This window comes from Oreochromis niloticus, linkage group LG3 (genome assembly GCF_001858045.2).
Source record: "Oreochromis niloticus isolate F11D_XX linkage group LG3, O_niloticus_UMD_NMBU, whole genome shotgun sequence".
NCBI classification, from domain to species: domain Eukaryota; kingdom Metazoa; phylum Chordata; class Actinopteri; order Cichliformes; family Cichlidae; genus Oreochromis; species Oreochromis niloticus.
This window is the reverse complement of record NC_031967.2, coordinates 2,921,403-2,991,421: the sequence shown is the minus strand read 5'-3', so window position 1 is coordinate 2,991,421 and position 70,019 is coordinate 2,921,403. Positions and strand designations below refer to the sequence as shown.

At 40.7% G+C, this 70,019-nt stretch overlaps 6 protein-coding genes and 1 long non-coding RNA gene across 13 annotated transcripts in view; 4 read left to right on the top strand and 3 right to left on the bottom strand.

The window, feature by feature from the left end:
* Window positions 1-10,485, top strand: part of LOC100698181 (P2Y purinoceptor 3) — a 25,556-nt gene extending 15,071 nt beyond the window's left edge. Inside the window, exons 1-2 of one of the 3 annotated variants that reach the window (XM_005463406.3) lie at window positions 688-1,002; window positions 7,987-10,485. In XM_005463406.3, coding sequence (XP_005463463.1) covers window positions 8,100-9,509 — 1,410 coding nt within the window. In that variant the 5' untranslated portion in view covers window positions 688-1,002; window positions 7,987-8,099 and the 3' untranslated portion in view covers window positions 9,510-10,485. Of the gene's footprint in view, window positions 1-687; window positions 1,003-7,986 lie in introns of those variants that run through there. The other 2 variants (XM_025905908.1, XM_019348964.2) reach the window with 2 other exon arrangements.
* A 5,451-nt stretch (window positions 10,486-15,936) lies between these two features.
* Window positions 15,937-19,768, top strand: LOC109195369 (proline-, glutamic acid- and leucine-rich protein 1-like). Of its 2 annotated transcripts, XR_003214492.1 has the most exons (5): window positions 15,937-16,283; window positions 16,377-16,432; window positions 17,370-17,505; window positions 17,776-17,878; window positions 19,547-19,768. XR_003214492.1 is itself a non-coding variant. In XM_019347368.2 (4 exons), the coding sequence occupies exons 1-4, from the start codon at window positions 16,202-16,204 to the stop codon at window positions 17,826-17,828; spliced, it is 327 nt and encodes a 108-aa protein (XP_019202913.1). In that variant the 5' UTR covers window positions 15,937-16,201; the 3' UTR covers window positions 17,829-18,458. The 2 variants fall into 2 exon arrangements, 1 of the variants encoding a protein (XP_019202913.1); XM_019347368.2 differs by lacking the exon at window positions 19,547-19,768 and having other exon boundaries at window positions 17,776-18,458.
* Window positions 19,769-26,851: 7,083 nt separating this feature from the next.
* LOC112846567 (uncharacterized) lies at window positions 26,852-33,810 on the top strand. Its single transcript, XR_003219577.1, has 2 exons — window positions 26,852-27,050; window positions 31,661-33,810. It is a non-coding gene; the product is annotated as an uncharacterized LOC112846567 (long non-coding RNA).
* Window positions 33,811-34,783: 973 nt separating this feature from the next.
* Window positions 34,784-39,162, bottom strand: LOC100698445 (chromatin complexes subunit BAP18). 2 transcript variants are annotated; one of them, XM_003458397.5, is made up of 5 exons: window positions 38,805-39,162; window positions 37,895-37,989; window positions 36,521-36,747; window positions 36,258-36,365; window positions 34,784-35,637 (listed from the first exon to the last, which is right to left on the bottom strand). In XM_003458397.5, the coding sequence occupies exons 1-5, from the start codon at window positions 38,823-38,825 to the stop codon at window positions 35,573-35,575; spliced, it is 516 nt and encodes a 171-aa protein (XP_003458445.1). In that variant the 5' UTR covers window positions 38,826-39,162; the 3' UTR covers window positions 34,784-35,572. The 2 variants fall into 2 exon arrangements, with proteins under 2 accessions (XP_003458445.1, XP_005463466.1); XM_005463409.4 differs by having other exon boundaries at window positions 36,521-36,744.
* A 1,604-nt stretch (window positions 39,163-40,766) lies between these two features.
* LOC100698713 (ribonuclease kappa-A) lies at window positions 40,767-48,912 on the top strand. 2 transcript variants are annotated; one of them, XM_013266251.3, is made up of 5 exons: window positions 40,767-40,916; window positions 41,034-41,190; window positions 41,818-41,900; window positions 47,169-47,295; window positions 48,556-48,912. In XM_013266251.3, exons 2-5 carry the CDS (start codon window positions 41,116-41,118, stop codon window positions 48,571-48,573), a joined length of 303 nt encoding a protein of 100 aa, XP_013121705.1. In that variant the 5' UTR covers window positions 40,767-40,916; window positions 41,034-41,115; the 3' UTR covers window positions 48,574-48,912. The 2 variants fall into 2 exon arrangements, with proteins under 2 accessions (XP_013121705.1, XP_003458446.1); XM_003458398.5 differs by having other exon boundaries at window positions 40,768-41,190.
* A 229-nt stretch (window positions 48,913-49,141) lies between these two features.
* On the bottom strand, window positions 49,142-63,579 carry alox12 (arachidonate 12-lipoxygenase). Its single transcript, XM_003458399.5, has 15 exons — window positions 63,455-63,579; window positions 60,709-60,855; window positions 60,218-60,419; window positions 58,979-59,060; window positions 58,736-58,858; window positions 58,526-58,632; window positions 57,379-57,551; window positions 57,083-57,226; window positions 55,240-55,443; window positions 54,939-55,025; window positions 54,688-54,857; window positions 52,495-52,616; window positions 51,235-51,335; window positions 50,870-51,040; window positions 49,142-50,470 (listed from the first exon to the last, which is right to left on the bottom strand). Exons 2-15 carry the CDS (start codon window positions 60,853-60,855, stop codon window positions 50,291-50,293), a joined length of 2,013 nt encoding a protein of 670 aa, XP_003458447.1. The 5' UTR covers window positions 63,455-63,579; the 3' UTR covers window positions 49,142-50,290.
* A 5,054-nt stretch (window positions 63,580-68,633) lies between these two features.
* Window positions 68,634-70,019, bottom strand: part of pelp1 (proline, glutamate and leucine rich protein 1) — a 13,889-nt gene continuing 12,503 nt past the window's right edge. Inside the window, exons 18-19 of one of the 2 annotated variants that reach the window (XM_013266250.3) lie at window positions 69,327-69,641; window positions 68,634-69,190 (exon numbers count right to left, since the gene is read on the bottom strand). In XM_013266250.3, the coding sequence (XP_013121704.2) occupies window positions 69,098-69,190; window positions 69,327-69,641 (408 nt within the window). In that variant the 3' untranslated portion in view covers window positions 68,634-69,097. The remainder of the gene's footprint in view (window positions 69,191-69,326; window positions 69,642-70,019) is intronic. The other variant, XM_019348934.2, reaches the window with a different exon arrangement.

Genomic DNA, 70,019 nt, shown 5'->3' with positions numbered 1-70,019 from the left:
CAGTCCTGACCATAACCTTATCCCTAACCTTAACCAGCACTTTAATGACGTTAGATAGTGTTTTCCTAAGCGATTTAAGTAAAATGAACAAACATGTGTAGACTGATTCCAAACGGTTCTCATGTTTCCTCAGTTTTCCGATCTCGTCAGAGACATGTTGGGTGTCCGGAAGCGTAATATGTTGTTTATCACCTAGCGTAAAATATTACGCTGTGGGGGTGAGAACGTGTTGGTGCATTCACACAGTAAGTACTTCCATATATTGGATTTGGCAGATTTTTACACCAGATACTTTTCTGGGCCCAAAGGGATTTGCCTCTTCTCCAGGGAACAAATAGGGATTCCTGTCAGGAGAATGTGTAGAACTTTGTTATTTGAGTTACTGTTGCCTTTCTTTCAATGAGGCATTTTTGTTTTGGGGTTGCTGTAGTTCAGGAGGTAGAGCGTTCAACAGTTGTGTTTATAAAAACACAATCATTGGTGAGTTTTCTGTAAAACTAAAGGGAGTTTGGGAATCAAACCCAGGAATCTTTAAGTGTACAGAGGTTATTCATAAAATGCTTTAAACTTAAATGGACGTGTCGTAACTTGATTTGTTTTCAGGGTAGTTGTTTAAAAAGTAGTGAGGAACACACACACACACACACACACACACACACACACAAAGGTGAAGTGGGGAGAAGAATCGGATGACACACAATGAGGGACAGAGGGAGGGACTGGATTACCATAGAAACTGCTCTGACTGCTCAGAGAAGCAGGCAAAAAGGTGAAAGCTGTATTGGTCCAGTCGTCAGGGTCACAGATCAGCCAAGCAGCTCTGCTGATGACTGATTGGAGCTACTGTTCACTTATTGTTGAAATACAGGGAAAGGTTGCAGTTCTAGTGTCAGGCACAGCTACACTGCAGTCATAGCCTTTTGGATGTTTCTGCAGTTTCTCAGCTATTCTGATGGGCAACAGAATAGAAGCCATATGGAGTAAGAGTCATCGCTAGCAGGGGTAAGCTCTTTGTCTTACAGCAGATTGTAGTGATGCAAGTATTTATGAGTTCGATGCTGTTGCATTTACACAACAACTAATGAACCTCCAGACACGTGAAAATTGTTATTTTTGTTCCAGAACATTTTCCAAAGCAGTAATATCCTTTTAAACATCCATTCAAAGACATATTTTCTAACTTAGCCTTATGTAACTGCATGCCTCCCCCTGGAACTACACTCATGAGATCAGAAGCAAACGGTTTGAGGGTTTTAGGCTTTTCCAGAAGCTACTTTTTATATTTGTGATTTTTTTCCTGATACTTAATGTAATGTTTGGATTCAATCAATACCCATACAGCATGAAAATGTGTTAGCATATCATGTTCCATCACGCTTATTATGATTAGACAGGTGTCTGCAAACTGTTTTTCATAGTTCTGAAAAACTAAGGAAGCTCACAGAAAAGTAAATAAAGAAGCACCAAAAGTTTGAGGTGGACTGCAACATGCTTTGCAAAAGGAAGAGCTGCAATATACAATCTTTGTGATTTGCAGTAAATATGTATTTCTGGCACTCATCTTTGTATTGTATAATTGTGAAAGACTCATGAAAATCTTTTTCATTTGTCAGTGGATACACATTTCCTTTTGTTAGGCTGGCTTTGTGCACTTTTATATTTTTGTAAATGTCATATATTTGAGAAAGCTACAGATCTGAGACACATGAAACGAAGGTGTCACCAGAGACACCACAACAGATTTATGGCCTTGAAACTAATGCTTCAAATACTGAACCTATCGTCATACTTTCAAAATATATTTATTCCCCTTTTTGGTGTTTGATACAAAAACGTGTTTTTACTGAACATTAGTTTAGTTTTGATTTGGATTGATGGTCTGAAAAAATGTAGTGTAGATGGTCATTTTAAAACAGAGATGTGAGCAAAAACAGGAACCAGTGCATGCCTGAAAAGATCCATCCATCCATTCCTCTTCCTCTTATCCTTGTCAGGGTCCAGAGATCGAACAAACTAAACAAAAAAAACCCACTGAAATATCTAAAAAGCAGCAGCTTGCATTGAAGTAGTCATGAACCTGTGTGTGGGGGTTATACATTACAGATGTTTTACGTCTTTTTTGTCTTATTCTACTGCAGTGTCATGGAAATGGTTTCCATATTCCTTAATTTTACTGGAACTCTATAATAAACCAATATGCAGAGGTACACCTGATGTGACTCTTTCAGTGAAGAAACTACAATGTTGCCTGAGTGAACCCTGTTAAGTTGGAAACTGTTGACTTTGCTGATGCTGCCGCTGACTGTATGACATGAAATTACTCAGGGATTGTGATGACAGGAATGGGTAATATGTGATCAGTGGAGTGAGAGAGACCAATGTACAGAGGGATGCATAAAGACACGTAGGGAAAGTGTGGTTACTTATTGCTGAGTTAATGGAGTGAGAAGGCTCTGAATCAGCAACATACCCTTGTACACAGGAAGGCAAACAAGCACTGCGAATGAGCAGCATACAACAGGGGGGCAAACAGATTGTGCACAGGCCCCAGTGAACAGTTAATGGGAGGAGTGGGGTTGGAAAGTAGTAGCTCTTTATTATATTGCCCTCAATATAATAATAAGATAAGATAAGAGAACATTTTTTAAAGGACTTGTATGCTTTTAGCTATAGATAGGTGACAGATTTAGATTGCAGGCATGGTTTCATTGTAAGCTGATGCAAAGTTGTTCTGAGCAAACAGCATTTGAGAAAACGTTTCTGTTTCTGATGGGAGCAGATCCTTTTACAAGCTGGTGTGAAAGATTGGCCAGTGAAAGGTAATGGGGACTAAGCTACCTGCGGTTGCACCGGCTACAGGGGCCTGGCTAGCTTCAGGTTTTTCGAGGGTGTGAAATCGAGTCTCCATTTCAGTGATCCTGCCCTCCAGAGCTGTAAATAGGCTACATGTATTGGCTCTTTATGCTGAAAAACTACAAAAGTGCAGTGCCTCCAGAAAGTATTCACAGCGCTTCACTTGTTGCACATTTTGTCATCTTATAGGTTTATTCTAAAATAGAAATAAAATAATTTTTCACCTCAACATTCTACATCCCATAATGACAAAGTTTAAAAACAAAAACAAAAATATAAAAATATAACATGTATGTAACCAGTCAAATCCTAACACAGTGGTGTCCAAAGCCAGGCCTCGAGGGTCCTGCAGGTTTTAGATGTGTCCTTGATCCAACACAGCTGATTTAAATGGCTAAATTACCTCCTCAACATGTCTTGAAGTCCTCCAGAGGCCTGGTAATGAACTAATCATGTGATTCAGGTGTGGAGACCCAGGGTGAGATCTAAAACCTGCAGGACACCGGCCCACGAGGCTTGTGTTTGGCCAAGCCTGCTTTAACATGACACTCAAAACTGAGCTCAGGTCCATCCATCTCCAATGATTATCTGTCAAATGTTTTTACGTGTTGATTGGAGTCCACCTGTAGATGCACTGTATATGTGTGTGTGTGTGTGTGTGTTAACACAGCCTTTTCAAGGGCGGACTTTCCAGTCCAAGGTCATATTTTACAGTGCTCCGAGAAACTGAAATACAAGAAAAAAATTCTAGCCGCTATATTGCTGTGAAAAAAATATTTTGCCCCCTTGTTGATATTAAACAAAGATAATCAAAATCAGAATACTTTATTAAGTCCAGGGGAAAGTATGTGTTGCTGACACTTCCCACAGAGTGCAGTGGTGCTTTTGACCCAGTCCAGTTTATTGTCAATTTGCTGTCCGAGGCATTTGTAGTCCTGCTCTATGTCCACACTGACTCCCTGAATTGAAACAGTGGTCACAGGTTTCCTGGTCCTCTTAAAGTCCTCAATGATTTCCTTGGTCTTTGTCACATTCATCTATGAATGATTCTTCTTGCAGCACACGACAAAGGAGTCCACCACAACCTGGTACTGCATTGCATTACCCCCAGTAATACATCCAACCACCGCAGAGTCATCCAAAAGCCTCTGAAGGTGGCAGATCCCTGCAGTGGACGAAGCCTACGGTGTGTAGGGTGAACAGGAAAGGGGAGAGTGGTCTCTTGTGGTGCTCTGGTGTTGCTGATCACCTTATAAGACAGCGGTCCCCAACCTTTTTTGCGTCACGGACTAGTTCAATGTCAGACAGTATTTTCATGGACCGGCCTTTAAGGTGTCACAGATAAATACAACAAAATGAAATAATACGACCAAGACAAAACTGTCGTATTTTGTAAATATAATAATAAACGCGAATTCACTGTGTAACTGTATAACTTTATTAGCAGTGTCCTCCTGAAATGCACCAACAACATTGAGAGTAACATCCTCCTCTCTGCCCCTAAATGCTCTCTGGTCACTATGGTAATGTGTAAATTTTTCTTTCAAAATAAGACACACAACTACAACACGGGAAAAGAACCAGGGAAACTGAGTTAACGATAAAAACCCTGAAAACCATAAATTTCACACCTCAGCCTCAACTCTCGCAGCCCGGTACCAAACGGTCCGTGGCCCGGGGGTTGGGGACCACTGTTATAAGATACAGAGGGTTGAAGACGCACATATTCTGTCAGGTAATCAACAAACCAGGACACGAGATGCATCCACTGCATCGCTGTCAGCTTATCACCCAGGAGGGTCGGCCTAATGGTACTGAATGGTACTGGAAAAGTAAAAAAACATGGCCCTCAGTCCTCACCGCCCTCAGCGCCTCTGGCCTGAATCCAGTAATGGTTTTCATTCCATTTCAGTGCGCCCCAGGGTGGCTGTGGCTACAACGTAGCTTGCCATCACCAGTGTGTGAATGTGTGTGTGAATGGGTGAATGACTGGATGTGTAAAGCGCTTTGGGGTCCTTAGGGACTAGAAAGCGCTATATAAATACAGGCCATTTACCATTTACCATTTCAGATCTCATGCTTTTCTGTGGGAGTTTCTGCTCCGGCTTCCTCTTATAATTGCCCCTCAATAATCCCTAAAGCATTCTCACCTCCACTCTTTTGCCCGATCTTAAAACCCCAAGTAAATACAAAATGCCTTTTTTCTATGATGATGCCGCCCAAAGTTAATAAATGGTTATGACATTTGTGGCCACAAGACTGGTATCAAGAGTTTGCAATAACTGGCACTGAGTTTTTCGCTTTATTGTGGAGAAAGTTTAGCCCACGCTTTTTTGCAGGAAAATGCTACACTGCAAGGTTTTCAAGTGATGGAACAACCTGTTTAAGGTCATACAAAAGCCTCTCAATCTGATTTAACGCAATTGAAAGATGGACTTGCTTGTGTGTTTTGGATCATTGTCGTGCTGCCTAACCCAAGAGTGCTTGAGCTTCACGGTATGAACTGTTGGCCAGACATTCTGCTTTAGAAGTTTCTGGTGGAGAACAGAATCCACATTTCCATCAATAGCAGCATGTTTTCCAGGTCCTGAAGCAGCAAAGCAACCCCAGACCGTCATACGAACAACAACCATGTTGGACTGTTGGTATGATGGTATATGAAACACTGTGTTTTATTCTAGGTGCCAGGAGTTTATCATCATCTGTCCACAGCATATAAATGCTTTGGGGATCATCAAGATGATTTTTGGCAAATGAGTGAAAAGCTTTCGTGTTCTTTTTTGTCAGCAGGAGTTTTTGCCTTGGAACTCTCCAATCAATGCCATTTTGCCCAATCTCTTTCTTATTGTTGAATCATAGGCACTGACCTTAACTGAGGCAACTGAGGCCTGCAGTTCTTTCGGTATTGTTCTGGGTTTTTTGTGACCTCCTAGATTAGTTGTGGATGGACTCTTGGAGTAAATTTGGTAGGTCACTCCTAGGAAGGTTCACCTCTGCAAGTTTTATATATTTGTGGATAATGGCTCTCATCGTGGTTTGCTGGAGTTCTAAAGCCTTAGAAAGCCTTTGTGACCCTTTCCAGATTGATAGATGTCAAGGACTGTTTGTCAGCTGTTTCTTTGAATCATGGCATAAGGTATTGATTTTTGAGATCTTGCAGCATATTTCATTTCGTCAGACAGGTTGCATTTACCGTATTTTTCTGACCATAAGGCGCACAGGATTATAAGGTGGACTAAGCGAAACAAAACAGTCAGATAAGTCAAACTTTACTCAACTCATTCTTCTTGTTTTCTCCACTTCCGTACCATTGATTCATTAATGTTGAATTCTCCTGCAGCTGCTCTTTTCCCATGTTGTTGCAGTATATTAGTGACTGACCTCGTATTGTGGATGGATTATCTCAGTTGTTCTCCTGACTGAAGTTTGGTCCGTTTACAGCATCCTGCCAGGCGATTGCATTTGTCCCTAACCATCGGGAACCCTCACGCTAACTTTTATCGAGTGGTACTGTTCTAACTAACCCTACACACTCCAAAATATTAGCCTTTACATCACTTTTGGCCAGATGTTGAATCTTACTCCTTCAAAGCCACCTTCAGTTTCTTTTTGGTTTCGAGATGTAATGTCATTTCTTAAATTGCAAAAAGATAGGCCTAGCAGCAAAGGGCAAATATGGAGAGTTTTATCGTATCTGGGGCTCCTTTGTAAACTATTGCAAGTCATTAAACGTTTTACCAGCTGATTAATATTACCCCCCACCCCTTTTTTTGATTTTTTGTTTTTTTTTTGTTTTTTGTTTGTTTTGTCAGTTGTCTTTGTTTTTGTTTTAGGGTTTTTTGTTTCTTGTTTTTTCATTTTAATTAAGCGTGTGTGTGGGTTTGTGTGTGTACTATTGTATTTGTTCGTGTAAGAAAAAATAACAAATATGTGAGGGGAATAGATTGTATAGTAATTGTACACAACTAATGTATATTTCTCTCTCTCAATAAAAATATTACAAAAAAAAAACAACAAAAAACTTTTATCGAGTGGAAAAAAGTTAGCGTTCATCCTCCAGCTTCACTGTTTATGCTATGCTAACATAGCTGTGTCACTAGCGATCACGTAGCACATCATTATATAGCAGCTAGCAAACTTCAGTAACCCTACAAACGTCACTGCTGTTTAGTTTTCTGTCTTCATTTATGTTGGAAGTGATAGCAGAGCTGTACGTTTCAATGTTTTCAGAATCTCTCAGTCTGAACATGCTATATCATGTTTAGGTGGAAGCTAGCGAGCTAACTTCCTGCTAACTTCTAACTCCGTTAAATTTAATAAACTCTGTTTTCATGGATGCCTGGATGTTAAACTTAATTGTTACACCTGGTAAAGCAGCAACGCTGATCATTTTGTTAAAGATGAAAGAATTTAGACAGTTTGTAACTCTCAGTGTTGCCGCAGTGATCGTTTGACTTTGGGACCTGAAGCAGACAGAGTTTTGCTCCGCGAGGCTCCTGACTACAGTAGCCGTAACGCTCCAACAATCCATCAAGCGGTTCAGCTTCGTAGCTTACCAAAGTCGTACTAAAACATTTTTGACAGATTTTTGACCATACCAATATAAAATCGGTTCGAGGTCAGTAAGCACAACCAGAATTCATACATAAGGCGCACCGGATTATAAGGTGCACTGTTGATTTTTGAGAAAATTAAAGGATATTAAGTGCACCTTATATTGATAAAATTTGATGATCTGAAACATGTAAGTGTGACAAGAAGCTGTCCATGAATCTCAATGAACTGAAGCACAAATGTTAAGAAGACTGGGTGAAACCAACTGAAGAACTGACAAAGGTGGTTTGTCAGTTCTTCAGTTGGTTTCACCCAGTCTGGTTTATAACGGTAGAGGATGTTTTACAAGCTACTGAGTGTTTTACAAGCTACTGAATAATGCAATGTCCTTTGTTTTTTAACAGAAGTCCATAAAATACTGTGAAAAAGTGTTAATGTACCTTTGAAACCTTTGCAGATGCCCACAGAACATACACAGAACCAGGAACACTACTTGATGAAAACTTTTAATACTAAGATAAGAGAAAATCTGATGAAATAAAATTCTGATAAATGACTGCTGTCTTTGTTTATTTCTAGGTAAACACCCATACATGGACAGGACCAAGGATGATAGAGGAGAAACCTGCCAGAATTCCAAACATACATGCTGAATCCTTCTCTCTCATATCAAAATAATTTTTACTCTCACGATGTCATCAAGACATGAGTTTCCATCAGATATCAACGTGGATACATTCAACAATATCCTCAACTCTTCCTCCCCATCCTCACCAACTCAGTCTTGCAGCATAGACGAGTCCTACAAGTACATCTTCCTTCCCATTTGTTATTCCTTCACATTCATCTTTAGCATCTCTCTTAACTCTGTCATCCTCTACCGTTCTTTCCGTCGGACCAAACGCTGGAATGCTTCTTTAATATACATGGTTAACCTGGCCTCTACAGACTTCATGTACGGCCTGTCTCTGCCATTTCTTGTAGGAAGTTACATAATGCGCGACCGCTGGGTTTTTGGGGACTTCATGTGCCGTGTGGTTCGTTTTCTCTTCTACTTTAACCTCTACTGCTCCATCTTCTTCCTCACTTGTATCTCTGTGCACAGATACCTTGGTATTTGCCACCCAATGAAAGTGATAACGCTGGAGACCAAGAAGGCTGTCAAATGCACTTGTGTCCTTGTTTGGATAATAGTATTTGCTTTGACTTGCCCCATCTTCCGTTTTGCTCAGACTGGTCATGTGACAAGATTAACAGGGTTTGGAAGCAATGTAAGTATTGACAACCCGAGTAATGGCATATCATCAGAAAATGGTAACGCGAGCTATGATAAATCTGAAGGGGTAATTGAAGAGTACCAGAACTGCTGGGACGATGCCATCGATAAGGAGTTTCCTGATTATGTACCCTATGGCATCACACTCCATTTGCTGGGCTTTTTTGTGCCATTTTCCATAATCGCTTACTGTTACTCTCACGTAGTTCTGACCATATTTAGGACACTGCATTCTCAGCCGTCACTGTGCAGAAATCCAATGGATGAATGCATGGAGAGAAGAGATGGGAAAGGCTCAGCAGTCGTTAGAACGGGAAGAAGACGAAGCAATGGAATGCAGAAGATGGCAGGACGAGATGAAGGGATTTCCATTTCGCTCGGTGCTCACTCCCCATATGCCAGTCGAAGGCGTAAATCTATCAAAACTATTATCACTATCACCCTGCTATTTGCTCTGTGTTTCTTCCCCTTTCATGTTACCAGAACCATCTTTCTTTTGCTGAAAGTGACCAAGAGAGTTCCCTGTCACACCATGACGGCAGTCTCTATGTGCTATAAGATCACCAGGCCTTTAGCATCATTCAATGCATGGCTCAATGCCCTTCTTTACTTTCTGACTAAAGATAAAGGAGGAGCTCAATGCTGCAAAGCGGTAAACACCCCTACCCAGCAGCATGCTATGCTACGGTTGCCACTAAGAGTGATGGGAAAAGGAGAGGGTGAAGTGGACAGAGAAATAGAAGACCGTACTGAGAAAAAAGAAAATAAAGCATCTCAAAGTCCATCATATATGAACAGAGCAAAAGTTAAATATATAGTTGAATGAACTTCAGTTGCACTGCTGGATGTTATTTATAGACACCAATAAGCAACGCATTAGTAAGTAACAAGTGAATCAATCCAATGATCTGCTTCATGTTAATCATTCATGTAAATCTTATTTTGACATCCACTACCCACATCGTGGCATAGGGACTCATGACATTGGCTTTACATAGCTGGACAATATGCTTTGCAATACCACGAAATTTACTCAAGGAACATACCAAAGCAGTAAAGACACTGTCACCAGCTGCTAAACGCTGAAGATCCCAGTCAAATTCAACATCTGCAGCACATACCGGAAGAAGTCTTGATTCCCTGGAACCTTCAGTTCCAGAGGACCTACTGGCAACATCCTCCTACCAGACACCAGTAAACACCAGATGTCCGCCATATCCTGACAACTGAGATCAGAGAACACAGAAGACCGTATATACAAGGGTATCAAACAAATGCCGCCATTTGTAGACTCAATGAAATCAAAAGCCAATATCATAGACTGTACAGAAAACATTGAAGTACCAACGGCAAGATTTGTGAAAGCAAACAGAGGATGTGAGGTTTTGTAACTTCCAGCCCAAGGGAATACTTCATCAGCTACTGTTAGCTGACTCCTGTCAGAATGCTTATTTATTGCTACTGTCAATGTAACATTTACACAATAGTTATAAACTTTAATTCTGCAGGTTAAAAATGTAAATGTGTAACCACTGAATTTATAATATTTTAATCTCTTCATGTAAAATAAAATAATTATGTAGTCTCATGGTTTCTTCTTGCAGACACATGCTACAATCAAGCATTAAATGGTTTTTTTAAAAGTCAGAATGATTTAGCACCTTTTGGCCCGGTGTGCCACATCAGTATTACAGAAGGTTGCTGCTCTGTACAGGGAATGAAGCTACTTCCAGAATGTTTTGCAGCATCATGCAAAACAAGGTCTACTGACTGATGCGGACAATGATGGTCAGGTTAGGCCTGATCTTTTCATGTGAATATCAGCTACACCTTTAGTTACAAAGCCAGAAAACCACATGCATCCCTACACATAACGATTTTGCAACAGGATGTCACAGTTTAAGGCCTCAGTCCATGATTCCAACAAGCTGAAATAAGAAGTTGTGTGTCTTAAATTTATGGAGAATGAAATAAATGATCCAGTATGCGTAATATTCTTTTGAATGCATAAAATCTCATATCAAAAATCATTTGCATTTTTCTTTGATTTATTCGGTTGCAGGATGCAAAAAAAAAAATTTAAAATATAAAGTTAGTTGAGAAACTGAACAGAGGGAAAAAAAACATGTTGCTTTACACTTTAATATATATACAGGTGAGTTCTATAAAAATGTTTCCTCATGCACAATTGTCACTAAGGGGAAATTAGCTGTAGAGCTATTTTGTTCAAGTCTGTAAACGTGTTTATATATGTAAGTCTATAAAGGAAATGATCCCACTGAAATTTGAAAAAATAAATTTGACTTAAATTTGGTGGCCTGTGGATAGATTTAATGGGTGATGCCAGAGGAGCTACTCCTTTGGTATCTGTCTAAGGTCGCATTCTCAAGGCTTCCATAACCAGGGGTGCACATCAGTGGACCACAGGTGCGCATTCACTGTCAAAATAAAAGACGCGCACCAGATAAGAAGTTGCAACACGTGTTTGCGTACATAAAATTTTCTGGAGGAAGACAGACATTTGTTCAGAACTCTTAAAGATGTCGAACAAGCAAGCTCCTTTAAGCAATTACTTTGGTGTTCCTCCACCGCAAAAACAAACGCGTATTCTCGGAATTTCTCGGAATTTCAGGGAATACGCGACCCTGGATCCAGCAAACAGCCCCAGACCATCACACTTCCTCCTCCATGTTTGACAGTTGATGCCACACACTGTGGAACCATCCTTTCACCTACTCGATGGTGTACAAAGATCCTGTGTGATGAATCGAAGATTTCAAATGTTGATCCATCAGTCCATAAAACCTTCTTCCAGTCTTCAGTAGTCCAATGGTAGCATTTCATGGCACAGACAAGCCTCTCAGTCTTATTCTGACGTCTGGCTGCAGCTTGTCCTGTCAAACCTGCAGCTCGAAGTCTTCTCTTCACAGTAGAAACTGAGACTTGCTCACTACGACCACTATTAAGCTGTGCTTGAAGCTGTTGTCCTGTGAGCCGCCGATCACACAAGCAGGCATGTGTCTTTGGGTCTGCCAGACCTCCTCCTGTCACAGTTTGTTTCTGAGTGCCTCTTGATGGTGAAGTAAACCATACTCACTGACACCTTGACTTTCTTTGCAATTTCTCTATAGGAAAGACCTACATTCTTAAATGTTATGATGGAATCTAAAAAAGTTGGAACACCCGTAGGAATTAGTAGCACCAGGCTTGATCAACCTCCATTGCTGCAGAGCAGCTTTAAATTGTTAACCCATGTTGTGTTCCCTGAAAACGGCCTTTTTGTATAATTCTGAAATGTACATTATTTTTCAGTTTTTGCCTTTTTTTTAACCTCTGGCAGTTCACCCACTTACCTTTGTACTATTCATTGGACTTGAACGACTTGAATTGCAATAAATAACTGGAATAATTGAGATGTTCTAAAACCAGTAGTGTATAAGTTAAAGAATTTTATGCATCCTTAGATTGTCAACTTGCTGATATGGACTGTACCAATACAATTCTCTGGGGTGATTTCAACTGTGCATTATGCCCTATATTGGATAGGTACCCATCACAGGTAGCTCAGTCAAACATGCTAAGGCTCTTTTAAATGCAACAAAGGAGTTTGATTTCTTGGCTGTATGGAGGCAACATAATCCCCTTGAACAGCAGTACACATTACATTGTCCGCCACATCTGTCAGTATCCCAGACTGATTATATAATTGTATATATTTGGCAAATAAACCCAACTGCCTCTTAGCACAGCTGTCAAGGAATGCTCTGGTAAAATCCTTTATTCCAGCCATAGTGGATGAGGATAGTCATTCAATATGGTATCTATGGAAAAGTTAATTTATTTAAGAAATAAAACAACTTTTCCACGGATACCAGAGAATCGAGTTACTACTTTCTCCCATATAAGTGGACAAGGTTATTTCAGCACCTCAGTCAGGGAAATCTTTAGAAGCCGATTGCTTCCAAGTTGAGGAAGTGATGAAAGCAAAATGTAATGACTTGCACGTCATTTGTGCAAACATTACACTAATAGCCATGAAAATAAGAACCCAGAACACTGCTCTTCCTTTTAGTCCAGTGGCCTTCTGGGTGTGGACAACAAAATACTGTCTAAAATATTGGCTTATTAGGTTAGAGCACGTTTTGACATCCATTGTGGATGCAGATCGTACAGGTAAAGGCAGAAACTCATATTACAACACAAGAGGACTTTTTAATATTATTCACTATTCGAACATTAATTAGTCTCCCTGGGCCCAGATAGAATTTACTGCACTTAATCTAGCGACTCTACAACTGCCAAAGGTCAAGAGTGGGAGGGGCCTACCAAGTTTAGAAAACTATATGTTGGTTATTCAGGCCAGAACTCTCTCCTCCTTGGTGAGAGATGGAGTCAGTGCTGTGAAAACCCTTTTCCCCAATAAATTTCATAGGGAAACACCACCTACTGTTAAAGATAATTTCCTGATTAAAAATGCATTATGAGCATGGGGCAAACTAACGACAATATCTGAAAGTAGCTCAGTTAATATTCTTGAAACATTAGATGACCCAGAACTGTCATCGCTAAGTGTAGGATCAAACTTTACAAGTTGGCAAAGAGCAGGCATAAAAAGAATATATAATCTTTTTGATAATGGAAGCTTTAAAACACCCTGAAGTCTCAACGTCACCTTTCAAGTAAGGATTTCTATAAATACCTACAAATGTAGACATTATGGTCTTAAGAAAGCTGGCTCTCTGAATTTCACAGAAGATTCAGTGAGATTCAGTGCTGGAAAGGATTTTTTCTGAACCACAGAAAGTTTTATTCTGAGGTATGTAGTTTGAACTTGGATAAACTTGTAAAATCTGAATGATGTTTGGGACAAAATGTTGCTGCTGCTCTTCAGAATCTCAACATGTAATAGATAAAGAGTTACAATATAATACACTGCATAATATTTATATTTCACCATATATTTATAGTAAGTATAAAACCAGAGTTTCCCCAAACTGTCCTGAATGTCACATTACAATTTGAACAAGGCTCCATTGTTTGTGGGAATTTAGCATCATTCAGACTTTCTGAAGGACAGTTTGTGCAAACATCAGTGTAGCAATAAGTAAACAGATGCTGGTAGATCCACTATTTTGTTTGCTTGGAAATGTTCCTGACTCTTTGATACAACACAAAGAAGTTCAATTCAATTCAGTTTTATTTATATAGCGCCAAATCACAACAACAGTCGCCTCAAGGAGCTTTATATTGTACAGTAGATTGTACAATAATAGATACAGAGACAAACTCAACAATCATATGACCCCCTATGAGCAAGCACTTGGAAAGGAAAAACTCCCTTTTAACAGGAAGAAACCTCCAGCAGAACCAGGCTCAGGGAGGGGCGGGGCCATCTGCTGCGACCGGTTGGGGTGAAAGAAGGAAGACAGGATAAAGACATGCTGTGGAAGAGAGACAGAGATTAATAACAGATATGATTCAATGCAGAGAGGTCTATTAACACATAGTGAGTGAGAAAGGTGACTGGAAAATTGCAGAATAACTAAGGGAGGATTCAGGGTCACCTGGTCCAGCCCTAACTATATGCTTTAGCAAAAGGGAAAGTTTGAAGCCTAATCTTGAAAGTAGAGATAGTGGTATGGGCTCAAAATGTGGTCATAAATATTTTGTACTTGTAAATCAGTTTTGTACTTGTAAATCAGGATTTGTATGTGTAAAAAGAATTTGTGCGTGCGTAAAAAAGATTTGTATGTGTAAAAAAGAATTTGTGCGTGCGTAAAAAAGATTTGTATGTGTAAAAAGAATTTGTGCGTGCGTAAAAAAGATTTGTATGTGTAAAAAGAATTTGTGTGTGGACTTAGCCAAAAAAACCCTGCAAGTTACAAGTACGAATTTTGACCCTATTTTTCTTCCTGTCATCTGATTGGTCAATGTCATGTCAATCACAAATGTAACAATCCAATCAGAGAACAGATGGGTTTGGCTGTCGGAGGGGCACTTTTTTGAACTGCAGGTCCTTGAAGGGTAATACAGTTTGAAGCTGGAGGATCTCTATATAAATATCCGATAGCAGCTAGTTCCCCTTACTTTCAGCAGCTGTTGAAAGGATAAAGTTGTGGTATGTCAGTGGTTAGAAATACCATTATTACTTTAGGATTAGTTTAACACAAAGTCAGGGCTGACCCGGGACCATTGCTGTGAGTCACAGTGCGCAGCATAAAGGTCCTTTCACATCGGACGCAGGATGTGCTGCTAATGCTAACTGCTAACTAAAAGCAAAGGATCCAGAATTTGTTGCGCTGGCTGCTGAGCTCTGTGGGTTTTTGCAGCAGCTCTACCTGTACTAGATGCACCTGCTCCTTGTCGTTTCTATCCCTGACTTTATGTCCTCTACAACAGTTTCTGGTTTTTTTGCTAGTTCTTCAAATGTTCAATAAAAACATGTATGCTAATTCATAACGAAGAAAGCTTTGTAATGAAGACTGTCATTTCCAAAACACTGCCCCCCCCCGCGGTCCGCAGCGCTGTTGAAAAGGCTGTGGAAGTCCCTGTATAAAGCACGTAGACCTGTGACACAAAAATCACCAAACTCGGACGTCCACAGACTGTTTTCCTTCGTGGTGATGAAGGAAAACGCTGGGTTGGCATGTAAAAGGGCATTTATTCCCTTCAAGGACCTGCAATTCAAAAAAGTGCCCCTCCGACAGCCAAACCCATCTGTTCTCTGATTGGATTGTTACATTTGTGATTGACATGACATTGACCAATCAGATGACAGGAAGAAAAATAGGGTCAAAATTCGTACTTGTAACTTGCAGGGGTTTTTTTGGCTAAGTCCACACACAAATCTTTTTTACACATACAAATCTTTTTTACGCACGCACAAATTCTTTTTACACATACAAATCTTTTTTACGCACGCACAAATTCTTTTTACACATACAAATCCTGATTTACAAGTACAAAATATTTATGACCACATTTTGAGCCCATAGTAGTGTCTGTCTCCTGAATCCAAACTGGAAGCTGGTTCCACAGAAGAGGGGCCTGAAAACTGAAGGCTCTGCCTCCCATTCTACTTTTAAATACTCTAGGAACAACAAGTAGGCCTGCAGTGTGAGAGCGAAGTGCTCTAATAGGGTGATATGGTACTACAAGGTCATTAAGATAAGATGGGGCCTGATTATTTAAGACCTTGTATGTGAGGAGCAGGGTTTTGAATTCAATTCTGGATTATACTAAATCTAACTTGATATCTGAGACTCGTCAGTTAGTCTTTTTTTTCCACAGTTAGTCGACTAACAGATCAGTGATGAGCACTAAATGTTGAAAATGTAATTCAAGCTCTGACCTTTATGAAACTAAAGGGAACCAGTGGTTTGTTGGGAAGTATGTGCTGAGCTCTCTTCTGCTCCTGCTCCTGTGCGTGGGGTGTCCTGTTTCCAGCTCCGGGCAGGACTATCGGCCGATGTTGTTCCTGGAGGAAAGCCCGGTCCTCGTAGGACGAAGCATGTGGTGATGGCAGATACAGTCGGGCCATCGCTGCAGAGGAAAGGAGACCATCTAGCCAATCAAGATACCTGCCTTGCAGCTGTCAGGGGTGAGATGCAAGCCGAGTTTAATGTTATTGTGAGTGTACTGGTTTACTACATATGATATTCTGATACCAGACTGATCCTTGTCATCCTTGTAGCACTGAGACAGATCATACAGACCAGTGGGACGCTACTGAAGGACGACATTCACAAGGTAAATGTGATTTAAAATATTATTAACAAAAGAGTAGCCAGCAGAGGGAGACACTTTGTACAGGCGTCTCCAACCATCCACAGATCAGCCTCTGCTGCAGCGAGTGGCACCGAGCCGCCCGCTTTGGAACAAGATCCGTGTTTAAGCAGACGTGATGTTTGGCAGTTCTTTCAGCAACGATTTCCTCCTCCCACAGTGCATTTCTAATGATCCACATGAAATATTCCAACCTGTTCTAATATGGTCTTTTAGCCAGAAAAGGAAAAAGATGAATTTTTTAATAGAGGACATGAAATTGTTGCTTAAAGAGCTGCCAAACATCATCTTTGTTTAAACCTTGTTCTTCTTTCAAAACATCGAATTTGTCAGTATACAGGCTGCAACCCCTCGCAGCTCGCTGCTGCTCCCTGCAGGAGAGGCTCGATCAGTGATGAAGGTGCCCCTTGTTGTTGCCCCCCCCCCCGAATGACAGAGCGTGGATGACTTCTTATTTTTGTGGACCGGATGTTAAACTGTGCTGTGAAAGAGCGTCCTCTACACTCCTGTTATTGTTTTAAACTTAATTATTAACATTTGCATGAGTGTTTCCTGTTGCTCATTTTAATCAGTTATTTAATCATTATCATCCAATTACATAAATTTCAGTGTTGATTACTCAACCGTAACTGTAAGTGGCTGTGGTTGGCGTCGCCGTGTAGTTACATGTCTCAGCAGGTCCACGTCAGGTTAGTAGTTGTGGCGTAGGGTTAAAATACTGATTCTGATGTAATAAGACACGTTTCCCATATTGTGATGATCTGCAGCTGTATTGTAAAGTAAAAGGCTTTCGTTTGTTTTTTCCATCATATAGCATTTTTGGTGTTGCAGGAGGGTCGCTTCATTTGATTGTTTTTAATAGTGAGCGATTTCACTGTTGTGTCCTGTCGATTTCTTCCAGCGGCTGCATGAGGTGGTTCTACCACTGTGTGTGCGCCTGCGCAGCAGCAGCAGTCTTGCAGCAGCAATGCATGTGAATCTGCAGGGAGTGCGAGTGGGCAGTACAGCAGTGCTCTTACTCGACGAGAACTGTACAGGTACGATCTTCACGATGAGCTTTCACCACACATTAGTGTTTCAATAGTGTTGCTGTGCTCCTCCTGCTTTTTGTTCAGGTTGAGTTTAAATTTTCCGACCACTGAAGGAATATCCACACAGTGCTTTATTCAGACTGGTCCCAGTCTGACACCACCCTAGCACCAGCACCACTGTGGGCCCCTAACTGGTCTGTCTGTTCTGTAGCTGCTAAAGTTCACTTTAGCTTTATGTTGGACTGAAGGAGCTGTTTCACTTGTATGAATTTTAAGGTTATTGCTGGCCCTGGTCCTGGTCCCCTCACCCTGTTGGCCTCCCCCTCTGACCTGTGCCGTGTCAATCCTCAGTAACGGACGCACCGACAGGAATGTTAAGGTAAGTCCTAACGACCTGAAACACTGCAAAAAGCTTTTAAAAATGTAGCAACGTGTAGTGGGTGGATGGATCAACATTTCTCCTGCTGTGAAGTTGAAATAAAATAATTATGGAGACGATGATGCACACAAGTCTGCCTCACGTCTTCTGTTAGAAAGGCTGCAGCAATCCAGGAGTTCAGTCAGTAATCTGAAATAATATTCAAGACACGTGAAAGCTGTACTGTATTTATGTGCAGTACTTAAAGATGCCAACAAGAGGTCTCTGTCAGCTAAAACAAGGCCTGTGTCTGCCGGTAGGATGCAAGCGTTAGACTCAACATACAGTTCTGAAGTGGCTGGAGCCTGGAGCCTATCCCACCCCGGACAGGTGGCCAGTCGCAGGGCTAACAGAGTACCACTGAATGCTACACATAGAGACAGGCAACCATTGACATCATTTGTGTGTGACACAAACAACACAACAACCTGAAGGCGATGGTGGAGCTGCTAAGCTGTGTATGGCTTTTTGTCATAGAGAACTCAGAGCTGTGTGTCGGACAGGGTCGTCTGCAGTACGGGGGCCCCACAGGGAACGGTTCTGGCTCCGTTCCTCTTCACCATCTACACTGCAGACTTCTCCCACAACTCCACCCAGTGCTTCCTGCTGAAGTTCTCTGATGACTCTGCAATAGTCGGCCTCATCACTGATGGGGACGACAAGGAGTACAGAGAACTGACCCAAGACTTTGTGGACTGGTGCCAGCTGAACTACCTCCAGATCAATGCCAGTAAAACCAAGGAGCTGGTGGTAAACTTCCGCAGGCACAAACATCCTCCACTGCAACCACTGAACATCCAAGGTATGGACATTGAGGCTGTGGACAGCTACAGGTACCTTGGTGTTCATCTGAACAACAAACTGGACTGGACTCATAACTCAGACGCCCTCTACAGGAAAGGGCAGAGCAGACTGTACCTGCTGCGGAGACTCAGGTCGTTTGGAGTGGAGGGCCCACTCCTGAAGACCTTCTATGACTCTGTGGTGGCCTCTGCCATCTTTTATGGTGTGGTCTGCTGGGGCGGCAACATCTCTGCGGGGGACAGGAAGAGACTGAACAGGCTGATCAGAAGGGCCAGCTCTGTTCTGGGATGCCCTCTGGACCCAGTGGAGGTGGTGAGTGACAGGAGAATGGCGGCTAAGCTGTCATCCCTGTTGGACAACATCTCCCACCCCATGCATGAGACTGTGACGGCACTGAGCAGCTCCTTCAGTGGGAGACTGCGGCACCCACGGTGTGGGACGGAGAGATTTCACAGGTCTTTCCTCCCCACTGCTGTCAGACTCCACAACAAAGACTTTAACTGATCAAACACACACATCCACACATGTGCAATAACACTAAGTGCAATAATCTTTCTGGCATCGTTGTATTTTTACTCAGTTGTATATAGCATTTGTATTCTATTTTTATCCTATTGTATATTTTATTCTATTTTATTCTACTGTATATAGTATTTTATTTTATTCTATTCTGTACAGTTGTGTACTGTATTTATTCTTCTTGTATTCTAATTTTTGCTTCATAACTTTTGCACTGTCCACCTCCTGCTGTGACAAAACAAATTTCCCACGTGTGGGACTAATAAAGGTTATCTTATCTTATCTTATCTTATCTTATCTTGTCAGACTCTGGGAGCACATGCTTGTTTCAAAAATGGCAGACCCAGCCAGCAAGGAGGCAAAGCTCCATGAAATGTGTTAACCAGATGACTTTGTTGTTCTTTACAGCACCAGTATCTTCCAGCTAGTTTGCAGTTTTACTTCTGTTTGTATGCATCTTTTTGCTCTCATGGTTTGGCATCAGTGTGATATGTTTTGTTAAAAAAATAAAATAATGTACTTCCATTACATGTTTTCTTTTGTTTGGGTTCTTTTTGGGGTTTTGTCTAAGGTCTACTTGCATTGTGCCCTTGTGTGGGCATCTCTGCCAGCCGCTTCGTTAGCCTTGGAGGTCCGCAAGGCTAACGCATCCCCGTCTGACCCATCTGCTCTCATTTTAAGAACTGAGCCAATAAACTGCATCCAGCAGCCCGCAGGACTCCCGCACATGTTGCAGCGCAGGTTGATCTGCTACAGCAGCGGTCCCCAACCCCCGGGCCAGAGCCGTTTGGTACCGGGCCGCGACAGTTGAGGCTCGGGAGTGAAATTGATGGTTTTCAGGGTTTTTATCGTTAACTCGGTTTCCCGGGGTCTTTTCCCGTGTTGTAGTTTTGTGTCTTATTTTGAAAGACCTATTTACGCGTTACCATAGCGACCAGAGAGCATCGGGATGTTACTCTGTGTTGTTCAGGAGGACGCTGCTAATAAAGTTACAGTTACACAGTGAATTCACAGTTGTTCTCTTGGTCGTATCAGTTTATTTAGTTGTATTTATCCGCGACAGCTTAAAGGCCGCTCCGTGGAAATAAAAAAGGTTGTTAGAGCACTTCAACAATGAGCAAGCTTTTGAAATGAGGAAGACACGAGGCGGAGACGCAGCTGCTGCAGGGTCGATAACCAAAGCGGGGACGGGCTCGGCTCTCACTACTGTTGTCAGAGCTGCCGGCTCACACTGAGTCACACTTCCCACACTGTCTCACATGCTTTTTCTCACGCAACTGATTTCAAGCTGAACCTAAGCTAGTGCACAAGAGTGAGTACCCACGGTCACGGGGGAACGCCCCCTTTTAATAAACACTCATGCCTTTAAATAAACAATGTCAGATTACGTACCTCAGTGGAAACCCGGTAATATAATATACTACATATGTATATGGCTCCAAACATAAAGAGGATTACTATAAATGAATGTTCACTGTTTCGGGTTCATTGTGGCTCAATGCAATCTAGTGAACATTTGAAGACACCACACAGAAGAGTTTGTGTAAAATAAATCAAATGCAGTAGAATCAAAGGAGAGAGATTATTAGTTGATGTAACAATTAAGGGAAAAAATAAAGAACTAAAAACCAAAGAGGACGTGACAGATGTCCAATAGAAATAAAGAGAAACCTTGATGTAAATGTTAGCCTGTAGAAGGCAAACCAGCAGTGACCCTTGATGACTACTTAGATATTGTTATTGCAATAATAATTTGTTGTTGTTGTTTTAAATGGAATTTGATGAAATGTTCAAATACAGTGTAATGGTAGTGAGCCTCCCCTTGTTTCTTTCCATTTTCCAAGGAGTCAAACTTTTCTTTTTTAAAAATCTTTTTTCTTTGGCTGCTTTTTCACTTTTCAGTTTAGATCTTCTACCCGACAATTTCCTGAGGAATGTGGTTTGTTTACTTGGCCACATAACATTGACTAAGAATTCATTCAAGCCTAAAAAAGCTCCTTACTCGAGGGATGAACCAGTTATTGCACCGCTGCATAACAGACAGCTTTGTAAAGTCAAACTAAATTTCAGTTTCATTGTTAGCCTCTTTGCTGGTAACAGTGACAAAACAAATAATTTGTTTCCACCTGAATTCAGGCATTCAGTTCATAAAGTTCATAAATTTGTCCAAATTTTTAGAAATGAGAGCTGCTCCATTCAAAGTGGGGTGGATGCCGTCTCTCCAAACAGGTTTTGCTCCAAAGGTTTCCCAGTTATCTATAGAGCCCACATCAGTTTTTGGACACCACACAGAGCATGCAGCTGAACATGTCACTCAAGATTCATTCAGTATTCATTTTAGTGATGTCCAGTTGGCGTAACAGGGTGTCATTGCTGCCGATGTGAATGATAAATTCATGGAATTGATGTTTACCCTTAGCCAGCAGTTTTCAGTTTCACTCAGTGTGATCGCTGCTGTCTCTAGCTTCATGTCTCAAAACAGACCTGCCACCACTGTGGAGACACACCACGTCCATTCAAGAACTCTGCTGACTTCCCCAACAGGGTCTTACCCTGAAGATGAAACCGTAGCCTCCTTTGATGCGGTCTCACTTGTGTACCTACAGCTGCAGCAGTGGAGACTGTCAGGAAACGACTACAGAAAAAACTGAACCAGCTTTACCTCCAGTTATACTTGCACACGGTTAGACCTCTGCCTCAACACCACATATTTTAAATACAACGAGCCATGGAGGAAGTGAAAGTAGGACTCTTGGCTCCTTCATAGGGAGAGCACCAAGCCACCGGCACAGATATGTGGATAACACCTGGGTCAAAATCAACATCCAAGACGTAAAAGTCGTCACTGTTCACATCAACTTTTTTCTTCGGCTGTATAAAAAAAGTAACAAAGTTGAAAAACTCCAGTTTTTACTGATTTCTTTGTCTTTTTTCATTTTCAGTATATTTCTTATTCTTATTATTCCAACACACCTACCTTCAACCTTTAGTAAGCACACAGTCTCTGATGTTTTATTTTAATTTCACTAAAAAGTTCTAATAAATCATTTTTAAAAATTGCTGTGACCGACTGAGAGTGTGAAAGATTTCAGGGCTGGGCTGATGCTTCAAGATGCTAACCACGTCCCTGATGTCTCCTCAGGCTGCTGCTGTTGCCTCAGTTAACTGTTGTCTTCTTTGGAAATTACAAACTGACACAACTGAAACTTCACAATGTCGCACTTAGCTAAGTGTGAGAAAAACCCCAGAACAAGACAGACTGATGTAAAAATCTAGTGCACACGTTTTCTTTTCCTCGTAGCTGTTTGGAGATGATTAAAATATTTTGCATCAGCTCCTTTTTTAGCGTCTGTCAACAGCTTCAAATATTTAGCAGCATGGATATCAACTATTTAGTTTGTCTGCAGGATATACTACACCCTCAATACCCAAGAATTACCTTCAGCAACTGGAAACAGCTGTGAAAGCTTTGTCGACGGCTTACACTGTTACTAAAACTGGAAGATTTAATGGAAAGTTACTATATTGTGTTCATTTCAACATCTGTGTACAAGTGGTGAGAAAAATAGAAGACCCTGAAATCTGAGGTTGTCCAGTTACTTTGATTCGCTTTATTGCACATTTTGCTGTCAGTGTTTGTGTCCAGTTGTTCCCTGAAGGATCAGTGCACATCAGGAACTTTTTGAATTACTGAACAAGAACACTGATGATGGGCTACTACACAGGAAACCACTACGATCTCACAAAAAGAAAAAGAAGTACAACACATCTTCTGTTTGCAACAATAACCACAGAGGTTCCTCAACACTTCTTAGTCAATGTTCTGTTCATATGCAACACAAAAGTAAGTTTTAACTGCACATCACTGTGTCAAAGTCAGCATTACTGTCAAACACCACATGTACAGATCACACACGGGAATTTAACATTGCAGGAATCCCCCAGCAGCCTGCACCTACTGCAGCATAACTAAGGGAGGATTCAGGGTCACCTGGTCCAGCCCTAACTATATGCTTTAGCAAAAAGCAAAGTTTGAAGCCTAATCTTGAAAGTAGAGATAGTGTCTGTCTCCTGAATCCAAACTGGAAGCTGGTTCCACAGAAGAGGGGCCTGAAAACTGAAGGCTCTGCCTCCCATTCTACTTTTAAATATCTCACTGACACACATCTGTTTCTGATTTTGAGTGACTTCTCATTCTTAATAGAGTTTAATGTGTCAGCCAACTCTTTGTAGCTATAACAGCTTCACCTCTTCTGGGAAGGCTTTCGATAACGTTTACCACTAGGTTTATGGGAATTTTTGACCGTTCTTCCAGAAGTGTATTAGTGAAGTTAGACACTGATATTGAACGAGAAGGCCTGGTATGCAGTCCACTCCCTGTTCCTACAGGTGATCTGATGGGTTGAGGTCAGGCCTTTGTGGAGGCCAATCAAGTTTTCCACACCAAATTCCCTCATCCATGATTTTGTGGACCTTTTGTTATATGTGCAAGTCATGTGTAACCAAGGATGGACCCAAAGAGAAAACCACTCAGACACACATTACAGTAAAATGTTTTATGTACAGTGGAAACTATAAAATAATTTGGCACCAGCAGCTGGGGCAGGAAGTTTGGAAGTCTCTGTGCACAACAGTCAAGTGTGGAATATTTGGCAGTGAGGAAATTTCATGACTGGACTTGTTGCACAGATGGCATCCTGTCAGAGTACCATGCTAGAATTAAGTCTGTGTGTGTGTGTATGTGTGTGTGTGCATGTGCAAGCTGGTTTTTAGCTTCTCACTGTAGCTCCCCGCTACCATGAACTCCTTGCAGAGCTTGTTTCTGGTCCCCTTATACAGGGCCCAGTCCCCACTGCTGTCTCCTCTTTGGAGAAACCACGATGCCGACCTGTGTCTGCGCACACAGGTCAGCAAAAGGATGTATGATTTCACAGAGTCAGTGAGTTCATTTAGGTCGGTGGTTGCAGCTTCAAAAACACTCCAGTCTGTGCAGTGGAAGCAGGAGTCCTCGGTCCACGTCTTCACAGCGTTGATCTCAGGCTTTGAGGATCTGACACACAGGCTTGTAGTGGAATGTAAACACTTACTAATATAAAGGGAAAAAACCTCCCTAGATTAATAAAAAGGTTTGCAGTTTATGGAAAAAAACACCCCATACTTTCCTAACACTGTGCATCAGTACACCAACCTTTTTGACATAGAAGCAGATTCCACCTCCTCTTTTTCCCCTGAGAGCTCTGTGCTGCGATCCGCTTGAAAAATACTGTCCAGTATCCTAAGAGTGCAGCCCCGGATGTGTTACCTGAGCCAGGTTTCAGTGAAGCAGAGGGTGGCAGAACTGTGAAATTCAGAGTTTTTAGAGTACAGGAGGAGCAATTCATTCATTTTAAATGCCAGTGATCAGCTGTTTCCCTGGTGTATAGACAGTAGCAGGGCGAGCAGTCACCACTGCCTCGTTTGTGCCTCCGGCAGATCCCATAGAGTTCTGCTGCGCCTCCTTGGTTAGGTTTCCAAGGTCACTGAAAAATTCCTTTCTGCTGGAAGTGATGTGAGGAAAGCACAAAAAACACATTAAATACACATTAAACTTTGATGACACACCAGATACGGAGGCAAACCTGCAAATCCTTTACTGCACTTAATGCATTAAAGGTGTACTTGGTGGTGTAGCTCAGGCGGTAGAGCAGGTCACTGATCGGAGGGTCATGGTTCGATCCCTGGCTCCTCCAGTCTGCATGTCAGGTATCCTTGGACAAGATACTAACCCCAAGTTGCTCTCCGACACATCCATCGGAGCATGAATGTAGTTAGGAAGCACGCAAAGTTTAGAAGGAAGTGCTGATGTGAATGTGGCATGTTGTGTAGAGCGCTTTGAGTACTCCGAGAGAGTAGAAAGGCGCCATATAAGAATCAGTCCATTTACCATCTTGCTTCAGTCAGATGTTCTTCATGGCAGGAAGCTGAAAAAGAAGGTACCTGTCTCATTTGGCAGCCAGTCTAAGAGGCTGTAAAGCAACAATGCCACCCAGGGAAAGCAGCTAAGATATATTTAATTAATGACTAGTAATGTTTACTTTAATGTTAAATATTTCAAAGTTTCCCACAAAAAAAGTTAACAAGTGAAAGAAAACAGATCTTTGTATTTGTCATTTCATTACAAACCAATCGTTTTTCTCTCGTTTCAGGTAAGTGCTCCACACTCAGTGGAATAGCTTCATCGAATATTCAAGGATCCAGCTGAGCATTGTTGCAGACGAATGCAAAGTGATGTTGCTAATGTTGGACGTTTTCCAGAGCAGATATCCTGTGACAACAATTGTCTGTGATTACCTTGAAGATTTGCAGATAAACCTGGCTGCCAACAAACAGCTTTGTGAAGAAGTGTGAGTTGAGTAGGAGCAGAAATCTAAAGTCAAGCTGACCAAATACATCATAAATGTCATAAATGGTCGACAGCTTCACCACCACCACCCCTGACTTCTCTTCAGTACCTTCAAGAGATGAGCAGCTACTTCAGCAACCTAGGACCAGCAGCTCCAAGCATCTGTGAGTGGGACTGTGGAGCTGGATGCCTTTGGGTGTAGTGTACAGGAGAGGCTTGCTGTGACGAGCAAACTAGCTTTGTGCTGAGCAGCTTCTATAAGCAGCACAAGCAGTAACTTGTTGGCTCTGGTTTTCCTGTACCACAATCAGCGACTTGAGAGTACTGTTGCTTCAGTGCAGTTGACGAAACTGAAATGTGAAAGAACATAGATATTTAGTAACCTTCTTATTTAAAGGTATGTTTGCTGTTTTAACTACGCACTGAAATGTTGAGTTTCTGTTCAGATGCACTGTAAACAAATGCAGATGATTTCTTTCAGTGATTTCTTTCACTTTTCTACTGAGATATATTAAGAAGGGCCGCTATCATTTCAAATGTGTTGTGGAAAGAGGTGCAGAAGCCGTGTGAGCTGAACTGAATCCCACATTGATTTCCGTGAGGTAATTAAAACATAAGTCAATGGCACTAGCCTACTTTTATGGTTTCTAATGAAGGTTTTCTTTCTTTTTTTGAAGTGCTATTTCAAAAGAATTTTGAATAATGTTATACTGTAGAGTTTATGTCCATATCAATATAAATATATAATAAACGTCATATCTAAGCCATCTACCTCATTTTTCCTATTCGTGTCTCTCAAAAAATGAGATGAGACAGAAAGTATTCATCCATTTTTAGAAAACGCCACAACAAAATCAAAGTTATTTTGATCGTTAAAAGATCAAAAAACATAACAGAAAAGAGAAGGCAAAATCTCGGAGCATCTGAATGAAGTTCACTTCACAAGTCGTGACGACTGAATTCACGCACGGCGCCTGTAGGGGGAGCCCCCACGCTCCCGGCCCCCTGGCTGCTCCGGCCAGTTCGAAATTCAAAACACAACCGCCTTTTAGAATCTCCCGTCTTGCACCGCGGCTCAAAAAGCCTCTGACGGTTATTTTAATTTAACATAAAAAATAAATAAAAATCACAGAATGTATATTATTCAAAACTATAGACATGGGTGGGTTGCGGTGGTCGACAGGCACATTTTGGTGTGAATGAAATATTGCTACTTGCACGTTTAAATTTCTATTTATTTTTTGTGTGTGACGGCTGTGTGGGTAGCAGAGGAACCGCTGCCGTTGGCGCCACTTTCAAATCCTCCACTGACAGAATGAGAGCCCGTCTTCAAATACATTTACGCACCATTTCTCTTTTTCAGAAATACTGTAAAACCAGGATTATCTTAACATTATTTCTCCTTTGGATATTCTTTTTCTTCCGAAGGTAAGTTTCTTTTTTTCCCCCAATTTTGATTAATAAAGTATTTAGTCTTTATCTTTTTATTTTAATTTGTAGATAAGTAACTTAAAAGTGTTTACATGGAACGGACGGTAGCTGCTTTCTAAGCGTGGTTGCGCTGTATAGTAAAGGCTTTGTGCGAGGTTTGCTTAGCAGACAAAATAAAGTGCCGCTGGAAACAAAAGGCTGCTTGACTGCACTGTGTCAGACACTGCTGCACGTCCGTTTCTGCACGGAGACAATGTAATCATAATATATTATCTTCGCTAATGCTCAAATATAGCTCAGTGTTAACAGTGGAGAACTTATATTTCTTTACAAAAGAGTTTAAGTGATAAGTGGGTAAGTTGAGGAAGGGGACACTCCCCTAGTCACAGCCTCCTCCCCAACAACCACGCCAGCCCACTCGGCTGCACACTGTCTAAATACGACGCTAATCTCGCCTTCAAGCACAATAAATAAACAAATAAATAAACTATAATTAAGACAAACGCGCGCAGCCCCGTTAAATAGAGGAAACAGTGAGCCCGGAGAAAGTCCAGGCTCGGAAAACGCAGTGACTCAGCAGTTTCTCAGCCTGTCATCCAGCCTGTCATCCTCTCATCACAGCGAGGATGTGCGCACTTTATTACGGGCAGTTATCGAAATATGTGCGGGTTACATTTAACTTTTAGTTTACTCAAAGGTCAGTCAACTCTGATTATGTATTAGTCGGTTTTTAGAATAATGAAACTAATTTTCATAAATGCGTTAATATAAAGCTTTAGGCTCAGTCAACATGACAAATAGATGGTTTCCAGGCAAACTATAGGGAAAGTTTTTTTAAACGTATCGTTTACAAACTGATACAAAAAAGAGGTAAAAAGCGGAGCTCCCATACAGACAGCTGGACTCTCCCCAGAATGACTGAACAGGGCCTCTGACATGAAAAAGTCTCCCTCTTACTGTTCAACGTTTTTAGGTAAGACTCAGCACGTAAATATGTGAGCTGTACACCAATATCTGACAGTGAAGTAACATTTCTAATGTCTTCACATTTTTTTTACATGAAGTCATGTTTGGTGACTTATAAAGAAAAGGTCACGATGACTGATGCTGCTCACAAAAAGGAGAATATTTTTAGCAGTATAGTTAGAATCACTTTGTTTTAACAACTCAGTACTTTTAATCTATAAAACATCAAAAATACAAATTATTAAATTAAAGTAGCAACAAGTGACACCTTTAAAAACCAAAGTTGAATCTGTTTTGTTTAAGAAGACTGTAACGACAGAATTTTGTTTCCTGTCAACTGTAACAATTTATTAAATGCGTCACATTCAAAAATGTATCAGCAACATTTAGGGAAATTCTGGAAACAATTATAATTCTTTTATTATATTCATTAGAGCTGTGTTCACTGAATGTGTTCAGTCCAAGCCCATCACAAAGCCCACTGAAAAGCTAAAATTTCTTTACTGCATTATTTTATATTTACACTTAAATCCATAAGCTAAATTTTAATAAAGAAATCAAGTTTAATACTGCAGCTGTGGACAGTTTTCACCTTTCCTTATAGCATCAGATATTTTATCTGATCCATAAAGATTTTCAGCTCTGCAGCAGGTCAAATATTCACACAAGCAATATAAAAATTGTAAAAGAAAAAAGCCATAATTTTAGGAACAACAGAACTTTAAACTTCAAGCTGGGTATTGATATGGAAATATTTTCCAATGCATCATATCCAGACTTACACTGTAGAACTGAGTAAACAACTAAAAAATCTTTAATCTCTCTTCTTTTTTGTCTTTACCACAAACACATGGAGGACCTCAGCCTACAGAAATGTGTAGAAATGGATTAAGATCATTTCAGGATTATTCTATTAAAATTCGATTGACATAGAAGTGAAGACACCACGTGTGGCTCTCGCCAATTTGAATTGTACTCCTGGCCTGATGGTGTGGTGTTAGCCATTATCATCACCTGTGAGTGATTAGAGTAAGATTGCTTCACATGAAGGGAAAACGAGCATTCTTTGTATTTTGGGGCATCCCTGGAGCATAACTGTGGTACCCACTGTTACACCGAGTAATACTGGACGAGTTGCTCCGTTAGAGCCTGGTCAACGATTTATTTCAAGATAGCGCTGGTCCTTTTTCTTAATGTGCCCGTGTTTTATTTTTCTATGTGTGTGTGTGTGTGTGTGTGTGTAAAAGTGTGCGTAGAACAGAAAGAGAGGTAGGCAGGGCCATAATTTCCTCCTTGTAAAACAGTGTAGTTTGAGAGCAGCACTTTCAGCAGTGTGAGAGCCTTCTTCCTCCTTCCCGTCGACTCCCATATCACGGCCATATGAGAACATGAGAAAATACAGGAGAGTCAGGCAAACACGGAGCATAGCTTTCAGTGCGATTACATTTGTGCATTAATACTAGTCGGTGTGTGTTTCCTTTGTGTGTCGCAGCACAGAGAAGCTGGTGGCTCACTGTACTTACCCACTCGTGTGTTTGCTGTGGTTTCTGTTTTTTATTTTGCAACATAAGCCTACAAAGTAGGCTCCTCAAACTGTGTGTGTGAATTCGTGAAGAGCTTCCTCTCAGAGCCACACTTTCTTCATTTTATATTCCTCCCTCTCCTCCCTCCCTGTCTCCTCAGGCTCTTTCTTTCAGTCTGACAGTGGAGCAGCTTGCCAGGCGTACAGCCTCCAATGCTCTGCGCTGCGCAGCAGCCTCTTTGCCTCGCACAAATAAATTTTTTACGTGCAAACGGTAGCTCCGACAGACCCCTCGCTTTACACCTGTCTCACACACACACTGGGGAGCGCCCAGATATTTTCTTTAGATTTTTCGCCACTCCCGAAAATGTCGATTTGTATTGTAGAAAGTGACTGCTAGGGAAAAAGGCTGCAGCCCTGTAGGTTTTTATGCCTACTGAGCCTCCTCACTGTCTCAGTGTGCGTAGCTAGGGCTCAGCGAGGCAGCACTGAGAAGGACTGGGACATACACATTCACATAGCTAGAAGGTGAAGGGCCAGCAAGGAAGGATGAGGGGACACGAAGTTGTTGGTTTTTTGTTTGTTTGCTTGTGTTTGTTTGTTTGTTTGTCTGTTTTTTGGGGGGAGGGGGTATTTTTGGGACAGGGACCAAAACCTGACCAACCCCCTTCCTCCCCGGACACCCCCTTTTACTACGAACAGAAGCAGGAGCAACCAGAAACCCCAAACAGGCCTTTTTTTCTGCTCTCCCTGTCACTGTAGTAGGCTAGCTCTGTCCCTCTGATGGGTGTTTGTGTAGAGCTGCTGTTGGGACTCTCCTTGGTTTTTACTTTTATTTGACAAATGTTGTCATCCTGTGTGTCTGTGTGTGCTTCTGTTGTTTCTGTTTTATATTATTTTTGAGGATTAGTTCTGACTGTTGGCTTGTTGGTCTGTGGATTGTTACAATGTATCCACACAAACAGGGAGAAGAAGGTTTACTTTCAGTGTTCTTAGTCAGTAGTTAAGCTAGTTAGCTCCTTCATCATCTGGTTAACATCTCAGCAGCAAATGGTAAGTGAATCTTTTTTTTTTTTTTTGAAGCATTTAAAATGGCCTCTGTTGCTGTGACTGGAGGAGCAGCAGGCCACAGACAGGAGCTTTCCAACACTGCCTTTTATTCCCTCCATCACAATTTGAATTCCAGTCTTTAATTCTTCTTTGAGTGACGGTGGATGTTTGGGACATAGTTATCTGTCGTGACCTTTTCTGACCCTTTGTGGCCACATGGCTTTATAAGGCTTCATTTGAGCAGCCTTGGAGGTTAAGCTTCAGCACTTTTGATTGAGTTTTTCTTAAATATTGACCAAACATTTTACATTTAAAACTTTTGTTTTTTTTAAATAAAATTTCTTGGCCCTTTAATATATTTTTTTTTGCAGACAGATATGCATGAGTGTGTTTCCTGTTTACAGCCTAGTTTTATGGAAGTATAAATCTTAAGTGTATCCTGTCAAGTGTGGTGCCATCAGGTTCAGTGCTGGCCCCGCCCTGTCCATTTCAAATCCTTTTTTTTTTCTTTATACTGACGAATCAGTCAACTAACTGTCAGTTGCACATTAAAATGACATAGGATACTGATTCCAGTGTAAGGATCCACATGTAAAGTAAAATATATCGATCAACAGTCACAGAGTACAAATTGTCACAAGGTTTCAACTGTTGATTACATGTGAAGGATATTTGCAGGTATTTTATTAACCAAACCGTAAACAAAAACTGATCTTTCATCACTGATCTTCTGCAGTTATCTCTGTCGATATATCTGTAGTTGGAAATGGATTTAAATAAATAAAATCCAAGCAGGTTAAGATGATTACTTCAGTTTCACTTGTCCTTAAACAGCAACCCTCCCTTTTTACTCCTTTCCTCTGACACATAATATACTGAACTTCAGCCAACATTCAGGAATGACATGAAGGGAAATTTGTGTGATGTGATGGAGAACCTCTGGGCTGGACCAGCACGCAGTAGCTTCAATAATACTGTGTGTGGTTTAAGTCTGGATTAGTTCCTAGGGCTGCATCAACAAGACATGACTTGCTAGACAATTGCACTAAGTGATCTGCTCTGATTGCAGTGTTAAAGCGTGACCCTCTGCAGGGCTGCAGGTAAGATGCTGTTTTACACTCTTAGTATAAAAATACACATTTGGTTCAGTGGAGATGCATTAAAATTGGGATGTGAGTATTTTATCAAATCACTTTCTATTTTACATCAAGTTCAAAAAGCTGAAAGTATCTTAAACTCAGACATCTGGCTGATGTTTATATTTTCTTTATTTTTGGTGAAAGACGCCTTTTAAAAGCTGCATGTAAATGTCGTTTTTTATTTTCTATCTTTATTTACATTGGAGTAGGTAGCATGTTAGAACTTAGCCCCACTGCTGTGTGCTGTTAGTGGTTTGCCTCTAAGGATATAGTAAAGCACAGTACAGTCATACTTCTTATTTTATTTCAGTTGCTTAAATAATCTTTTATTTGATTTAATTTTTTGTAGTATGTTTCAGGTGGAAATCATCCGAAAATAAAATGTGTGGATTATTTTATCATTAAATACTTTGTTGTGAAACATTTTTAATGCTATTTTTCTTCAATAATATGTGAGCTATATTTACCCCTACCTTCTACTTCTACTTCCTCTTTTTCTCCACTTCCTCCACATTTTCTCTGTTTTTAAAACAAAAACAAAAACGTACAGATGAACGGAACAAAAAATGAAGTTGCATTTGGCCGTCTTCTTCAGAGAAAGGTCACATACATTTCAGTTTTGTCTCTGCCCTCCCGCCCCCGTGGATATGCACAGCCTGAGTCATGGCCTCGGTGTGTCCAGGGTGCGCTCTAGCAGCATATCATGTTTTGCAGATGTGCTGAATCGCTTCAAATCATTATGTGCTGCCACTGTGAGCCCTGGGATCCTCAGCATTACACTGCTGCTAGTCCATTTTCCTCCAGCTTAGACTTTGATTGCAATAATTTCTGTTACTTGTCTTAAAACTATAAGCCACATGCTCCGTCCATGTGGGTGGATGCATGAGTTGCTTTCCTGTTGTCTGTGAGCAGCTGGATGCATCTCATTATCTGAGTATCACTGACGTGTGGTTTATTTTTCTGTCAAGATCTGTAAAAAGAAAAGAATTGCACTGACATGAATAGTGAGCACAAACTCACATTAAACTCTGTGTAAGTCAGGCTGAAATGCTTTTGTGTCCACAATGTTTTAGTCTCCTGACAACAAACTAATTGCACCAGTGAGCTGAAAGCAGCATTTCCTACTTATAGAGAACATAATGAGGTTAGAAAATTAGGGCGAATGATTTAGATAATTGCCTAATTTAGGGTCGACAGCTTAGCCACGTCTGTTTAAAAAAAGAAACTTTTTTTTAGGTTTTTCACTCATAACTAATATGTTGATTTTATGTTAATGTTTGTTAGGAACTAGACTCCAGCCACCGTTATCATTCTGAAGGTTTTTACTAAAATAAGGGAACAATGTGTTTTATCCACATCATGTAAAATGAATTTGTTTATGAATAACTGTTTAAGGAACTTTGGAACAAACACACAGCTGACCAGGAGTGCCTGCATGTTTCATTGTTGCATTTGTTTATATTTTGTTGCTGTTTTTCTTCTTTTCAGTAGGTGCTCGTGTCAAAGCCTGCCAGTCTGTCGCCCTGAGTGGAATCACTCATATCAAATATATTCTCTTCCCTCCACAGATCACTGATCCATCCAAAGCTGCTGTCATAAATAACCTGAGAGGTGTTTGCATTTAAATCTCTGCAGCTCTGTTAAACTGTTCTTTATATTTCAGATCAGTATGTGGGAGGCAGATCACTGCATGCTGAAAATAAGCTGCATTACCTGTAGTGCTCGGATTTATTCTTTACTTGTTTTTCCATAAATGCATGTTTGTACGTGTGTGTGTTGGAGCTCACATTCAGTGCATCTGGCTGTAGCAGCACATCATTACTGGTATTTCTTTTCACTGCATTACCAGTATGTTATGTGCTGCTTCAGTCAGACACACATCACTACACTGCTGTGATTATCAGTGGCTTAAAAAAATAAATAAATATATATATATATATATATATATATTATTGTTTATATTGTTATAAATAAACAGCACTGCGGTTTAATGTGTTTAAGAATTCCCAGTGGATGAACATAATGGTCTGTGGGTCGATTATGACTGTTACACATTAATAAAAGGTCAGTGTTTGAAAAATAAAATGTCTGTGAAACTTATTTTAGACTCAAAGAAAAGGTTCAAATCTGGTCTCACCTTAAACCACGTGCGTGTTCTTTAAGGTCGCGTTGGCTTTGTTCCAAGCACAATAATAAAATCTGAGTCGGGTTTGAGTGCCTACAGTGCTGAGAAGGAGCTGAATCACTTTATTTTCAGCTGCGCTCCAGTAATGAATCTTTACAAAACACAAATGAGTGTGTCATGATTTCCACTTATGTGAGCACACAGAGATGGTGCTGCTGGTCACTGTGTTCCTATAAATATGTCCTTGATGGTTCATAACTATCCCCACCTCCCAAAGTCACCATGCCTCTCGTCAATCACATCCACCGTCAGCACCTTCACAGCTTTTAGTTCAAGGGATATTTTTTAAATCATCCTTTTGCAGAGTCTTACTTTTCATTCTCCAGGAGAGAATTAGCATCACTTTTCTTAGTGTCTTAATGCGTTAGAGTGCACTCACAGGCCGGCAGATGAAAACTAAAATAGATGTTTTCTTCTATTCAGACAAATACATTTCTTTGGGAACTAAACAGGATGAAATGAAACAGGAGCATGGAGAAGATGCACAAGCACATTCAAATTCGCAGCTATTGCATAACCCCAAAAATATCCGTTTCTTTTAAGCCAACGCGTTTACGCAGCTATGCTTTGCTGCAGTTCACAGCTAAAGCACTATTATGCAAAATGATACTGATGAAAATTCCCCGTTTGCGACACTCCTGCAAAAGCAATAAAATAAATGAAAGAGATGAAGTCGAGAAAATAAAAATCTTGTATCACCTCAACTTTGTTCCACTGACATGAATATAAAGAAAAGATTAAACTAACAGCATGCTTTCAAAAGCGCTGTAGTAACGTGAAACATACATGATGCTGTCAAATGCTAAAATAGACACAAACTGACAGTTTCTACATACAGAAAAAATAACAATAACAATTAAAATCGTCATTTGTTACATTGTTTCAACTTGCAGACTCCAATCTGGGATAATACCAGGAGCTTGATATGGATACTGGAGAGGTGCAATATTCAACTGGAATTCATCCACGTTGTCTCAGTTTGCTGTCATTTTGTTTAAAGGTGGAAAACCAGTTGTGTTTCAGAGCTCTAAAAAGAGGTGAGTTAAGATGTCCTTTTATCATTTTGTTACTGCCACGTCTGCACAGTCACAGTTTAACCACAGATATCTGCCCAGAATAAGACACGTGGACTTCTCAGGACACTGGGTCTTCAAAGACATTAGCAACACATGCCAGCAATTATGCTGTCACCATGACACATCGAGTCTGACATCTATTCTTACAAAGGGATTTGGAGACGTCACACTGAAGCGGAAATACAGGAGCTTTATCATGAGTTTCTGTAAATGCTTTAACTTTGTTTAAAAAAAAAAAAAAAAAAACCCAAACAAACATCTCCTGTGTCTGCAGTGGGAGAAGTTTCGCAAAAGTTATCTTTTGTCAGTGCAGCCAAATGTAACTTTCCCATTGTCCATTTAAAAAAATAAAAAATAAAGTGGGATGTTCTAAATGTTTCTCCAAACAGAGTTTAAGGAAACAAAAATCACACATTATGCCAACTTGCCTAGAACTAATGCAATCCTTCATCACCAACACATTCTGACTGCTGTTTGCTTTCATCCTAGTGCTCAGCATCACCCGGCTACAAACACGAGTCCTGATTTTTACAAATTATTTCAAGTGTTTCTTCATTATTTCTATGACATTTACAGGAGGATCAGCGGGACAGCAGAGGCAGGTCGCTGGGGTTCATAATGAGGCTAGAGTCCAGGTTCAGGGTATCTATGGAGACAGAAAAGAAAGTCTCATATGGTTACTGTAGATCAGAAAATGATCCAACACTCTGTTTGTCCTGTGTCATGGTGTAAATCTTTACATGGGGCCCACAAATATACAGGGTTGTGGGGGGTTTTTCCACATAGTTTATTGAATTATTGTAGGGTCTTTACCTTACAGTTGCCCTGAGATTACTGTGATTTGATCCTATATAGACCAAATTTAATTGAATAGTATGGTATCATCTTTCTTTATTACATGACCTCCTTTTGTGCTAGTACGCAATTACATTTTTCGGATAGTTCAGATGCTCCCAACGTCACCTTTTTTTAAAATGTGAAAACCCAAAGTTTTCCGTGCTCAAACTCAACTTTAGCTGATAGCCACTTGCCCAAACTGCTGATGGTAAGGCAAGTGAGGTGCAGGACTCTTTTTGGACGGGGTTTTCTACTTAATTTTTTTCTGCTGAACAACAGAAGTCAGACCCGACAATGTTAAATGTTGTGTAAGCAGATGCTATCTAATCTTTTGATTTGATCCAAACTTTTCAATATTTGACAGCTTCTGTTAGTTTGTGTAAGTGTAAAACAATCCATCTGTGTTTTATTTCTGTTCATGAACTTTACCTTGATCAAAATTGTTGAGTTTTTTGGAGTTGGATCGCTCACCGAGTCCCTCGATGTCCACAAGATCGCTGTTCACATCCGAATCGTTCAGAGCGCTGAGAGTCACATCTGCACACACACAGCACTCACTTCACTTCTCGGTATTATTTGTTCATTTTTGTGTATTTAAAATGTACAAAAGGTTATCATTATCTACAAGTGTTTGTTTTTTTTTTTTTTTAAATGAAATGAATAAAACTGTTGGTGGACTCGAGGAAGGAGACCTGCAGTCTTCTGTTTCTTCAGAGGAGGCTGGTTGGAGGGTGGACCCTGGAGACCTGCTGCCATGACAACCTGAGCTGTGGACACAGAGATAACAGCTGGAGCGCCCTGCGATGCTCTGGCAACAGCAAGGGTGGATTTCTTGATGACCTTCTTTGGACTGTCAGAAGTTGCAGGCGTAGCTCCATCTTCATATGGTTTCCTCTTAACTGTGCTCTTTGTCAAACTGCTGGAGGAAAGATGGGAGCTAAATTAAGCGATTCCAGCCGTTAGTCTCTGCACATGTGATGATACAGATGAATCACCTCCACACGTTCAGTCACCATTTATTTGGTCACCCATCTGACTCTGACTGTAACACTCTGTGGCTGATTCATGTTTATTATTAAAATCGGCTCACAAAGTTACACGTTTTACATCCCAGAAGTTGTTCTCATGACTAAGACGCATTCACAAGATTTTCAAAAAACTTGACCTCTGACCTTGAGATGGAGGTCACAGAGACTCAAACTTGTTTTAGTAGATGCAGCTATGGTATCACTTGGAAAATCTTATGTGACCTACAAGTTAATACATTCACAAACCTGGGGTGTGCGTTTATGACTGAGGTGTAAAAAATTAGGTTAACTTAAATTAGATTATTTACAGTATATGAAATTGCAACATGCATGCTATGCACATGTATAAATTTTGGAGTGTAGACTCTTGTAAATGCTCATCCTGTCCCAGCAGATGGTTTCCTCTCCTTAAGGGGAACCTGATCTGATTGTTGGAGTCTTTCCTTCAATATTCGGGCCTTTACCTTACTATATAAAGCAGTGACTCCATAGTGTAGTAGTTTACACTCCACAAATCCATCGGAGTTTGCATCAGAAAGGACATGTAGTAAATCTACTTAATCAAATATCCATCCACTTAGAGACCCCTTGTGAAAACGTTTACCTTACTACAGGGGTGGGTAACTCCAGGCCTCGAGGGCCGGTGTCCTGCAGGTTTCAGATCTCACCCTGGGTCAACACACCTGAATCACATGATTAGTTCATTACCAGGCCTCTGGAGAACTTCAGGACAGAGGAGGTCATTTAGCCATTTAAATCAGCTGAACACGTCTAAACCTGCAGGACACTCGAGGCCTGGAGTTGGACACCCCTGCTCTACTATATAAAGCACAATGAGATTAACTGGTGCTATAGACAGAAAATTAATTTACTTAATTCTATGGTTTATAATAAAATTAAACTTATATACATTACATCTTAGTTTTTGGCTCCAACAACAAAAGCAGGTAAAGTCTGTACGAAATGCAACCACATTACTTTTTATATCATTATAGATAAATTATTATTATTATACAATGTGTGTGAGACTAGTGTTACCTGGCTGGACTGGACTCTGCCACTGGGTGAAGCTGCATGGTGAGTTCTCCTAGTTTGGTGAAGGCAGCTCCTGCCGCAGAGAAGATCTCACCCACCTGGCCAACACAGAGTGGTTAAGTGGACAAGTAGCATCAATGGAAAATGACTACGCATCATTCCACAGAGGGTGAACGTTGTAATAAAGTGATGTGTACTGTAACACGCTGCAATTAACATTTAAGTGGTAGAGCAGGTCACCTGAGAGAAGGTTGGTGGTTGAACCCCTGTCTGCTCCAATCTGATTGCCAAATATCCTTGGGCAAGATACTAACCCCAGATTATGAATGCATGTGGGTGAATGAGGCAAGTTATATAAAGCACTCTGAGTGCTCAGGTAGAGTAGAACTATATAAGACGCAGTCCATCTATCATTCTGATCCAGGGTGTTTATATGCAGTGTCCAGGTTTAACCAGTGTCCTCCTGCTTTGAGACACCGGCTGAACCTGCTGCACGCAGTCACAGCAAAGAGTAATACAACAGTATTAGCAAAGCTCTACACTGGTGCTGGGTGATAAGGCGTAGTAGGAAAAGGCAAAATGACGTCAAAGCCTCGGACTTACAGAAAAAGGTGACATAAACCTGGAGGTATACACATTCCCCCTCACTGGAAATAAGGCCCCAAAACAACACGTGGGCATAGATGATCATTTTCCACTGCTGCTTTTTAGATAACCTGTCCTAAAACTTAAATAGCGATTTTGCAATATTGTTTGATGTTCACCTGGAAACTTCAGTCCATTATTTTGGCCCTTGTATAGAAGCAGCGGGAAGCTCAGTACACTCTGGGGTTGGTACGTTTGTGTAAGGATAACGATACTGTATTATCACCATATAATACATGCTAGATGTTCACGTGTCAGACCGACTTACTTTAGTAGAAGCTGAGGTCATTTCGCTGATCTCCGTGATAGCACACACTGAACAGTCAGTGAGCCAGACCCAATGATGTCCTCCAGTTGAATTACAGCTGCTACGATGCTAACGGCATAGCCAGGTAGCATTTGGTGCGCTTGCTAATGTAGCTCCACAGCTAGAAAGCAGCTCTCCCGCTGTCTTTAATATCGCTGCTTGTGGAAGGCAGTCTTTTTCATACCGTGCTGCATAATGCTACTAAAGGTGTTTTATCAGCCTTCAAACTTCTTTTCTACCATGTCACTGACGACAGACGGATGCCCGCTCGCTCAGCAGATGGCTCGTGCTGACTTCAGGTGCACTCGAAAATCTCAGTTTTTAAGAGCTCACTGTGACCCGGGTCAATTTCTGTCTCTAAACGAGGTAAACTTGGGGACGTTAATACTTACAAGAAAAATATATAATTGGAATCAGACTAGGAAATGATATTGACGTAACCAGGATAAAAACTGAAAAAAAAATTTAAAAAAGGTTACCAAGAAGAAACGTTTTAACAGAATGTTCAAAAACCTTTTCATAATGTTAATGTGCTGGCACACTGTTGGAATCACAGGTTATAGAACGTTCTTTTTAAATATGGCCATATAAGTCTGTCCATCCTTAAGCTAAAATCATACTGTGAAGACTACACTGAGAATCTATTTTGTATAGTCCCAACACCTCGGCAGTTTAACACTTTGGGGCTTCTTTGGGTGACATATGGTGGTTTACATATGTTACCATTTAGGCTGTCTGTTGACAATATATATATTATAGACATTATATATTGTAGTATTTTACCATAAAACAAGTGAATTGTTTACAAAATTGAGAACTCACTACATTTTCCACTGGTGATGCTACTGTAGAAACAACAACATATGAGGTACAGCATGACGGATGGCTCAGAAAGTAGAGTGGGTCATCTACCAGGCGGAAGGTTGATCATTTGATCTCTGGCTACTTCAGTCTGCAGGTCCAAGTGTCTTTCAGGTTGTCCCGATACATCTATGAGAGTGTGTGTGCCAGTGTATAGAAGAAAGTGCTTGTATAAATGTCTGTGAATGTTTGAATGAACCTTGTAAAACAAAAAAAGAAAAAAGCAGATAGAATTAGAAAAGCAGTACATAAGTAACAGTCTGTTGACCAAAATATATGTTCACACGATGATGGGAAGATTGGAAAAAAGAAATATGCTTATTTATGCATAACTCTTTTAAAAAGAGCCACAAGTGTACAGAAATGTATGGTTGCTGCATAGTTTACTTAGTTCTGGACAGTTCTGATCCAGATTAATGTTTCATACTGCAAACCTTTTTGCTTAAACACTCCATTTATATGCTGTAGGTTGTTTTAATCATCAGTTTGTTGACACCCCCCACCTCCAGTGTATTCTCAGAAACCAGATTAACCATCCAGGGTGTCACTCCTCGTTTCTGTTACTTTGTGTTATACATTTGCAAAGTTGTGATACTGAAACTACAATATTAGGTGTTAAGCTTTAAAGGACACAAACTGTTAAGTCATTCCAATTTTATTTAAACGTGGATGTCAATTCCCCATTTACTTTATGTGTTGGGCTAATAGTTTTAGCTTTTAATTGTACTTAAACTATAATAACTTTGGTCTAAATCCAGCTTATCATCAGGTACTGTTATGGTGTATCTATCTCTCACACACACTGCACAGTGCAGGCTGGTGGAAACCTATACATAATCATAATGTAGCACTACAAAGGCACACATAGATACATTACAGTGGGTTTTTTCTAAATATATATTAATTCAAATCACTTGCTTGTCACGTGCACAAAAAGACATCACGTTAAAGACGCGGAGTGTTTACTTTGTAGTGATACAGTACGCGTTTACCGCAAAGCAGGACGGTTCTTTTTGCACGGTGCGTTTCAAAGTCTTGTGTGAAATCAGGAAATGACTGTATTTCCAAAGGTATCTGAGCGCGGAGAGGGAAAGTCACATGACTGAGAACACTGCGGTCACGTGATTTCGTTTACGGGATTGTTACAGAAAACTTGTAACTACACGGTTTGTGTTGGTTTGCTCATGACGGAGGTGTCAGGCTGTTATAACAGTAAGTTAGGACCACATGTATCATACTGCATACTAATATAAAACACTTGATTTGATCGGTTTTTTAACTCTTTCTAACGTCTAAACTTTCAACATTCCGGAACCTGTTCGGTCATAGTCACATGTCTGAAGAAGCTACAGTAGTCTGAGATTAGTTTAACGCTCTCCTTGTGGACTAATAAGAGTAACAGAGTGGAATCATGCGTGGCCTCATCTGTGGACCTAAACTCGCCGCCTGTGGGATCGTGTTGAGCATGTGGGGGGTTGTCATGTTGGTAAGTGTGGAGATTTTGCTTTGTAAATCACAGCGTCCTTATGCGCCACTTAGTTCTTGTTACGAATTTACTGTTCACTCAGTCAGCTGATTCCAATTTCCTAACATTGTATATTTGAATATATCTGAAAAAGGAGCCTTAACTCTTACATATACTTGTGTATGAGCCACGTGGGTTGAAATAAAGTTAGATTTTGAGTCTCCAGAATGAAAAGACTGAGGCCAAGACTGACCTTTTTCAACTTAAAACGTGATGTGCATGAGATATATGCTGTTTCTGTGAATCAGTAGGTGCAGAGACAATGTTAGGGAAACACCCTGTTATACCAGCAACTATAACAGTAGATCTATTGTTTGGATTTTCTGAGTCTCCCTCCCAGTGTTAGTAGAGGGCAGCTTAGGAAGCTCCAGTTAAAGAATAAAGAAAGACTTTAAATCAGTTTAATCTAATAGCGTATTAAATAGGACTATTTTGTGTGAATGTTTAAGAAGCATTACATTTGTGTCAAAAACATATCTGAGTCATAAAGAACGTACTTGTACCATGCTGTTATGTTCATTACATTTGGGATCACATTACAAGTTACTCTGAGCCACTGCTGGACTAATATATCCCTCTCTGTCTCAGGGCTTGCTGGGCATTTTCTTTACAACACATTCAGCAGTACTGATTGAAGATGTGCCTTTGACAGAGGAAGACACATTTAAAGAGTAAGTCTTGTGCTATAACACGTCGCTCCAGATCTCTGCCTGTGCAGCTGCACTCTGGCTCGATACTTGTCTGTTTGAGCTGGACTGATTCTGTTTAGGGTTAGTGTCCTGTCAGCTGCAGGTATCGCGCTCTTGCAGAGACAGTCACCAAGTATGCATCAATTTTCTGCCTTAAATAGAAGGAAGAAAACAGACAGCAGAAAAACACTCTTTCCCTCGTAAAATGTAAAAGAAGAAAAGTTTAATGATGTTATTTGATATCGCTGTGTTTTTCGTAGAAACACGATTCTTCCTTGAAAGTTGAAATCTGCCTCAGCAATAAACCACAGATCACCAAATCTGTGAAGTCCAGCAGACAGAAAAGGAATCCTGTTTTTGAACATGGTACAGACTTTGGCCTCCACTAAGGAGCTAAACATGGACATTTTAAAAGAAATATAAAGAGAGTAAAATGGTTCAACCTGGCCCAGAATGAAAAACAGGAAGTTTTGGGGACTCAAAGCGTAGCAGAGCAACGTTTCCTCCCTCATCACAGTGACTTCCTCATTGGCAGCTGACTGCAGGTTTCCAACCTTATAAACGTTCTTTCTAAGTGAAAACATCCAGATGAACAGAATCAACCTTTTGGGGGAGGAGTTGCCTTGTTTACACAAATCTTGGGCTAAACGACTGTCCTGTGTTTCATGACCTATTTAATAAGACTTACAGGCACAGCTCAGTCGAGTTCAGTTTTTATTCTTTAGCACTAAATCACAAGAACAGTTGCCTCAACTCACTTTGACAAACAATCAACACAGGACTATGTAAAATGCAAGTGTGCAAAACTGGCAAAAAACCCAAACTGTGCAACACCAGACAGAACAGAATGATGCGCACACAGCGGTGCATTAGAAAAGTGCACATCAGTACATCACATCACATCAGCCGAGGTCAGACACAGGTCGTTGTGAGGGGAGGGGTCTTCCTCACCATCACGTCGTTCTGAGCGTCAAAGATATAAAAATAGGTTAATTAATATACTTAGATATAGTAAAAAGGGATACTATAAGAAGCAATTAGATATAAATAGGAATAATATTAAAAGATTATGGGAAATACTGAACAGTGTTATAAAACGTGGGGCTGGACAAAAGAACTATCCCAAGTATTTCATTTGTAATGAGCATGAAGAATACAATATGGACGTTGTGGCAAATAGTCTCAATGAATTCTTTGTAACTGCTGGAACAAATTTAGCAAGAACAATCACTGATCCTGGGAAAGAAAAACCGATACACTGATAGACAGAAATCCATATTCTATGTTTCTCACAGCCGTCGATGAAAATGAAGTTTTTTCAAAATTGTCAAAAAATGTAAAAAATCAGAAATCTTTGGATTGTAATGATATTGACATGATAGTGGTTAAAAGAGTCATTGAGGCTATTATAAAACCATTTACATACATTTGGAATTTATCATTTCAAACTGGTCAATTTCCAGACAGAATGAAATCTGGCAACAAACACCATTTCACAAACTACAGGCCTGTCTCTTTACTGCCTCAATTCTCAAAAATTCTTGAAAAACTGTTTAACAACTGACTGGAAAAATTTATAGATAAACATAAACTACTCACCGAGAGTCAGTACGGATTCAGATCAAGCAGATCAACATCCCTGACACTATTAGATCAATAGAATACATCACAAATTCCATAGACAAAAAGCAATATGTGGCTGGGTTATTCATAGACTTGACAAAGGCATTTGACACTATAGATCATGATATATTAATAAGAAAACTGGAACGTTATGGTGTCAGAGGGGTAGTTTTAAATTGGGTCCGGAGTCCTTATGTATGGACATTGCTTGTGGTGTACCCCAAGGGTCAGTTTCGGGTCCAAAATTCTTCAACCTATACATTAATGACATCTGTAAAGTGTCCAAAGTTCTCTTTGCTGACGATACAAACATTTTTTGCTCTGGTGATGATCTGCAGCATTTATTGGAGGATATGACTAATGAAATAAGTAAAGTACAGTTCTGGCTTGATAAAAACAAATTATCATTAAATTTGAATAAATCTAAACTTATGTTATTTGGAAACAGTAGTTTAAATACAAATGCTAAGATTCAAATAAATGGTGTTGATATTGAAAGAGTCAGTGAAAATAAATTTCTGGGGGTAATAATAGATGAAAAACTTAACTGGAGAGCTCACGTAAGATATATTCATTCCAAAGTATCACGAAGCATTGCAATACTAAACAAGGCAAAGCAGGTATTAGACGGGACATCACTTCATATTTATACTGTTCACTGGTTTCACCATACTTAAGCTATTGTGCAGAGGTCTGGGGCAACAACTATAAAACCAAATTACTTTCACTTTTTACGCTTCAAAAAAAAAGCAGTTTGAATCATCCACAGTGCAGATTATAGGGAACATACAAACTCACTATTTTTGCTGTCTGAAATATTGGAAATTGACGATCTAGTGAAATTCCAAACAGCACAAATTCTATTCAAAGCAAAAAATAAAGAACTGCCAGGTAATATTCAGAGTATGTTTTTTTTTTTTGAAAGAAAAAACATACTCTAATTTAAGGTGTTTTTGTAACTTCAAAACAGGGAAAGTACTACAAGAAAAAGCTTTTGTGTTTCTGTTCATGGATGAAACTGTGGAACAGTCTGAATATGGAATTAAAGCAACGTCCAAACATAAAACAGTTCAAAAAGAGTTATAAAAATAGGATCTTCTCGAACTATAAAGAAAGGGAAAATGTTGAAATTAAGTGAATATCTCTATTTAAAAAATGTCATGATGTGATATTATAGTATATATTATAACAGAAACCTGTTCACTATTTTTATTACAGATTATATCAGTAAGGAAGCTGACTAAATATTAACTGATAACTTATGGCAAAGGGGCGGGATTAAATAAGTGTGTACTTCTTCCCACTCCCTTTCATCATGTAAATGAATCAGAACGGTAGCAATATTGAAATGTATTGACTTTTGTATAGTATTTTCTTCTCTCTTATTCTCTTTACTAAGGCTACGTCCACACTAATGCGTTTTCTCTCCGTTTTGGCCTCCCGGCCACACTGAGACGGCGTTTTCCTCAAGGAAAAACACACTCTCGAAAATGCATACATTTCAAAACGGAGCTGTCCCGTCGCAGTGTGGACACTCGAAAACGCAGACTTTCTAAAATGATGACACATTTTAGTCATGTGATGCAGTCATGTGACCAATGAAACAAAGATAGCGGAGGGCATTATACAGCAGTTGTTTTGATTGCTCTCAATTTTGACAGCCCTAAAAAAGATTATTACCAGTTTGTTCATGCTCCAGATAGCTTTTCTTCAAATTCTTTAATTCTCACTCGCTTTCACGCATGTGCAGGACTGGAACGTAAGCGTTTTGGGTCGTTTCAATGTGGACGCACAACTCTGTGAAAACGGCTGAAAACGCTAGTGTGGACGTAGCCTAAATGTACCTGTATATTGTTTACATGTTTGAAATAAATTAACAAACAAACAAACAAACAATCCGTGCATAGAAGTTGTTCAGTGCATCTGGTACGGAGGCGTCACCCTCACAGGCAGGTGTTCCTGTAGTGGACTGGATGACTAAGAACCTTCACAGAGTCTTGGTAATTGGCCATGGAGAGTCCGGGTTCCCCACTGAGCCATGAGCCTCTCTTTCAGCTACACTTGCCCTCAACGCCTTTAATGCACAAGTTGTTCTTGGGACTTAGTGGGTGGGAATGACAATGATATCTCCCCCCCTAACTTGATGTCCTCCAGTGAGCACTGGAGTAAATAATGTGGAAAGAAAATCATTCCACCATAAACTGGCCACAACCAGGTGCTCCCACATACACATACAGCACTATCCATCCATCCATCCATCCATCCATCCATCCATCCATCCATCCATCCATCCATCTTTTTCTGCTTATCTGGGGCTGGGTTGCGGGGGCAGCAGCCCAAGCAGAGAAGCCCAGACCTCCCATTATACCCCATTATCTCTCTAGCGTGTCCTGGGTCTGCCCCGGGGCCTCCTCCCGGTGGGACATGCCTGGAAAACCTCACCCAGGAGGCGCCCAGGAGGCATCCTTGTCAGATGCCCGAACCACCTCAACTGGCTACTTTCGATGTGGAGGAGCAGCGGCTCTACTCTGAGCCCCTCCCGAATGGCCTAACTTCTCACCCTATCTCTAATCGAGAGGCCAGCCACCCTTCTGCCGCTTGTATCCATGATCTCGTTCTTTCGGTCACTACCCACAGCTCATGACCATAGGTGAGGGTAGGGACGTAGATCGACCGGTAAATTGAGAACTTCGCTTTTACACTCAGCTCTCTCTTCACCAAAACAGACCGGTGTAGCGTCCACATCACTGCGGCCGTTGCACCAATCCGTCTGTTGATCTCCCGCTCCCTTCTCCTGTCACTCTTGAACAAAACCCCGAGATACTTAAACTCCTCCACTTGGGGCAGGAATTCGTCCTTGACCCGGAGTGGGCACTCCACCCTTTTCCGGCTGAGGACCATGGCCTCAGATATGGAGGTGCTGATTCTCATTCCCACTGCTTCACACTTGGCTGTGGACTGTTCCAAGGCGAGCTGGCATACAGCACTAGAACCCTTCATATAATTGAGGGAACAAACAATGTACAGAGACAAAATATTGAAGAAGAAATACTCAGAAACTTTGTTGCCATTTACCAGACAATGGATCCCAAACACACAGCCAAGGAAAGTCTCATTCGATTTCAGAGAAAGAAAATAAAGCTGCTAGATTAGCTCAGTCAGTCACCTGACCTGAATCCTACTGAAAATATATGGAAATAACTAAAGGTCAGAGTTCATAGAAGGGGAACCTTCAGGATTTGAAGACTGTTTGTGTGGAAAAATGGACCAAAATCACACCGAGTAATGTATGTGACTAGTTCGTCCATTCAAGAGGCATCTAGAAACTGCCCTAAACAACAAAGGCTTTTGTACGAAGTATTAAATATATTTCAGTACTTTTCCCTGTGTCATTTCTCATTATAACACATAATTTAAAGACATCTGTCGTTTGATTTCTTTGCATGTATGAATGGGATGTGTTGTTCAGATCTGGTCAGAATTCAATGTCAATAGCACCTTTAAAAATATATTTACTTAGAACATTGGTGATGTGTTCAATACTTATTCTTCCTGCTGTGTATCTGCAGTAAATGAATCATTCATGAGATATGTAACTTTTCTTTTGCAATGTTTCTATTTTCTCAGTTTAAATCCACCTCAGAGGGCCTATGATGTGTACCAAAAGGTGGGCTACAACTGCTTCATCGCAGCTGCTATGTATGTGGTGTGTGGACTGTTCTCCTGGTGCCAGATGAGGCTCAATAAGAAGAAGGTGAGGTCTTTTATTTGTGCTTTTGAATTTCATGCTTCTGACTTTTTACCTTGCACTGCAGTTGAATTTTCTTTGGAGATTCACAGGATCTCAATTACAAGAGACTATCTTGTCAAGCTATTTGCTCTCAGCCAAACAACATTGTTCAGTTCAACAATTTGATCCAGTTAGTTTCTTTTGAGGAAGTACTGGAGATTGAGATGGGTCATTCCATGAAAAATCCATGAGTGCTTCCTGTTTAACTCTCCCAGACATCAGCTTTAAAAAAACAAAGGCCATGGAAAAAGATTTTTGGGCATCCTTGAAGTGGTTCTGGTAAACTGTCAGATAACTCTGATAGCCCTGACCTACCCACACAGTACACACTGCAGATGGGGCGCTGCTGGATTCAGTTGAGAAATACTTAGAGAACCTCTTTTATTTCACTGACACACCTTCCATAGAGGAAGCAGAGTCTTTGGACGAGTGTGACATCACTGGGGGTGACATCACTCAGGCAAGTTAAACAACTTCAAAGGATGTGGTCGGCCGGAGTTCATGAAGGCTCTGGATGTTGTAGGCCTGTCTTGGTTGGCGCACCTTTGCAATGCTGCATGGAGATCAGGGGTGCTTCTTCTCGATTAAGAGACTGAGGGGTTGGTTCCCATCTTTAAGAAGGGGGTCCGAAGGGTGTGCTCCAAATATTGGGGATCACAGTCATCCTTATTCCCCTGGGCAAACTGGAGAGGGAGGTCAAAGCTTCTCTGCTTAGGATGCTACATTCGTGACCTGGCTCTGGATAAGCAGAAGAATATGGATAGTTTTGATTTTTGTTTTTCCTTTGTTTCTCCTGCAGCTCTCTGCATGTCCTCTTTGACAACAATCATGACGTTCACTTTATCAGTTATTCCTCTTCTGCACCTTTCTTTTCTACTTTTGTGTCCAAACAGCTCAACCATCTGTAGCCAGGTGTACGTGCTTTGGTTTTATGGAGATGATGGAAGATAACTAGTTCAAAATTCATTTGAAGAAGTAAAACAACGTTGATCACTCTAAATGGTCAAAAACAAGCCAGAGATATGAGTCATGATGAGTTTATGGTCTTTCTCTGGTTTTACAAATTATTGAATGTATTATGTCAATTAAACAAATAAGAATTCTATTTAAGGTCAAAGAGGAGGATTAACTATAGTTTGCTTTCTTGTTTAATTCATAAACTGATGGTTTATTGTAAGTTTTTGCTACAGTTTCTCATTTCTGCTCCTCTGTGTTGTTCTTCAGGAGTATCTTGTGCAGTAGTGCCACCTGGTGGAAGGATAACCTCCCAGCAGCCCACTGCCAGCAGGAGGGACGTGTTGATTCTCACCTGTTCTCTCAGGATTTCAGTGACCTTGTCAAAGGGGACGAGATTGGACACTTTGAGAACATGAAGTAATGTGACTTATTAATTCTAAGATTAAAGTAATTCTACCTCTGATTACAAGTGTTAGAACGGTTTGATTATACTGCTGGATTGTAATAAAAGCTGTAAAACACTTTTGTGTACTTCTTAAATCAGATAGTATATTTGTAATCCTTGTCAGTGACCATGTGACTGTGTTGGGAATGTTGATAATGAAATTAAATCATTTCTGTCAGCGTAGTTCGTCTGTCTGAATAGCGCCTTTTAAATCCTACATTTACCTTTTCTATCCACTGGAAGATGTCCAGCTGTCTGCTGTAAGCAGACTTATTGTATCCGGTGTGTTCTTCCTATGGTGAGTGTCACAGTAACCCACTCTTTACTGTTGCCTGGTGAGTCATGCAGTGATGCAGTAATCTTACAGTTTTCTGATGTACTGAAGCCACAAAGTACGCAGACAACGGATGTGGCGTCATTTGTTTATTTCTCAACATTGTAAGCACATGGATATATCAGGATGTGTTGCTTTACAGTTTAAGCTTCATTATACGTTCATACGTTTTAAGTAAAAAAGTTACATTTAAAATATTGAAGTTATTCTGTCAAAAGTACTACTTACTGATTACCTTCATGTAATCCAGGCTGGGCAAACTTAACTATAGAAGGAAATATCTGTGCCGCAGTAATAAATTCATATAATTAATGCTAACAATGACTCAACTCTCCAAACATGGCACATGCAGGTTTATCTCTAATCTGACCAGTCACCAGATCTCAAGCAGCTGCAGGGAGATTCTGAGGAAACTCACATGTCAGACACTTCATATCACTTGCGTGCCCGGCCTTGACATGACACATCAAGTCCAGCTGTTAGTGGCTGAGACACAAATAAAGGGCTTCCAGAAAATGCAGCGGCTGGAGCGCTGGAGGTGGAGCAAGTCATCGGCTGATCGGAAGGTTGGTGGTTTGAAATATGCTTGGGCAAGATATGAACCCAAGATGCATCCATCAGAGCATGAGTGAGTGTCAATATTAGACAGAAAACACTTAAGCATAAAAAAAGTGCTCATGTGAATGAGGCGTGCTGTATAAAGCGCTGGGTGCTCTGGGAGAGTATAAAAGTGCTATAATTGAACCGCTCCATTTACAAAATATTTTTATAGTCTTTGTAAAGAAAAGTTTTTCCCTCCTGATCATCTCCTGCATCCAATCAGTCTATTGTTTTTTGTTTGTTTGTTTGTTTTGATTAACTTTTGGTTCATATTTAAAGATCAGAAAAAAAAACTCACATAACACAAGGACACATTTCCAAAGTTTAAGATTTAAGATAATGATCTAGTCCAGTATTTACTTGGGCGTGACTTAACCAATTAACCAATACCAACCTGTTATATGTCAGCTGGTTTATCTATGAAGTTGTGATTGGTTAATTTGAATTTTATTCTGTTTCCTGCCTTTTATTTAAGCACACTTCTACTATGTGCTACTATGACCCTGATGAAGGCCACAAGCCAAAACGCGTTAAAGTAAAGTTGTTCCTTTTCTTCAAGTGTTGCTGGAGTTCCTGCATTGCAAAGTTTAAGACCGACACCACTCAGCAGTCTGGGAGTATTTCTATATCGTGATGCTGTTTTCTATGCGACTGGGCAGGAGAAAAAGGTACTGCAGCTCCAGTCCTTCATTCTCAGTCAGAATGTGTTTCTCTATCTCCTTCAACTCCATTCTGAACCTGTCGATCACCTCCAGAGCTTTGGGCTCGGTGAAGTGGTCCTCTGTGTACTGGCCCAAAGGAATCTGAGCAGAAAAGACAGAAAACAAACAATGTGAACCGTAAGTAGCTGAGAAAAAAGGATCAATTCCATTTTTCATTACAAAATAGGATTTATTTTTAGTGTCAGTGCCGGATGATTGTCAAATATTTGCATTATGTTTATAAACATAAACCATCAGTAAAGAACAGATGACTCGAGTAACTATGATATACACGTATCAGTAGATACACTGACATTAGTGTTATTGTATCTATTTATATTAGTTATTTAATATAAATATTGCTGACATTTTTATCTCTGTGTAGAATTTTTGTATATTCATATTTTTAATGGATCTATCGCTGCATTACATGTGTATATTATGTGTATATATCACTTATAAACTGTATCGGACACAGTATGGTAATGAACTTGGACTCACTGCATCTGGCTGCGCCCGTCCCAGATGCCATGTGATGGCCATCTGTACACAGGACTGGCTGACATCAGGAAGCGTGGCCATAATCATGTCCATGGTCACAGCATCTTTGTCTGTTGGTGGCGGTTGTCTCATGGTGCAGGGGGTGTTGGGAACCCAGGCACACCAGTCAAACTAAAAAGAATCACAGAGAAACGTTTGCTGTAGCCCCGTGGTTTCATACAGCTGCACTCATCATATTATCACTAAATTCCAGTTCATTTCTTATCTTAAATAAGTCTCCCCAACAAACCAGCGGTTTGACTTTCTGCACCTCAGTGCATCTTGTGTAACAGTGTCGACTGTCTTTAGGTGTGTGTGTTCAGCACCTGTCCATTGTTAGTTGCAGCATGCTGTGCTGTGCTTGTGAAGATAGCCACTGCCAGCAGTGTGCAGAGTTCCTCTGTGCTGCTGAGTTTACTGGGCAAACCTGGAACACATGAAACATGAAGTGGATGGCTCACATACACAGGCTGTCCTGCTGCTAACTGGAGGTGATGTGTCTGTATTCTGAAACTATGAACGTAATGTGGATGTGGACACAATTTTTGCCTCATGCTGGCAATTGCTTTGTTTTTATAATCTTATGCAAATATATGAGAGTTAAATTTCACATGGTCATTTGTTTTTAAATGAAATTAACAAACCAAACTGTGAACTCTGCATTGCAGTACATTCATATTTTGAACTTAACTGCATATAGTTACAGATAAATGATCAAGTAAAAGAGAGTTTGAGACCAGATCCAGACTGATGTGTTAGCCATCAACACTCATCAACAACAGTTAATACATATGGTACCGTGCAAAGTCTTGAACGCCCCTCATTTACTTATATTTTGGTAGGAAAATGGGGAACAGGCCCAATGATTTACTGTCACGTGCAAACATACAGTGCATGGCGTCTTGACAGCCACCCTTCCACTGAGACCAGTTTAGAGCAGTAGATGAACTGAGGGGCCAGATGCATCTCTCAGGTTTTGTGTCACATCTTCATATTATCTTTATCTCTATATATAATATATAGAGATAAAGATAATATCTATATATAACATATATCTATATGATACAGATAGATATCTATCTAATCTCGATATCTAATATATATGTAGATATATCAGGGCTGTCAGGGCTTCGGTTAGAGATTTCAGATGTCTCTCATCAACAGCTGGTTTATTTGTGCTGCCAGACGCTCCTGGAGTGCAGTCAGCTTCTTCAGCCAGTAGGCGTGAACTTATGTCGGGGCTGGTGCAGTCCAGTTCTTCATACTGGTGACCCTTTCTTGGATCCTGTCCAGAGATGTTGCTGTGGTCTGCTCTCAGATCCTCTAACCACTGAGCGTTGCTGTTATGGGTTGCGTCCCTCTCCCGTATGCTCTTTGGAGAACTTAAGAGGAACTTTTTATTCTTTAAATCTACTTTTGGCTTTAAAACATTTTAACAATTTATGAAAAATGTCATAAATCTTTTAAACCAGCAGTCTGAGCCTAGTAGTTCAAGAAAAACTTACCCTCAGACCTAATAACATTTTAAGCAATCAATAAATTAATAACTTCCTATACAAGTGCAGGTGATTACATTAATAACTGACCAAATTTGGGGAGCTCTGTGAAGCCTTCCTCAACGATGTCTCTGATCCAGGCCTGAAGCTCCAGGTCTTCTTGCACATCATGGTCTGACTGGTAGTACAGGCTGACCATACTGGAGACAAAACTGGAGGAAAGGTAAAAACTTTCTAGTTATTTATAAGAATACATTGTTTAAAATAAACAGTATGGACATTCAGAATGATATTCAAAACATGTAAAAATATCAGGCTTTAGTAGCTTTTGCTGGTGTTATCTGTGATTTCCCTGATCGCTGGGAGACAAATGCAGAATATTATATTTATGTAAGATAATATATTTTTTATTGTAAAACTAATAATAAGGCTGTTAACATTGCTACTAATTCAAACATCTTGGCACACCAATATACAGAATATCATCACTTATGAAAATGAAAGGAAGCATTCAAAGTGAGTGGGGCACTTACTAAAAACAGTCATAGAGAGGTTGTAATAGTATTATTTGGCAGTCATATTATCAGCAGGTGGAGGTTTTGGTGTTTTAAACTACACGAACATTAATCTCTGACTTTAACACGTATGATTTAATAAATGAAATTATATTGAGTGTTATTTAATTCACTCGATCACAAAACTGTGATCAGCAAACACAGTTTTGAAGAGAAACAGTGAGAAAAAGTAACTGGATTAAAACGATCATGTTTAAATGATTATCATGTGGTTAAATCCTGTTAATGTTAAACAGGAAGGAAAGTTTACTCATGTGTGATGAAATTATTCATGAACCATGTTAAAGTAGAACATAGCAAAGACGTAATGAAGTGATTTTAGGGTTTAAACTATGTTTTAAATCATGTTGAAGTTTAGAGACAGAGAGGAGGAGAAGGTGTGGCTGGACATCAGGTGACTGAATGTCATCAATTATGATTGGATGTCACACTGAGTGTGATGTCAGAGCTCATCTCAGATATATATGTTATATGTTTACACACCTCTCTGTATTTAATTATTGATTTGGTTCTGCTGGAGGTTTCTTCCCACTGTCACCAAACTGTGTCCTCATAGGAGGTCATGTGATTGTTTGGTGTTTTCTCTGTTTTCTTATACTTACAATATAAAACCATTGTTAAAACTGTTGTTGTTATTTGGTGCTATATAAATAAAATTGAATTGAACTTGATTGAATTTGACATCCAGACAGAAAGCGGGGAGAGATGAGGACCCGGCATGAATGCAGAAGAGATAATAGGCTCTTCCCTTTGTCTTCTGTGAGATAAGCAGTTCAGAAGATTGGATCTAAGAATTCCCAGTTGGATATTCCAGCAAAGGTGCCAGAGGCATCAACCGCTGCCTGAACTATGGACTTACAATTCGGTTTGATAGTTTTTGTTTTTTCTCTGCTTATTTTTGCCGTGTTAGATTATAAATTTAAGAGAATTTGGACTTCCAAGGAATTCCACTGTTTTCCAAAGTATGCTGCTCTTCTGCTGGACTATTATTATCAACATGGAACATAGAGATAAGTGCATCTTCAGGCCTGGATGTCTCCAGTCTCTTGTCAACAAAATCAGCATGAGGTCAGAGTCGGTTGATTAGACCAGTATAATTCAAGTAGTTTGATTCTGTGATGATCATTATCTGATTTGCTTCCGATAAATTGCTTTAATAAAATGTCTTGCATTAAGAAAGTCTACATTGTGGATATTCGCTTTTTAACCCTGTGTGAAGCAGTAAAGGTAAAAAGCTGAGTACTAATAGAGTAGAAACAGCTCGTACAGGTTACGCCAGCCTTTTAAAGTCACAGACTTGGGGCTTAGTTTTCCAAACCACTATATTAAACCCAGTCGTATTCCAAGAGCAATGATGTAGAGCTGCCACAGCAGGCCTGCAAGGCTACTCAGGGCCAGTTTTGAATCAGAGTAAGCAGTGTAGACATCTGGAGAGTAGAGGCAGTTAGAATTGGCCATCAGCTCTATCCGAGCTCTGCACTGCCTCCTGGGTAATGCTCATAGGATCAGAGAGTGGACTTTTTAAACACAGAGTTGATCCACGCTTCCTGTACTCAGGTGCTGGTTCCACAGATCATCGGTACCTTGTAGAACTACGCAGGAACAAGGACAACATGCAAACTCTTTAAGCCACCAGTTTGCACCGCCGAATAAATCACACCCAGTGGTTGCAGCAAGATGTTAGCACAGCACAAGCTTGCTATTGTACCTGTGTATGGCCTCCCACAGCATCAGACTATGGTCTTTGTAGAAATAGTTGGGGAGCTGGGACACTCCTCTGTCACGGAAATCATACAGCGGCTGAATGGAGCGGTAGGTCAACACCTTGTACTCCCTCTGGGCCAAAATTAACAGGCCATCGCCACCTGTAGACACAACCTACACAACAGGAATATTAGGAATATTAGATCGGAATATTGAAAAGCTCAGTAATATTAAAGCCAAGTGTGCTGGGTATACTCGTTTGAAGATGCCATTTGCAGAGATGAGCTGAGTGCGCCCCCTACAGTTGATCTCTAGAGTGTAGCGTTGATGAGGTGCCAGGAGCTGCAGGAAGAAAAAGAACATTCTGATTATTGTTGGAAATTTAGATTCTACTGGATTTATGTTGCAGAAAGGAAATTAAATGAAGGCCAGGTTCCTAAAAGTTTGTTCAATATTAGACCTTCATCTCTGCTTTTAAACCAATTCATATCAGATAAGATAACAACAATGACCAACAATGAAAGTGCTGAATGATACGACTTATATTAATATTTACCTTGTAAATGGGGTGTACAGCAGGCAGCTGTCTCAAAGTGGCCACACAAAACACTTCTACCACCAGGTGAGTCCTAAGTAGGTGAGACAGGAGCTGGAATACCTGGAACTCAGAGTGACGCACCCACATCTTAGCCAGCAGCCAGGCCAGAGGGGGATCTTTAGGCAGGAATATGGGCGTGTCCCGGCCTGGAGTCTGCTCGAGCTGAGAAGGTGAAAGAGAGACTAATGAGCTGTGGCTCAAGAGGTAGAATGGGGTGTCACTTAACTTGTATGGCTAGAGGTGCATCTGCTCTGAAAGTCACAGTGTCCTTGGGCAAATATGTGCAAGCAGATAATAAAGCAACGATATAAGGCCCTGTTTGGAATTACACTTTGAGTCGTCACTAAGATTTGAAGAGCTCTACAGAAATTTTCAGTTCAGTTTTATTTATTTAGCACCAAATCACAACAACAGTCGCCTCAAGGTGCTTTATATTGTAAGGTAGACCCTACAATAATACATACAGAGAAAAACCCAACTATCATATGACCCCCTATGAGCAAGCACTTTGGCGACAGTGGGAAGGAAAAACTCCCTTTTAACAGGAAGAAACCTCCGGCAGAACCAGGCTCAGGGAGGGGCGGGGCCATCTGCTGCTGGGGTGAGAGAAGGAAGACAGGATAACCTGTCAGCATAACTAAGGCAGGTTTAATACCCACAGCATGCTCTAATCACGGTTATAAAATCCTATGGTCAGCATTATTTAGTGATGATCCACTTGAAGCTGAAGCTCAGACACGTGTGTCAATAAAATCAACACATTGCTTCAGAAGCACACGGCTTGGTTTGTCTGAACAGAGTCACATGACCGAAGCTTCACTTGGCATGTCGCTGCTTCAATACCTGATTCTGTCATTTATGAAGAATTGAATCATTGGCGGTGATTTTGTGTGACAGAGAGCAAACCAGTGTGTGACATAATGACAGACATGGAGCCAGCGAGGAAGAGAGGACTTTCTACCCCCAGGTCTCAAATGCACATAAGAAATAGACTATAATATAGTTATAAATACATATGTTATAGTATATTATATATAAAACTACATGCCCACTGGTTCATTACACAATCACAGGGTGGCAGACACCTTACAGCACAATCATACTCCCAGCTTATAATAAGACTCTGTTGTATATTATTGTACATAGTGTATTTTATCATTTTTATCACAAGGTCACAAGCATGGGGAGAACAAATAGACATAACATTATTTTTTCACCCCGAAAAAATACATGTTCAAAGCTCCACAACAGCCTGATATCACACAGAACTGTCAGGGTGTACCCCGCCTCTTGCCCTAAGACAGCTGGGATAGGCTCCACCCACCTGCAACCCTGAAGAAGGATAAGCAGAAGTGAATGGATGGGCATTAATTAATGGCAGGACTTCTTTGAGCAGTCTTGTAGGAATGGGGTCTAATGACACGTTGATGGTTTGGAGGAAGTAATTACTGAAGTTAACTCAGTCAACGGCGCTCTGACGTTTGTCAGCCTGGCTACGGTGCTGAAGAGAAACCTGGGGTTGTTCTTGTTTTCTTCAATCAGTGATGAGTGGTAAGATGTTTACAGAGGGCTTTTTAATAGAGCAGCAAACTGGCCTTCCAGGCTAATTTAGTGAGCTTACTCATTATCTGCTCTAAGGTGTGCGCTTGAGAGTTATACCAGGAAGTCGAGCACAAAGTCAAACTCAGGACCTTTTTGTTGTGGGTCAGCAGTGCTAAACACCCCGCCACTGTGCTGCTGATAAAGTCCCAGCAAATGAAATTTGTCCCTGTGCTTCTGTGTATGCATGTAAACAACATACCTGTATAGCAATAGGTATAAGTCCTTCATCTGGGTGTTGGTACAGGAGACAGATTGGAGCAGCGATGTACTGAGGGTTTCCCTTGATTGTGTTACTGGGAATCCCATCCATGATGGCATAGTCTAACAAGTATATGTTTCCTGCCTGGACAAGAGTGTAAAGGAAATTTAAGATATGTTGACAAGCATGGAATAGAGACCATGAAATAAACACCACCAGTGAGACAATAACAGCGTGTACATTTGTGGCGTTCCTTTTATTTTATTATAAAAACCAAAGTTGTGCTTTTTCCCAACCTTCAGTTCTTTGTCCAAGTTGGTCCTGTCAGCCATAGAGCTCTGCACCATATCTGCGGTAACAGGGAAGTTCTCCGGCAGCTTTTTGCACCTCTGGATCATCCTGGGGTTGGAACCATTTAGACACTGGTAGCCAAAGAACCAGTCCTCCTTCCAGTGCTTCATACAATACTCTGTTGCATACCCACAGACACACAGGCGTCAGTTTTCTGTCATTGTTCAAAGACCTTTGGAACAGAAAATACTGCCGCAGAGAACAAGTTCAGCCCTACCACTGATTACAATGGAAGGGAGAGAGAGAGAAATGCTGTGCTTGAACTGAATTGAATATTACCCACATGTTTTTATGGATCATCTTCAAATTACAACAATTAGAAAGTCAGAATGGAACATGGATCAAAGGCTTTCAAATAGGCTGCCCTCACTGTCTGCAATAATCGAAAGATGGAGGTGAAAGGGTCAGAACTGGTACCGATGGGAAAGTTGATAGCAACAGATTTCTCTGGCACAACTTCACGTACTCCCAAGGTGCATGGAGAAGACAAAGATCTGATGACGTGGAGACTCCAGCGACACGACAAGTATCAGGGAACAACTTTATTAAGTGACCAACTTTATTTAGGGAACAACTTTATGTGACCAACGCGTTTCGGCTTGTGGCCTTCATCAGGTAACGTCAAACAGTTTGTGTTTAAATAAAAGTGGGCAACAGGAAACCAATCACACCTTCACAGAAAAAACAGCTGACCAATTTACATTTAACAAGGTGCTATTGGTTAATTGGCTAAGTCCAAATAGATTCTAGACTGAACCACTACAGATTAAAAGGGGAGAAGCTGTGGCTTAACCAGTTAACCAATTGGACAAACTACCTTGTTAAATGTAAATTGGTCAGCTGGTTTATCTGTGAAGGTGTGATTGGTCCATTTGGATTTTTTTTCTCTTTCCTGTTTTTTTTTTTTTTTTTTTTTATAAACACAAACTGTTTGACATTATCTTACCTGATGAAGACCACAAGCCGAAACGCGTTGGTCACTTATTAAAGTCGCTATTTTCAAAGATCTTTTTTTTTTTTAGTTATCATTTTGAATTTGCATGAAGCTACTATTAAAGCTACAAGTTTTGTGTGGTATGCTTTTTTACACACCAGCTATGGGACTTTTCAACTTCCAGAAGATACGTTTGAAATCTTCAAGGTCATCCCAGGACTTCCCAAACCGGATGGTCAGCTTCTTCAGAGATAACTCTAACAAACTGAGGAGAGGAAATGAGGCGTTTGTTGTTTTTAAATCAGATTTGTTACAAATGTGTTGAATCATGAACTGTGTGTGTGTGTGTGTGTGTGTGTACCACCTACGCGTAATGTAATGAATGTTCGAAGTCACTCCTCTTCTCGTTGTCAAAGCGGGCATCTTGGGGTAAATCTGCTTCCGTTTTGGCATCAATACATCTGGGAATCCCTGGAGCCCACGTTACCCATCTAACACAAAAATATCCAATGCTTCAAATCTATGTGTTGTTACAGAATGTGTTTGGTCAAATGTGGCTTGTAGTTCGTACAGTTTAAAAGGTTTCATATACCATAAATGTGAGTCCCTACCTGTAAGTCTTCTGTCTCTCCTGCAGCTCTGTTTTCCTGTGTTCCAGCAGCTGCAGTGCGGAGTCACCTGTCAGCGTCTTTGCTACAGGAGAAACAGACACTTGTAAGTTATACTGTCACATTATAGAGTAGGGCAGCGATACTGTTGAAATCAAGCACAAACAAAAAGGGTCACACATGAGATAACTGAAGGAACTCTGGTTACACGTAACACTTGAAATATATCTTTCTTGTATGGTCTGATGCTTACGTAACGAAAGTCTAAGAGGAACCTGTAAACAAATATGATGCAAATGCAAAGCAGGCACAGCAGCCCAGCATTTCACCATTTTTGCATGAAAGACACAGGCCTCATTTACACCTTGTGGTCTCATCTTGATTATATTATCTGATACAGTGTCTATATTTATGTCTCTGCTGCACATTTCTTAGGCAGTGATGGCAACTTGTCAACAAAGATGATGTGGTCCAACTAAAGAAAATCTAAATCACTGATCATCATTATTACACCAGCCAGCTGCTGCTCTGTAGTTTTTGCTGAGCATAGCGGCAGGTTCTAGCTTGGGTTTAGAGCACAGGCGTCCAACTCCAGGCCTCGAGGGTCGGTGTCCTGCAGCTTTTAGATGTGTCCTTGATCCAACACAGCTGATTTAAATGGCTAAGAGGCCTGGGAATGAACTAATCATTTGATTCAGGTGTGCAGACCCAGGGTGAGATCTAAAACCTGCAGGGCACCGGCCCTTGATGGCCTGGAGTTGCCCACCCCTGGACTCGAAGGTAGTACAGCAACAGTTACACATCCCCAGTGTGCTCATGCATGGGTGGAAGAGTAGCCTTAGATAGGCTTTTAATCTCACCACCAACTGCTAAATGTGATAAACTGACTGGGACTTTTAACCTAACATTCACACACTGATGGATTTATCAGGGGCAACTTGGGGTTTGGTATCATCTACTAATCTGTTGCTGGTTTGTTCTGCAGCTCCTCCTGTCTGCTCCAGCCCAAAGCATCCTTGGACAAGATACTGAACCAAGTTACTCTCAGATGCATCCATCGGAGTATGCATGTGTGTCAATGGGTGACTGGTGCATGGTTTATAAAATGCTATATAGGAATCAGTCTTGTACTAAAAAAGAACCTGCATAGCTTTAAAGGGAAATTTGCACCTTTGCTCAAAATCACCTCAGGACTTTTACACATGTAGGAATTATAAGGGAAGGAATGAGACTCTTTCCTACCTGTTCCTTCTCGTATCTCCATCTTGACATCGCCTACAAACCATCGGTAACAAGGGAAAGTCAGCACTTTACCTCCATCTGGAGGCTCTACAGCGACATATCGACAAAACCAGTTATCTTCCACCCAGTATCTTTGTTTCTCTAGTCTGACCAGTAGCACCGAGCCTAAAGGTGAAGGACTCATCACCTTGTACTGGTCAACCTGATGGAAGAATAGAAGAAGAGAAATACAAAAAAAATTAGATCCTTTCTATCTCAGAGTGATGCTGAAAAGCTAGTTCATGTTATTCTGTCAAGTTGTCCTGAAAACTACTTAAAATGTGTTGAGTGGATCTAAAATGCTGCAGCAAGAGACGGGGACTAGAAAGTGAGCCCTTTACAAACCCGCTGTCAAATCCAGAACTGAAGTTAAAGTCTCACATGCTGTATTTAATGTGCAAAAAAAGCTATCCAAATCTGGACAGCACAAGAAAAGCCAAAACTACACTTACTGCTCCTCGACAGAAATCCAGTCCAGGGTTGTCCAGTTGAGTGCGCTCGCTCTCCCCTTTCTCCCCCACGAGAGTCAGATAAATGTAGTTATTGGTGCCTGAATACTCTGAAGTACCAGTTGCTACTGTAACCGTGTAGACTTCCATCTAAGAAGACATGCACATACATGAAAACACGCAAGTGTTCAGCTAGCAACATGTGTGCACTTGAACACACAGGAAAAAAACCCATGATAAACTTGCAGCTGTCTTGGCTCAGTGATGTCACCATGGTCAGTGGAAGATTTCACAGCGCAATGCTTCAGAGTGAAAATAAAGGGTGTAGCAATAGGAAGAGGTCTGAGTTCAAAGTCACAAGGCTTTTGCTTTTTAGACCTTTTTAGACTCTGCTTGTCATAATTGGAAAGTCAGACCTGCAGAGCTGAGTCTCTGATTCTTTGCTTTAAATCTGCCTGCAGAGCAACAGACGCTTCATGCACGTTTCAGCCGTTTGTATTTGTAATTTTTAGTTTATCATTTAGCCCAGAGGCTGTGACAGCTTCTGTTGGCACCTCATCACCCAACATTAGGATGCGTCATTTGCAATAAGTAGGATTACCCAAACCAAAACTCTTTTGCAAGAGTGTCCTGGGTTCAAACTTGCTGAGAGACAACAGTACTAAGCATCAGGTCACCATGGTGACTGACTTTTTAACTATGTTTTTATTCTCCAAGCTGTGGATATAATCGTAGAGCCGGAGTAGATTTGTGTGGGGTTTTTTAATAAGCAGTGTCCTTGGATGTATTTGAAGTTATATATGATCATATTTGCATCTTATACAAAGTCCACAAGTTTCTCCAGGAAATCAGGTATTTTTGGTGATTTTGCATGCAAGATATTGTATTAATATAAGAGGGACCACACTCTTATTAAAAAGATCACGCACTCTAAAGCTCAAACTGAGTGAACATGTTTTTTCCTGGTAATTATTTAAATATTAACACTAACCAAATGTTGAAACCACAATGATGCAAATGAGCTGATAAATAAGAGATATGTGGTGTGACACAGCATGTGACAGATAACTGTGGCAGGATATGCCAGTGACATGCAGCTGTGGGAACGACACTTGTCTGGACTGTGTTACATTATTGTAGCACATTTCATCTTAACTAACACACACACACGCACACACACACACACACACACACACACACACACGCGCGCGCGCGCGCACACACACACACACACGCCTTTGGAATGGAAAAAAAAACAGGTATATATTTCAACTCAGTTAAATTTCATTTATATGGTAAATGGACTGGTTCTTATATAGTGCTTTTCTACTCTGAGCACTCAAAGCACTTTATACAACTAATTAATTACACCTGACCATCAATATGTATCTATAGATAATGCAATCAACAACATGCTACAGCTTCTTTTATAATCCAGACATTTCATTTATCTTGCATTTCCTCACTGCAGCTTTTCTGTGTCACTGTCAGGTAACAACGCCTCCCAGCTCCAGCCTGTCTTACTCAAATCTCTGACATTTGCGCTCGTCTCTGCTTTTGAAAGATTTGCTAGCATTATAATCAACTCCTAACACTGACAGCAGTATATTGTGATATTTAAATCAGTGGTAAAAGTATAGAAAGTGTGTCTATCAGCTATCTTTGTGCAAACTAACCAAACCTTTGCTGTGTCAATATAAACGTTTGTTTCTTTTTACTTTGCCTCCACATCTGCACAGACAACCGAGTACGATCAGTGTAAAGTGGGATTTGTGCTGCTGATGCTCTGAGGTTTACTGCTGTGTGCATGTACACAATTAAATCAACTAAAACCAACATTATGGTTGATTCCCTGCACAGACAGAATACTGTTCATACACTAAACAGTATACTGTTACTATAAATTCAGTAAATTAATCTAAGCATCATTAAGTTGAATACAAACCTGACTCTGACCACGAACACCACAGCCATACTTTACATTTCGCCACACTGCAGCATCCTGACCTGTTTATCTTGCATTGAACTATCTTGTATTTGAAAAACACAAAGTTAGAACACCTTTCTTGGTTTTGCATGAAAAACACAACTTACATATTTTGACACACAGATCCAGTGTCTGATTTTAAACTGAGGACATCCTCCCACCTGACCAGGCTGCACGGTGAGGAGATAACATTCATAGATTCTCTAAGAGTGCAAGCAGAAAAATCAAAGCTTTGTTTGTCCTTGTATTGAATGCCGCACTTTCTATTCTATAACATTTCCTATTACATAACCCTTCCAGACGATGTATGGCGTGATTCAGAATGAACTACCGCTGCTGCTGCCTGGTAAAATGACACAATCTCGCACACACTCTTGCGTAAAACACTTGCGTTAGTTGGCATGACTGAAACAATAAAATGCATGTTTCACCTGTACTGAGCCGTCACCGTGACTTTTCTAGCTTATTAAACTGGTGCAGGGTGCAGCGAACAGGTGCGCTCAGTGACGACATTCCGGTACTTGAGCCATAATATTATTTTCACAACACGCGCTTGTAACGTTGAGCATTTACTCTGTGGTATATATGAACGCTGAAAAACAAACTTATTCCCAAAAACAGCTTCTGTAGTTTCACTTCTAATGTTGCTTTTGCCAGTGGCAGCGTGTATGCAGGACACCGCTATCACAGGCAGGAGAGATTCTGACAGTCAGCTGTGATGGTGAAAATCAGGAGTTTGGAAGAAGACAGAAAAAGACCCACCTTAGTCGCGCGCCGTGTTCCCAGCGGAGTGTTGCTTTGCGTGGACGTGTCCTGTGGCTGTCGGCTGTTCTGACGTCCTTTTATTTGCTCTCTCTCTCTCTCTCCCAACACTCTTGCTGCACTCTCTACACTTGTGTATTCTCTCAGCGTTTCTATACCAGACAAGCACTTTTCTGTTTCTGTGGTCAGTATATTTAATAATAATGAGCCTCACTCATACCACAGCGAGGATGTTCCACATGTTTTTGGTTCGTTTCTTTTACCTCCTCATATGTAAAACATTAGAGATGAAACCGCGTCTTTTCTTTTTCACGTAACTGTTCGAATATTCTTTTTATACATTTTGTAAAAATGTATAAAAATCTGTAAATATTTTAAAGATAACCCACCTACACTACTTTTACTTGCAGTATTTTTTCCCCCGTGGCTTTAAAATTATTGTAAATTCTTTGGGGAATGAAAATTGATCTTGTGGCAGTCCTACAGCACGTGTGTGGTGTTGCAGTGTAGTTGTGTTGGACTTTGTTGTGTTTATACACCCGCCAAAGACCCAGACAGACTTTTAATTCATTTGAAAGCCTGATGCTTAGCCTCGTCCACCCCAGCTGTAAAACTCAGAAACCAGTCTTACTTGTTATCATCTATCGTCCACCTGGGCCTTACACAGAGTTTCTCTCTGATTTCTCAGACTTTTTATCTGATTTGGTGCTCAGCTCAGATAAAATAATTATTGTGGGTGATTTTAACATTCATGTAGATGCTAAAAATGACAGCCTCAACATTGCATTTAATCTGTTATTAGACTCAATTGGCTTCTGTCAAACTGTAAAAGAACCCACCCACCACTTTAACCACACTCTAGATCTTGTTTTAACACATGGCATAGAAACTGAACATTTAACAGTGTTTCCTGAAAACCCTCTGCTGTCTGATCATTTCCTGATAACATTTACATTTACAATAATTGATTACACAACAGTGGAGAGTAGTCTTTATCACAGTAGAGGTTTTTCTGAGAATATGCCACGCACATATTAAAGAAATATGTAGGACTGCGTTTTTCCACTTGTGCAACATCTCTAAAGTTAGAAAAATCCTGTCTCAGAGTGACGCTGAAAAACTAGTTCATGCATTTATTACTTCCAGGCTGGACTACTGTAATTCATTATTATCAGGATGTCCTAAAAACTCCCTGAAAAGCCTTCAGTTACTCCAAAATGCTGCAGCAAGAGTCCTGACAGGGACTAGAAAGAGAGAGCAGATTTCTCCTGTTTTGGCTTCCCTTCATTGGCTTCCTGTTAAATCCAGGATTCAAAATCCTGCTCCTCACATACAAGGTCTTAAATAATCAGGCCCCATCTTATCTTAATGACCTTGTAGTACCATATCACCCTATTAGAGCTCTTCACTCTCGCTCTGAAGGCCTACTTGTTGTTCCTAGAGTATTTAAAAGTAGAATGGGAGGCAGAGCCTTCAGTTTTCAGGCCCCTCTTCTGTGGAACCAGCTTCCAGTTTGGATTCAGGAGACAGACACTATCTCTACTTTCAAGATTAGGCTTCAAACTTTGCTTTTTGCTAAAGCATATAGTTAGGGCTGGACCAGGTGACCCTGAATCCTCCCTTAGTTATGCTGCAGTAGGTGCAGGCTGCTGGGGGATTCCTGCAATGTTAAATTCCCGTGTGTGATCTGTACATGTGGTGTTTGACAGTAATGCTGACTTTGACACAGTGATGTGCAGTTAAAACTTACTTTTGTGTTGCATATGAACAGAACATTGACTAAGAAGTGTTGAGGAACCTCTGTGGTTATTGTTGCAAACAGAAGATGTGTTGTACTTCTTTTTCTTTTTGTGAGATCGTAGTGGTTTCCTGTGTAGTAGCCCATCATCAGTGTTCTTGTTCAGTAATTCAAAAAGTTCCTGATGTGCACTGATCCTTCAGGGAACAACTGGACACAAACACTGACAGCAAAATGTGCAATAAAGCGAATCAAAGTAACTGGACAACCTCAGATTTCAGGGTCTTCTATTTTTCTCACCACTTGTACACAGATGTTGAAATGAACACAATATAGTAACTTTCCATTAAATCTTCCAGTTTTAGTAACAGTGTAAGCCGTCGACAAAGCTTTCACAGCTGTTTCCAGTTGCTGAAGGTAATTCTTGGGTATTGAGGGTGTAGTATATCCTGCAGACAAACTAAATAGTTGATATCCATGCTGCTAAATATTTGAAGCTGTTGACAGACGCTAAAAAAGGAGCTGATGCAAAATATTTTAATCATCTCCAAACAGCTACGAGGAAAAGAAAACGTGTGCACTAGATTTTTACATCAGTCTGTCTTGTTCTGGGGTTTTTCTCACACTTAGCTAAGTGCGACATTGTGAAGTTTCAGTTGTGTCAGTTTGTAATTTCCAAAGAAGACAACAGTTAACTGAGGCAACAGCAGCAGCCTGAGCAGACATCAGGGACGTGGTTAGCATCTTGAAGCATCAGCCCAGCCCTGAAATCTTTCACACTCTCAGTCGGTCACAGCAATTTTTAAAAATGATTTATTAGAACTTTTTAGTGAAATTAAAATAAAACATCAGACACTTTGTCTTCTTGCTTGATATTTTCTCTTTATTTCTATTGGACATCTGTCACGTCCTCTTTAGTTTTTACTTCTTTATTTTCTCCTTTAAATGTTACATCGACTAATTCCTTGGATTCAGTTATTTCATCTCATATATGGAGAGGTAAACGCCCTCGACTGAACAAGGTTCAACTCCAAAAAAGAGTCATGGAGGCCTGGCACTGCCTAACTTTCGATATTACCATTGGGCAGCAAATATGTGCTACATTATATCTTGGCTCTATTTCCAAAACAAAGGTAATTGCCCGTCCTGGGTGCTGACGGAGTTGAACTCAACCACAGGCTCATCTGTCCTGGCGCTGATTGGATCTTCACTCTCCCTTCCCCCCAAACAAGACAATTGATAACCCAGTTGTCTGGCACACGGTGAGAGTGTGGGCTCAGATGAGGAAGCATTTTTGCTCAACGGGCTTTTCCCTTCTGAGTCCAATTTTCTCTAGCCCTTTCTTTCAGCCATCACTATCCGATCCTATATTTGGAGATTGGCATGACAGGAGCATTACATGTTTCAAAGATCTGTTTTTTGACAGTAACTTTGCATCTTTTGCTCAGCTTTCTGAAAAGTTTAATCTCCCACATACACATCTTTTCAGATATGTGCAGATCAGACATTTTCTCCAATCTCAGATTCCAAACTTCCCGGTAGCACCAGCTGCAAGCCCAGGGGATATGCTCCTTACTCTAGTTCCAACACGTGAAGGGTTTATCTCTCTTATTTATGACAGGCTTCAACGGTTCTTCGATGGATCAGATTAAAACGGCCTGGGAACAAGATTTAAATCAGTCATTGTCTATGGATACATGGGACTTAATACTCAAGTTAGTTAATTCCATACTGTCTTCTACAATTCCAGGTTGTGCATAGGGTCCATCTCTCCAAAGTCAGACTATCTCGTATGTATCTGAATGTGGACCCCACTTGTGATAAGTGTGGGAGTGCGGAGGCTTCCCTTTTCCATATGTTCTGGGCGCGCTCTAGCCTTGAAGGATTCTGGAGATATATATTCAAACCTTGTCCCTAATTCTTGGACACCATATGGATCCTAATCCATTAGTTTCGCTTTTTGCCACCACTGGGGAGGCTGATGCACGGCTGACCTCGTCACAGCGTAATATGTAATACTTTTCCAGCATTACTAAGTAACCACCCCCCCCCCCCCTTTTTTTTTAGTTATTTGTGTGTGTGTTTTTTAAATGTTGTTCTGCTTTGTCCTGTTGTATTTGCTATGGGGGTTTTTTCGGTTTGTTTTTTTTTTTCCTACCTGGGCTGAGGGATGAGGGTACTAAGTGGTAAGGGTAGGGTGTAAACTGATAAAAGCAATTACAAGATATGTGAGTGTGTCATTAATCTGCATTCTGTTATTTCAGTTCAAACAATCATTGTGAAACTTACTTGTCTGTTGTTTAACAATTCTGTGTGTATCTGTTTTTCTTTGTTGCTTCAATTTAATAAAAATATCTTTGAGAAAAAATTGTTACATCGACTAATAATCTCTCTCCTTTGATTCTACTGCATTTGATTTATTTTACACAAACTCTTCTGTGTGGTGTCTTCAAATGTTCACTAGATTGCATTGAGCCACAATGAACCCGAAACAGTGAACATTCATTTATAGTAATCCTCTTTATGTTTGGAGCCATATACATATGTAGTATATTATATTACCAGGTTTCCACTGAGGTACGTAATCTGACATTGTTTATTTAAAGGCATGAGTGTTTATTAAAAGGGGGCGTTCCCCCGTGACCGTGGGTACTCACTCTTGTGCACTAGCTTAGGTTCAGTTTCAAATTAGTTGCGTGAGAAAAAGCATGTGAGACAGTGTGGGAAGTGTGACTCAGTGTGAGCCGGCAGCTCTGACAACAGTAGAGAGAGCCGAGCCCGTCCCCGCTTTGGTTATCGACCCTGCAGCAGCTGCGTCTCCGCCTCGTGTCTTCCTCATTTCAAAAGCTTGCTCATTGTTGAAGTGCTCTAACAACCTTTTTTATTTCCACGGAGCGGCCTTTAAGCTGTCGCGGATAAATACAACTAAATAAACTGATACGACCAAGAGACCAACTGTGAATTCACTGTGTAACTGTAACTTTATTAGCAGCGTCCTCCTGAACAACACAGAGTAACATCCCGATGCTCTCTGGTCGCTATGGTAACGCGTAAATAGGTCTTTCAAAATAAGACACAAAACTACAACACGGGAAAAGACCCCGGGAAACCGAGTTAACGATAAAAACCCTGAAAACCATCAATTTCACACCCGAGCCTCAACTGTCGCGGCCCGGTACCAAACGGCTCTGGCCCGGGGGTTGGGGACCGCTGCTGTAGCAGATCAACCTGCGCTGCAACATGTGCGGGAGTCCTGCGGGCTGCTGGATGCAGTTTATTGGCTCAGTTCTTAAAATGAGAGCAGATGGGTCAGACGGGGATGCGTTAGCCTTGCGGACCTCCAAGGCTAACGAAGCGGCTGGCAGAGATGCCCACACAAGGGCACAATGCAAGTAGACCTTAGACAAAACCCCAAAAAGAACCCAAACAAAAGAAAACATGTAATGGAAGTACATTATTTTATTTTTTTAACAAAACATATCACACTGATGCCAAACCATGAGAGCAAAAAGATGCATACAAACAGAAGTAAAACTGCAAACTAGCTGGAAGATACTGCTGCTGTAAAGAACAACAAAGTCATCTGGTTAACACATTTCATGGAGCTTTGCCTCCTTGCTGGGAGGATACTGGGTGGACTGTAGAAAAGAGTTCTCTTACACCTGACAGCCAATTATAACCCGGGGATGTAACGATCACGTCGAACCAGCCAGAAATGGTCCCGATGGTTAAAAGACTGAACGCCATATTAAACCGCTGTGATCTGAGTGACACGCGATGTAAAACATGATGTTTGAGGTAACTAAACCTTGGGAATGTGACTAACGATACATGTTTTGCCAGATTCTGCTCACAGAAGCTGGAGATCAGTGTTAACGTCAATTTCAGTTCAGGTTGGTAAATATTTATGAGGCTTTTGATCCAGAGGCACCGTCTTCATCATCAGGTGGACACGCCACAAAATCAGCCAACATTGACGCCATGGCTTCGTCGTCCATCTGAAAGAGAGCGACGTCACACAGTTTAAAGCCCACACATTCATACAGTCAGGTCATCACTCTGACTGAAGAAGCTTTCAACTAGCAGACAAACAGTAGTTATATCTGCATCTTAACGAGGGATTAAGAGCAATACCTTTTTCTTCTCCGGGCTTTGCCCCACCTCCTCTTTTCCATGTCCTTCCTCCCTCTTCCTCTTCACTCCCTTTCCCTCCTCTCCATTACTCTCCTGCCCTCCTCCTCCCGTCTCCGGCTGCTCTGCCTCCTTTTCAGAGCTCTTCTCAGTGTCTGCTTCCTGTTGCTCTGTCACATTTTGTTCTGTTGAGTTTTCAGAGTCTGCCACTGCTGTCGAGTCTCCTGCCTGAACAGCTTCGGGCTGTTCGTCCTCACAGCTGGGCAGCTGGTTATCGCTCACACTGGCTTCCTCTGCAGGCTCAGCTGCTGATTCCTCCTGAGATAGACAGAAAGCTTTAGGTGGTTAACTTCAGTTTCCTTGTAATATCCTCTTTATTTATCATATATTGGAGAAAAATACATTTACAAAAGAGGACTGTGTACTAATACTTCATGTGCATTTGTACAAATATATGACTGAGCTCTTGAGATAATCACAATCACATTAGAAAATAAGGCTTTTTGTGAGAAATTCATGTATATATTGCATATAAGGCCTTTGCAGCATAACCAAGGGAGGATTCAGGGTCACCTGATCCAGCCCCGTCTCTTTTGAATGTTTACAATGCTTGCATGCTTTGTATCGTGCAGCCCCATTTATCATAAGAGCACATTTTATTTTCAGTTATGGAGTTATGAAGGAAAAAAAAGTTAT

What these genes read in the sequence shown, in the direction of transcription:
- LOC109195369 (XM_019347368.2), top strand. Translation starts at nt 16,202, where the DNA reads ATGGCAGATACAGTCGGGCCATCGCTGCAGAGGAAAGGAGACCATCTA. An exon ending in CTGCCTTGCAGCTGTCAGGG is followed by an intron (nt 16,284 to 16,376) that starts GTGAGATGCAAG and finishes TCATCCTTGTAG; the next exon opens with CACTGAGACAGATCATACAG. An exon ending in TGAAGGACGACATTCACAAG is followed by an intron (nt 16,433 to 17,369) that starts GTAAATGTGATT and finishes GATTTCTTCCAG; the next exon opens with CGGCTGCATGAGGTGGTTCT.
- LOC100698445 (XM_003458397.5), bottom strand. Translation starts at nt 38,825, where the DNA reads ATGACCTCAGCTTCTACTAAA. An exon ending in GCAGAGTCCAGTCCAGCCAG is followed by an intron (nt 36,748 to 37,894) that starts GTAACACTAGTC and finishes TCTTTCCTCCAG; the next exon opens with CAGTTTGACAAAGAGCACAG. An exon ending in ACTCAACAATTTTGATCAAG is followed by an intron (nt 35,638 to 36,257) that starts GTAAAGTTCATG and finishes CTGTCTCCATAG; the next exon opens with ATACCCTGAACCTGGACTCT.
- LOC100698713 (XM_013266251.3), top strand. Translation starts at nt 41,116, where the DNA reads ATGCGTGGCCTCATCTGTGGACCTAAACTCGCCGCCTGTGGGATCGTG. An exon ending in TGTGGGGGGTTGTCATGTTG is followed by an intron (nt 41,191 to 41,817) that starts GTAAGTGTGGAG and finishes TCTCTGTCTCAG; the next exon opens with GGCTTGCTGGGCATTTTCTT. An exon ending in GAGGAAGACACATTTAAAGA is followed by an intron (nt 41,901 to 47,168) that starts GTAAGTCTTGTG and finishes CTATTTTCTCAG; the next exon opens with TTTAAATCCACCTCAGAGGG.
- alox12 (XM_003458399.5), bottom strand. Translation starts at nt 60,855, where the DNA reads ATGGAAGTCTACACGGTTACAGTAGCAACTGGTACTTCAGAGTATTCA. An exon ending in GTTGAAAAGTCCCATAGCTG is followed by an intron (nt 57,552 to 58,525) that starts GTGTGTAAAAAA and finishes GGTATGCAACAG; the next exon opens with AGTATTGTATGAAGCACTGG. An exon ending in ACTTGGACAAAGAACTGAAG is followed by an intron (nt 57,227 to 57,378) that starts GTTGGGAAAAAG and finishes ACTCTTGTCCAG; the next exon opens with GCAGGAAACATATACTTGTT.